Source organism: Typha angustifolia, chromosome 1, assembly GCF_048772165.1.
Source record: "Typha angustifolia cultivar Huaian chromosome 1, ASM4877216v1, whole genome shotgun sequence".
Taxonomy (NCBI): Eukaryota; Viridiplantae; Streptophyta; class Magnoliopsida; order Poales; family Typhaceae; genus Typha; species Typha angustifolia.
The window spans coordinates 6,220,872-6,292,960 of NC_133239.1; positions in this window are offsets into that span (position 1 = coordinate 6,220,872).

Sequence of the window (72,089 nt, forward strand, 5' to 3'; positions counted from 1 at the left end):
TATTTAAATATTTTCAGACTCCGAATCCTCTTATTTGAGACCCCGTGGACCTTGCTAGCGATGAGTGTCACTCGGTTACCTGACGGACGTGAGAGATGCGTGGTTTGTGTCTTCTGATCAGACTGTGAGTAGTCTTATCCCCTAGATCCCTTTCTCAAATTAGGATTTATTATATATTATGTACATGCATGTTTTGGCCTCCAGCATGATTATATGACTTTATATAGAGATGATTTCAGTCGAGCATATATTTTATCATGCATTTGATTAGACTGATCTGGGATATGAGTACATTGGTGATATATAGAGATGATTGGAGATGATTATGATATTATGGTTTTATGTCGGGATGATCTCTATCATGAGTATGCATGTGATAGATTAGCATGAGTATGCATGTGTTAGATACATGGTTGGAGTTTGCATTACATCATTTTTCTCTCGGCTTCTTTACCACCTAAATTCCTGAGTTGTATGATCTATTGTCGTACTGGATATATGCATATGATTTATCATGTATAGGAAATCATAAAAGTACATGTGTATGTGATGTGATGTGATGTGATGTGATGTGATGGCTGGAACGGTATCTGGTCCGGACTGGTACTGGACATACTCTTAGCGTATGGCAGAGTATGGTGATGGCTGATAGTTATACTCTTAGCGTATGATAGGGTACAACTATCATTGATATACCCTTAGCGTATGGCAGGGTATGATTACTTTCTTCAGAGATACCCTTAGCATATGGCAGGGTATGATTTATCTACAAAGATACTCTTAGCGTATGACAGGGTATGCTCTGAGCTTGTGACATGATGTGTATCGAGTTTGGGGCCGAGTACTGTAGTCCAGCATGGTGGATGATATTCAGAGTTGAGACGGATGATTACGATAGTGAGAGATATGTGAATTATATCTGGCTCTGACATATATGATTATCTAGTAGTTGGCATGCATCATGCATCATCATTGTTGTGACTAGTATCATTGGATCATAATTGTTATACATGATATGGTGTTATATTCGATGATGTTATATGGTAATTTCATCATGTTATATAATTTCGGTTGAGGATATAATATGGTCATTCATGAGAACTGATTTCATTCATATATATGTCATTGAGGATACATATATATATATATATGTTCATACATGACATCATACTGCTTTCTGATTCATATTATCCAGTACATGATTTACTCTTTGTTTGGCATCACTGATTCGGGGTAAGGTCTATTCACTGAGCTTTTTGCTCATGACTCTCTTTATTTCTTTTCTAACCCCTCAGATTTGTGGTACGTGATAGCGACCTGAGATATCTTGAGAAGATATTTTAGAGTGATGATGAGGTGAGCTATTGATGCGAGACGGTATGGAAGATAGTTTAACCAGACATTGAGTTGTATCGTTGTTTGCTATATTTGTACCTTATTGTATCAGATGATGAGTTATATAGTATATGTCAGATTTTTATAGCACTCGTGTATCAGCTGTTTAGTTATATCTTGATAGTTTGTTGTGGCCTGTATGGGTCCTGCTAGATTATGTAGCGGTCTAGTGTTTATCATTGTGGACTTGGATATTCATATGTTAACAGATTTATTTGATTGATAGTACGATTTATTCGATGATGGATTATGTGATCATGGATATGTTAGTAGGTGTTATTTGATAATGTCATGTTTATAAGTGCACAGGAGAGTATCTGTGCGTGACGGGCCCCGCCCGACCTGTCTTGTGCGCCGCGTGTGCTGTGTGGGCGCGTGGGCGTGCACGTGCCGTGCCAGGCGGGGGCGTTACATTAGACATGTAATTAATTAAGTCCCAAGAAGAGTTTATAATATGATACTCAAAATATATAGGAATGGAAAGTAACACTTCTACAACAAGATCCATACTTGCCTAAGATATTGACATAAAACAATGAAAAATGGTATTAAGATCATAACAATGGAAATTGTCTATCACACAGCATTCAGTTTGAGTTAAGTTGATTACTAGAACAATTTGACAACGTGGTCAAACGTGAGGCAACAATTGCATATACGTCTAACTATCATTTATTGGTCATCTAAATTTTGGCGTGGAACTTAAATTGTACATTTAACAATTTTAGAACTTACGCAAAAGAGAATTCTTTTACTTGGCAATTCATTAGCAATTAACAATTGACAAGATTCATCCCTTTTTGTCTTTTGAGAAAATAGAATTCATCCTTTATCTTATAGTTGTCACCTATTACGTCATGTACGAAAGATTGTCTGGATTCATATCGTAGTTAGCTTTACAATCAAAATTTGGACAGATTTGTTCATAGGACAAATCTTAAATTTATATAGGTCCTGAGTCTTGTATCTAATGGCTTTGAAATTAAGTAATTTCGAAGTTGGGATGAATGGAATGAAGGAATATGTGAGGGAAAATTGAAACTCGATAGAAATAGTATGACCGATGTTGCGGCGGTCAGGGACGAGTGGTGGAGGTTGGTTATATCAGTGCTAGGCTCGTGGAGGTAGAAAATGGATACAATTTGAAGGTAGAATTAGGGTTACTACTTCTGGAAAAACTAAACGGCTAAGAATACAAGCAAGATAGGAATTTAACTAAGCCAATATTCATTCCACGATGTTAATAAATAATGGTCACTTCCTATCTATAGTTTCGGTGCTAGTGAAACATCAAATACACTTGTAACATTTAGAAAGAGTTGAATAAGAGGTTAGAGGGAGGATAATCCATAGAGAACTTGAGGAACTTCAAATTCATTATCTATGAGTTTGAGGTTCCGTCATAGAGTATACTTTCTTCTAATGTGTGAAAAGAGGTATTACATATATCTGAGTGCTATGCAAAATAGGAGATTGATCGTTAAGTACTAGAGAGTTTTAATTGGATTGTCTATAGGGGCATGTACACAAACAAGAAGAGTTCAAGTGTTTAATCTGCATCAACTTGAGAACAATCAAATGAGATTTAATCTACGTTCACACGGTAATTTATCAAAGTGTGAGGTTCAAGCAAAAGAAATTCAATCAATGACCATCCGGAGAACCCTCAACTTTTCTATTATTCCCCAATTATTCCTAAAATAATATAAGTATCCACATGGGCGACTAAATTAAAAATCATAGAGTTTTTAAACTAGGAATTTTCTTATTTTTGTGCAAAAATAAAATTCAAACGGTACCTCAAAAAACTTGTGATAGTTTAGGGGAATAAGTGTAATTAACACTTAAAATTCAAACATAAAAAAGGTAAATAACAATCATTATATAATTTTTATACCTTAGGGAAATAGACAATAATGGTTATAGTTTAATTACAATGGGTGGAAATATAGAAAAGTTACAATAGTTTAGCTGATTTTAAAGGCCTCTAAACAGTGATAAATACCGTCATCGAGTCAAAGTGAGGACGTAGGAGGCTGAAAACTATATAATCCTCCCCTGCTTTGAACAACCACCAATGGATTACAAAAGTGTTCTATATAATCACTCCAACTGCTACGAGCGTTGACTTGCTTTGGTTGGCATTTATTATCCTAAGGGTGGCGGATCATATCTGTTCTAATTGGTTGGTTTTCTATGTTTTCACTGGACATGTTTGTGACTATCGTACTTGGGAACAACATCAACAATGTCCAAGTAGGAAATCCGGCCATATATTAAAACAATGAAATTAAGTTGGCTATATCGAGTTGAGGACAATCAAATGATGATTTGCCCATGTTAGCATGGTAATTCATTGAAGCACGAGCTTCGAGCGAAAGGACTTCAATCAATGACCATCCGGAGAACCCTCAACTTTTTCATTATTCATAGATTACGCATGAACTAAGATAAATATCCACATGGACGACTAAATTAAAAACCATAGATTCTTTAATCTATAAATTTTCTTAGGTCAAGGGCCTATGTGGTAAAATAAAGTTCATGTGGTACCTCAAAAAATGGTGATAGTTCAAGCGACTAAGTGTAATTAACAATTAAAATTAAAACATAAAAAAGTAAATTACAATCATTATATAATTCTTATAGCTTAATGAAATGGTTACATAATTGCCATAGTTTAAATACAACAGGCGGAAGAATAGAAAAGTTACAAGAGTTTAGCGAATCTTAAAGGCCTTTAAATAGCGATAAATACCATCATCGGGTCAAAGTGAGGACACAAGAAGCTGCAAACTCTATAATCCTCCTTTGCCCTGAACAACCACTGGTGGATTACGACACTGTTTTATATCTTCACAACCCCTGCTAGGAGGGTTGACTGGCTTAGGTTGGCATTTGTGATCCCAATGGTGGCAAATTGGATTATCTCTTCGGATCGGTTGGTTTCCTATGAAATCACTAGACACATTCGTGACTATCGTGCTTGCGAACAAGATCAACAATGTCCAAGCAAGAACTCTGGCCATTGCAAAAAACAATAAAATTAACTTTTAATAATATGTATAAATTGGAATTGTATACTTGCTATGGAGGACTTGGGTTGTATATATAGAGGAGAAATTAGGAAGCCAAGGTCCTAATAAAGGAAACCTAAATATCGAAATGGTCATCGGAATAGGAGGCTATTTACATGTTATTTAATTATAGATTATTTCCGACAGTGGACCTCTAGTATTGGTATAAATCTAAATCGTGTGATTATTGAAAGTGTAGTTTATTTAGAACTTATCTAATTATGGAATGTCTACATTGGGGGATCTCCTATATTGGTATGTACCTACTCTTTCTTCGTTTTTTTTAAAGAACAAGATCCGCACTTGGCTAAGATATTGACATAAAACAATGAAAAATGGTATTAAGATCATAACAATGGAAATTGTCTATCACATGGCATGTAGTTTGAGTTAAGTTGATTATTAATACATTTTGAAAAAGAGGTCAAACGTGAAGCAACAATTGCATATACGTCTAACTATCATTTAGTGGTTAGCTAAAATTCGGAGTGGAACTTAAACTATACATTTCACAATTTTGGAACTTACGCGAAAGAGAATTCTTTCACTTGGCAATTGGTGCGTCACATTGACCTAAATAGTTTTTGCGCTTTAGGAATTGAACCATGTAGTGTTATATTAGAAACTCATTAGCAATTGACAAGATTCATCCCTTTTTGTCTTTTGAGAAAATAGAATTCATCCTTTATCTTGTAGTTGTCACCTACTATGTCATTTACAAAAGAATGTCTAGATTCATATCTTGGTTAGTTTTACAATTGAAATTTCGATTGATATGTTCATAGGAAAAATCTGAAATTTCTATAGGTAATAGCTTCATGAGTCTTGGATCTAACGGATTTGAAATTAAGTAATTTTGAAGTTGGGATAAATGGAAATGAAGGAAAGTGTGAGGGAAAATTGAAACTGGATAGAAATAGTAAGACCGATGTTGCGGCGGTCGTGGACGAGGGGCGGAGGTTGGTTGTATCAGTGGTTGGCTCGTGGAGGTAGATAATAGATACAATTTGAAGGTAGAGTTAGGGTTATTAATTCTGGAAAATTAAACGGCTAAGAATAAAAGCAAGATAGGAATTTAACTAAGTCAATATTCATTCCATGATGATAAATAAGTAATGGCCACTCCTATTTATAGTCTGAGTTCTAGTGAATAGCAAATACACTTGTAACAATTCGAAAGAGTTGAATAAGAGGTTGATGGAGGATAATCCATAGAGAACTCGAGAAACTTCAAATTCATTATCTACGAGTTTGAGGTTCACTCATAGAGTGTACTTTCTACTCATGTGTGAGAAGAGGTTTTACATATGTCCGAGTGCTATGCTAAATAGGAGATTGGTCATTAAGTACCGGATAATTTTAATTGGATTGTCTATAGGGACATCTACACGAACAAGAAGAGTTCAAGTGTTTAATCCACATCAACTTGAGAACAATCAAATGCGACTTAATCTACGTTCATATGGTAATTCATCAAAGTGTGAGCTTCGAGCAAAAGGAATTCAATCAACGACTATCTAAAGAACCCTCAACTTTTTTATTATTCACAGACTCTTTAAAAATCATACTCTTTAAACTAATATAAATATCCACTAGGACTAGCCCTAAAGGCTAACACGACTTAAATTAGGATTTACTTTAAAGTTTTTATATGACTTAATTGGACTTGCTTTAAAAACTTACTTGTGATGTGATTCAGACTATATCAGATCACCTCGAAAGACATTAGGTTTGATAGATCAAGTCTAATATCTTATTTATTATTCTTATGTGGTTTAGTCAAAGTCTTAGTATGTTAGTATTTTATTTAATTAGCTAAATCAAACTCTGCACAACTTTGAAAAAATATTCACAGAATATTTCACAGATATCCGAATAATATCTAACTAGTTGGATCAGATCGCCAACCTCTAGATCTACAACTTTGATATTCCCGACTTTTCAAGATTCAGAATCTATCTACACCAAAATGAAGGGTTAATCCAAAAAGATAAGGAAGACTAGTTTAGTTAAATTTGGTTTAGACTTTTTGATTTAATTTCTATAAATAGGGCCTTATAGCTTGTATCTTAGGCATGTTTGGAATGAAAGATTAATTAGCTTTTGCTCTGGCATCTCTCTCATTTAAACCATCGGCCTCTACATCTCCCTCCTCTCTCTTTACCAACCAGTTCTATCTCTTCCGTTGGCACGGTCTTGCCTAGCTTCTAGTCTCCCTCTTCCGCCGATCCCCCTAGTCTCGTAGGGCAGACCTACTTTTCCTCCTTCGTCTCCCTATCTTAACAGTCTCTATCTCCCATATAGTTTTTATCAAAGTTGTAGGCTAATCATAGCCTTCAATCATCTATCACACCCGCATCCGTAAACCACCACCACCATCATCGATTGCCGTGCCACCTCCATCAACTACTTAGCCTCCACTCTATTATCACCTCCATCATATACCTTGGAATCTGTGCCTCCACCCACGGATTCCAAATTCTGTGCAGATCTGAATCTCAACCGCTACGAATCGGATCAAGTTGGTTCGTAACAACTTAACTTAACTAGATTAAACTAGACTTGCATTAAGGGCTGTCCTGACTTACTTCGACTTGCGTTAATGGCTCACATGATTAAACTAGACTTGACTAAAAGACTTACATTATAAAATAATTAAACTCAATCAATCGAGCCCAATGTACCTGTGAATTGATTCGATTAGAGCCAGATCACATTAATTTTACAATTGAAATTTGAACTGATTTGTTCATAGAAAATTTTGAAATTTTTATAGGTGACAGCTTCATGTGTCTTGGATCTAATGGTTTTAAAATTAAGTGATTCGGAAGTTTGGATGAATATATATGAAGGAAAGTGTGTGGGAAAGTTGAAACTGGATAGATATAGTAAAACCAATGTTGATGCAGTCGTCGATGAGAGGTGGAGGTGGGTGGCTTGTGGAGGTAGATAATGGATAGAGTTTGAAGGTAGAATTAGAGTTACTAATTCTAAGAAAAATTAAAGGCTAAGAATAAAAACAAGATAGGAATTTAACTAAGATAATATTCATTCCATGATGATGAAATAAATATTGGCCACTCCTATTTATAGGAGTAAAGCCATACTGGGACAGATCCGACTTCACTTACTGGGTTATATATGTGGATTATCTACTTTAATTTGAATTTAAAAATGAATAGAAAAAAAATTGACTCAGACTTAGCCTAACTGATTTGCCCCTCGTGGTCGGGTCATATCAGTTAGATTTGAAATCTAAATATTTCTCTCTAAAGCAATATGAATTGCTTCTCTCCATGATGATTGTTTTGATTGACCATGCAAGACAAAATATGACACGTTTTGTAACAGCAATTTTATGTAATGGTAAATTCGTGGACACAAAATAGTTCTTAAACGTGTTGCATAATTTCAAAATTTTGTATAATCAAGTTATATTACTTGTGGAAGATTTATTTGTGCAAAGAAATCCAAGTTATAGCCAAAGAAGAAGCAAATTAGCATTATGGTATAACTCGGTTCTAACTAAGTTCTATACAATTTGAAATGCGCACAAATATTAGCGTGGGATTTTTAAGGAGTATAATTAAGTTCGGTGCAAACGGATTGACCAGGACTAGAATTTTAGTTTCATATTTCTAGGTGTTCCTCGACTCTGTAACGGAAGCATAGAGGAAAAGAGATTTCCAAGCCTCCAATTTGGAGAAACATTCGTTTGACCTGTGTTTGCGACATTTGAAAATTGTACAACATATTTCTAAGTATTTTGTGTCAATAAATATGTCATTACATAGAATTAGATTAGTAATGTTGTCCATAATAATTTTGTAACAAAACACTTCCTAAACAAAATTCTAGCTACAACAATCATTCCACGATGAAGATACACTTTTTGCTATAGATTTGAAAAGTTCTTGCGAAGAATAAAAGTAACTCGACACCCATGAATTACAAGTGTGTAAAATAAAATTAATTTGATAAAATGATAAATTACCAATTCCTCAAATTAATATTTTGAAGACCAATCCTATGAAACATTACTTTCGCCACTTCAAAAACATGCAAACTGAATGGAAATGATATCTAATTATACTTACTATTCAATAAAGCTCAAACATGAAAGTCAAGGATGCTGATGAAGCTGATACGATTCGGACTTCACCGACATCGTCTCGAGTTTGGATTTACCTTAGGATAAGATTGAGTTTTAGGATAAGATTGAGTTTTAGGATAAGATTGAGTTTTAGGATAAGATTGTGTTTTAGGATAAGATTGAGTTGTTGGTTAGCCTATAAAAGTATGTGTAGGGCAACCAAAATTATTTTTGAATGATTGAGAATTGAGTTTGCCTTGCCTCCTTCATCTTCTTCGCTCCCGTTCCCTCAATCTCCCCGGCGACGCCGCTTCTAATCTCCCTCGACAGGCCAATCACCCTAGTCCCTTAGGAGTGGCCCTCTTCTCCCCCTTCTTCCAATTTATCCATCGCTATCCCTAACCTTTCCATCATCCATAACCCTTCCACCATCACTTTTACACCGGTGCCACCCCATCAACACCGGCCCTCCACAATCCACCATTACCTAGGATTTCGTGCCTTCATCCACGGAATCCAAAACAGAGTATCCTGACGTTCGTCCACTAAACGAACGATATTTCGAGATCCCCATCTCCGATTCGCCTGAAACTAGATCCGTTGGAAAGCTCTTTTCCGGGCCTACAACATATCAAAATTTCACAGCGATCCAACGGCGGGATATTTCGGGATCTGATCTCAAAGTTCCGTGCAAGATCGTATTAATCTTGAATCAGAGCCTATAGCCGAGGAAGGATCGTAACAAGCTGGTATCAGAGCCATAGCACCAAAAGAGGGTTCGTAACAATCTGGTATCAGAGCCACCGTTCCTCGGACAAGCGCTTCCAATGACGATCACTCGATCTAATAGGAATACGGAAGAACCTAGCGTTCTATCCATGTTGGGGTCTATTTCCAAACAGATTGCCATCAACAAGCAAATAATGATGGAGATGATGCAGGAAATACGGGCATGGACGAAACCTTTTTCAACAAGCAAGGCAATCACAAGACAGCATTGGGAACCCTCCACAACATACCCAACATCCTCCACGGCCTCCCCGTTCATCACAAAAATAGGGGAAAGTTCGGCTATCCAGCAAGAGCGAGATTCTACACCTCGACCTATGGTCAGCCGCAACGAACTGCCACCAACTACAATGAGATCTGCAACCATTGTAGCAGCCCTCGGAACCTCCACATCTTCCCATGCACCGGAGACCTTGTCGACAAATCGCGAAGTGCTGGCTACGCCACACCTGGTCGCTGGATATCCCTCATCAGGAATCCTCATCGGTGGTGAAGGAGATGATCCGAAACCGCGAATTTCGACACTTGGGCTGCCTTTCACCAGCTCCCTTTGCAACCACCGTGAGTCGGCAACTAAGAAGAAATCGCATATGGCCTCCAGCGATCTTCTACCATTCTCCTCGGTCAATCGACAGTCGACCACGACAGCTTCATCACCAGCGATGACGTTGCAGCTCCCTGCCAAGCTACCACTCAAAGGAGAAGGCCACGATCTTCCACCCATGGCAGCTGAAAGTGCAGATGTGGCTGGACATCGAGGAGAAGAAGTTGAGGAGCAACATCACGCGGAGGACACGATGGCCAAAATCTCCCTCCACGCCTATTCGGGGACAGCTGCGCCAAAGACATTGCGGGTGAACGGAGTAGTCAAGAAGACCACAGTGAGAATCTTGATTGACACCGGGTCCACCCACAACTTCATTGACAAGAGGCTCCTTAGGAAGATTGGGCTCGAGTCGGAACCCACGGAAGGGTTCGATGTGACGATTGGAGATGGCACCACCTTGCGAGCAGATTCTATTTGTGGAGGTGCAGAATTGAAGGTGCAAGGCCAAATTTTCACATTGGATCTTTATCCATTGGCCTTGCAAGGTGCCGATATTGTTTTAGGGACCCAATGGCTTCGGAGCTTGGGGCCCGTGACCTTTGATTTTACAAGCCTCACATTGACTTTTTGGAGAGATGATCAGAGAGTGTTGTTGGATGGAAGTAAACCGCTGCTTGAACTTCCAAAAGAAAGGGGGCTCGCTTCTTTCTCGGCACCCACTTTTCCTTTCTTTTCAGATCTACGGAGAGCCAGTGCAGAGGATAGTGATCTGGTCCGACTCATGGAGGAGTTGAGAGAGAACCCCTCAAGCAACCCCGAGCACGAGGAGCGCAATGGGTTAGTACTAGAGCACGGGCGAATCAAGGTACCCCGAAACGAAGAGCTACGGAGGCTATTGATGTCACACTTCCATGATACTCCTATAGCAGGTCATGAAGGGGTATTACGTACTTACAAGCGGCTGGCCCAAAACTGTACTTGGACTGGGATGAAGACGGACGTGAAGAAGTATGTGCGTGAATGTCAAATCTGCCAACGAACCAAATCAGAGGCACTCAAGCCTAGCGGGCTACTGCAACCACTACCGATACCAGAGCGTATTTGGGAGGATATCTCCATGGACTTCATCGAGGGGCTGCCGGAAGTTCGAGGACAATCGGTGGTGTTTGTTGTGGTGGATAGATTGAGCAAGTATGCACATTTCATAACATTGTCTCACCCGTTTTCAGCAAAAAGGGTTGCTGAAATTTTTGTTCGGGAAGTGGCACGCTTGCATGGGATGCCTAGGACTATCGTGTCAGACCGGGATCGCATCTTCATAAGTGAGTTTTGGTCCGAGTTCTTCAGATTGCAAGGGACTCAAATCAATCTTAGTTCAGCATATCACCCCGAGACGGATGGCCAAACCGAGGTGGTGAATCGTGGACTAGAGCAATACTTGCGATGCTTTGTGGCGGATCGACCAAAGGATTGGGTCAAATTTCTTCCCTGGGCTGAGTGGTCATACAATACCGCTCATCACTCAAGCATTGGCATGACCCCATTTGAGGCGGTTTATGGGCGCACTCCCCCTGTCTTGCGTGCCTACGATAGACTCGCGGCGACGGATAGGACTGAGCTTGACTTGGAGCTTGCTGATCGAGATGAAACATTGAGACGGCTCAAGACTCACCTAGCCACAGCACAAAACCGCATGAAGCAAACGCATGACAAAGGCAGACGTGAGCGAGAATTTGAGGTGGATCAATTGGTGTTCGTTCGAGCTCAACCGTATCGACAATCCACATTGAGACCCATTTTGAACCAAAAGTTGGGATACAAGTACTATGGTCCGTACCGAGTGCTACAACGAATCGGTCCAGTAGCTTACCGATTGGACCTACCTGAAGGAACCAGGATACATCCCGTCTTCCATGTCTCGGCATTGAAGGCCCAGATCGGGCCTAACCATGTAGTGGGTTCGACCTTACCCGAACCAATGGAGGAAGATGGCTCCACTGAGCCGGTTCGAGTCCTAAGTCGTAGGAGAAGACGCCAAGGATCCAGATTAGAGACTGAAGTGCTGATTGAGTGGTTGGGCAAACCTACTGACGAGTCTACATGGGAGCTAGAGGCAGACATCATGGATCGCTTCCCAAATTTCAAACCTTGAGGACAAGGTTGCGGAAGCGTGGTGGATTGATACGATTCGGACTTCACCGACATCGTCTCGAGTTTGGATTTACCTTAGGATAAGATTGAGTTTTAGGATAAGATTGAGTTTTAGGATAAGATTGAGTTTTAGGATAAGATTGTGTTTTAGGATAAGATTGAGTTGTTGGTTAGCCTATAAAAGTATGTGTAGGGCAACCAAAATTATTTTTGAATGATTGAGAATTGAGTTTGCCTTGCCTCCTTCATCTTCTTCGCTCCCGTTCCCTCAATCTCCCCGGCGACGCCGCTTCTAATCTCCCTCGACAGGCCAATCACCCTAGTCCCTTAGGAGTGGCCCTCTTCTCCCCCTTCTTCCAATTTATCCATCGCTATCCCTAACCTTTCCATCATCCATAACCCTTCCACCATCACTTTTACACCGGTGCCACCCCATCAACACCGGCCCTCCACAATCCACCATTACCTAGGATTTCGTGCCTTCATCCACGGAATCCAAAACAGAGTATCCTGACGTTCGTCCACTAAACGAACGATATTTCGAGATCCCCATCTCCGATTCGCCTGAAACTAGATCCGTTGGAAAGCTCTTTTCCGGGCCTACAACATATCAAAATTTCACAGCGATCCAACGGCGGGATATTTCGGGATCTGATCTCAAAGTTCCGTGCAAGATCGTATTAATCTTGAATCAGAGCCTATAGCCGAGGAAGGATCGTAACAAGCTGGTATCAGAGCCATAGCACCAAAAGAGGGTTCGTAACAGAAGCTCAAACATTATAAGTTATAATTAGCAAGTCAAGTATAGCATCCAAATATAAAAACAGTTCTTTTATATGTGTGAACACGATGCAGGCATTGGAACACCTTAATGTGATCCGGGTATGATCAGATCAATTCACGAGGACATTGGACTTGATTGATCGAGTCTATTTATCTTTTAATTATTTTATGATGTAAGTCTTTTAGGCAAGTTTAGTTTAGTCATGTGAGCCATTAAGGCAAGTCAAAATAAGTTATGACAGCCCTTAAGCCAAGTCTAGTTAAGTCAAGTAAGCCTTTAAGACAAGTCTAACTAAGTCATGTAAACCTTTAAGGCAAATCCTAATTCGAGTTATATCAGCCTTTAGAGCTAGATAGTGCGACTCGTTGTAACCTATATCTATATATAGAGGGGTTGGGCTCCTTATTAAGCATCTGAGCATTGAGAAAGTATTCTAGTCTTGAGTTTATCTTACGAGTAAGAGTAAGATAACCTAGGAGTATAAGTAAATTAATATCCCTTCATCACCCCATCACTGCCCATCATCTTCCTCACCATCACCACCACCATTATCCCCCCTTCCACTCTCTCCATCTATCATCATTCACCCTAATCAAAGCATACACTCCCTTATTGCGGATCATCTCTAGTCAGTCCATAACAATTTGGTATAAGAGCCATCGTTATCCTTGGACCAGATGACAATCACACGAGGGATGGTAGCAAGAGTAACCAGGGAGACTTCTACGATTAGGGATTCACCACCGGCCACGACTACCCGAGAACACAAGTCCACCGCCGGAACCACCGACCCCACCACCCTCGACAACTCAGCCAGAGGTGTTTCAATCTTTGCAATCAATACAAGCATTCATGGCTAGATAGTGTTTGCTATTCGTGAACTCTGTGATGAACGGACTTCGTGAGCACAAATAGAGAGGAGTGTTGCGGCTCCTAAACCTATGAGCGTTGAACCAGTTGAAGAGGAGGATGTCGTAGGGTTTGGGGTGGACCCATCCTTTGGGCATGAACACCAATGAAAGAACCCACCAGGGTTAGGGGTACGAGATGAAGTTCGCCGCACTAAAACTCCACCCTATCCAACGGCTAGGGCTTGGTCTGACCCAATGGCGCCTAGGGCTTGGCCTGAACCATCTATGCCTAGTGCTTGGCCCGAAGTGCCTACACCAAGATTTAGCGACCTGTGGCTATAGCTTGGCCCGAGCCACCTATGGTTAGGGCAAGCAATGGTCTGAACCAATGGGTCATGGAGCCAATGTCATAGTGGGGCCCCTCTCTAAATGGTAGAAGGGACACACGTGGGGAACGAGGACATGCCATCTTTGAAGATGGGCCATTTGTAGGGGCGCAAGTTCGGACCATATGACTCGATTTCTCCAAGTTCATAGGAGGTGATCCATTAGACTAGCTCTATCGAGCAAATCAGTTCTTCACCTACTAACAAACCCCAGACCATCAGAAGGTCTTAATAGCCTCATTCCACTTGGAGGATGTCACCATCAGATGGTTCCAAGCGGCACAACGAACTCAACCGTTCCCATCTTGGGATGAGTTTGAGTCCGCACTATGTATTTGGTTCAGTTCGACTGAGTAGGAAGACTTCCAAACAATCTTGACTAAGGTAACTTAACAGACCATGGTCCGAGTTTATCAAGAAGAGTTTGAAAGAATTTGTAACCACATACCGGGTTGGTTAGACTCAGCCCTCCGCAACACCTTCATTAGTAGACTTAGGACCGACATACAAGTGGTGATCAAGGCCATGAGGCCTAGGACATTGTTGGAGGCCTTTTCTACAGCGGCCATGAGGGAGGAGAAGATAAAGGAGCTACGAAGAACCTCCGAGGTGCCATGGAGCCCTAGGGACTGGAGAGATCCCCACCAGCTCCATCAAGCAATGCTGGATTTGGTCCTCCCACTTGACCGCAAGAAGGGAAGTCATAACCATCTAGTGCTTCTCTTACCCACTTCGAAGGGCAACGGAAGAGCTTCTCCCAAAGGCTAACCCTGACACAAATCGAGGAAAGGAGGGCTAAGGGTTTATGCTTCTATTGCGATGAGAAGTTTTCCCTAGGATATATGTGTGCTAAACAACCTACAGCGATCATGTTTCTCGGAGGTAACGAGGAGGGCAAAATGGAGCCGTGGGTCAATGAAGAGGTGGTAGCGAATATGGAGGCCGCGAACCATGAGGATGAGGTGCATGCCAAGTTGAGCTTAGATGCCTATTCGCGCTCACGAGCACCCTGAACCCTATGGGTAGAAGGTTCAATCAAGAAGCACCGAGTCAAGATACTAATTGACTCGGGCATCACACATAATTTCATGGATGAGAAGTTGGTGCAACAAATTGGGTTGGCGGTGACTCCAACCATTAGACTGATACACTTAGTTAGGATCGTTTCTTATTGCATTAGGTGTTTATTTTCATTAAAATAAAATTCTTGTAAGTTGCGTTCTAACGCAGGTGGAGTCACGATCGAATGCCCTTGTGAACGCCCATGTTCGAACACGATCGGGCGAGTTCGAACACCCGTGTTCGACCGCCTGTGTCGTGTTCGCAAATACAGAGAAGGGGCTTTTTCGAGTGCATTCGAACATAATCGACAGGGATCCTCTAGAATTAGGGTTTTATATTATTTTAGGACTTGTTGGCTAGCCTCTATAAGATGGCAGCCAACTTCATTATGCTATTGGATTATTGATTTCTTGCCTCCTATCTTCTCTTTAAACTTCGCCCTCGTCCCTCTTCACCATCCTTCCACATCTACCGTTGGCAAGGTTTCTCCTAACTTCTAATCTCTCTCAATTATCGAGCCACTCCTCTTCTTTGGGATCTTGACCACTTCGTTCCCTTCGTCTACTTCCCTTAATCACTTCCACAATCCACCCTCATCTCCATACCCATCTATAACCCTAACATCCACTTCACCCGTCACCACCACCATCACCCATGTTATTCCATATTTTTGTCTCTGCTATAGTTCGAATCTGCGAAGGGCGTAAATCCAAAAATTGTAGATCAGGAAGTCACAGATCTAACCCAATTAGTTTCGTAATATTATGACTACCAGAGAATATCAGACGAATATTTTCCCACGGTTACGCGGACTGCTTCCTGTAATAAATTCAAATCTTAAGGAATTGTTCCGTAGCCGATATTTTGGTTCCAGATCCCATCAATTTGGTATCAGAGCCTATTAATTGTTATAAGAGCCTATCAATTTGGTATCAGAGTCTATCAATTGGATTTATTGGTATTAAAGCCTATCAATTTGGTATGAAATCTTTCTTACGGCCTCCTCAAGAGTAGTAGGACATAGAGCACATCCGCTTGTATCTCATCCCGCAGCCCTAAAATAAATGTACTCATCAATGTACGTTCGGGCCATGGTGGCTCATAACGACTTCTAACTCTTACAAACTCAACTTGGTTCTCCAATACGGTAGTCCTTTGAACCATCTTACTTAATGTGGCAGCAAAATTTTTATATGCCGTTGTCCCAAATCTGCATGTAATCCTCCTACAAAATTCAGCCCATCCAATAAATCCACCACCACGAATTATCGATCTATATTAATGCAATGCCGTTCATTGGAGGTGAAAGCTTGCCATCTGGACTTTTGCATCTTCCGCTGTACATTGACAATCAAAATATTGTTCAACTTGAAATACCCAATCCGTTGGATCACCGCCTTAGAATTTTGAAAAGTCCAAATATGCGGTTCTCCCCCGAATAGCATAGTTAGGTTTGCGAAAGATCCTTGGTTCAGGTCTAAACCTTTGTGCATGTTGATCACCTTCTCTAAATCCTCGAGCACGTCCATCACCAACTCCATAAGGATCAACCTCATCCTCATAGTGCCAATCTTCCTCATCGACGAATCACACTGGTGCCGCACGCCTCTCGGGTTCCACCACTGCCGGTCTTGGGTTTCGTAACGAAGGTGGGGGATGATGTGAAGGCATAGATAGGAGGGGATCATTGACACTCATATGACACACCTGGACCTGTGGGGTATTGGTTCGATGGAGTCTTACTGCTGGTCCTTCTTAAAACTCCGTTCGTCATCGAGGAGATGACAAACCAATCGATTCATGACATATTCGTTGAATTCATTGTAATCCTTTTGTATGTTGTCAACTCTATGCAATAATGTTTGGAACATACCCCTTAGTTCATCCATATTCGAACCTATGGACATTGGTTGACTTGGTCCTATCATGGTCGCTCCAAAGGAATCGGCCTCATGGTTAGAATCATCGTGGATTGAGTCTTTCCCTGTCGGTGTGCTCTCCATAGGTCTCCTTGTTAATGTCATCTTCCTTGTTTCAACCATTAATAGAGGTCTGAGGTTCGCCTGCTCTGATACCAAATGATAGGGCTCTAATACCAATTTGATAGGCTCTAATACCACTTGATAGGCTCTGATACCAATTTGATGGGATCAGGAACCAAAAGATCGGCTACAGGATAATTCCTTAAGATCTGAATTTATTGTAGGAAGCAGTCCGTGCAATTATGGGAAACTATTTGTCAGATATTCTTCGATAATTAAAAAATTACGAAACCAATTGGGTTGGATCCGTAGTTTCCTAATCTATAACTTTTGTATTTACGCCCTTCACATATTCGAACTGTAGTAGGGATGAAAACATGGAATAACGTGGGTGATGGTGGTGGTGACAGGTGAACTGGATGTTAGGGTTATGGATGGGTATGGAGATGAGGGTGGATTGTCAAAGTGATTAAGGGAAGTAGACGAAGAGAACGAAGTAGTTGAGATCCCAAAGAAGATGGGTGGCTCGACAATCGATGGAGATTAGAAGCGAGGAGAAACCTTGCCAACGGTAGATGTAGAAGGATGGTGAAGAGGGAGGAGAGAGGAGTCTAAAGAGAAGTTAGGAGACAAGAAATCAAGAATCCAATAGCATTATGAAGTTGGTTGCCATCCATATATTTATAGAGGCTAGCCAACAAGTCCTAAAACAATATGATATCCTAATTCTAGAGGATTCCTGTCGATCACATTCGAACGTGCCCGATCGCGTTCGAACGCACTCAAAAAGCCCCTTCTCTGGATTTGCGAACGCGACACAGGCTTTCACAAGGTGTTCGAACACGGGCGTTCACAAGGCGTTCACAAATGTGGGCATTCACAAGGTGTTCACAAGCATTCACAAGGCATTCACAAGCGTTCGGACGGGACTCCACCTGCGTTCAAACGCGACCTATAGGAATTTTATTTTAATGAAAATAAACACCTAATGCAATAAGAAAAGATCCTAACTAAGTGTATCACACCATCACCCATGTTATTCTGTGTTTTCATCCTAATTGCAGTTCGAATCTGCAAAGGGCGCAAATACAAAAGTTGTAGATCAAGAAGTTAGAATCTAATCCAATTAGTTTCGTAATTTTCCAACTATGCGAGAATATCTGAAAAATATTTTTCCATGATTGCGCGGACTACTTTCTGTAATAAATTCAAATCTTAAGGAATTGTTCCGTAGTTGACCTTTTGGTACAAAAACCCATCAATTTGGTATCAGGGCAGGCGAACCTTAGACCTCCATTAATGCTTGACACAAGAAAGAAAAGAGACATATGGAGAACACACCGACAAGGGACGACTCAATCCACGATGACCCTAACCATGAGTTCGATTCCTTTGGAGCGACCACGGCAGGACCGAGTGAACCAATGTCCATAGGTGTGAATATGGGCTTGGCGGAAGAACTTAGGGGCATGTTCCAAACATTGCTGCATAGAGTTGACACAATTCAAAAGGATCACAATGATTTCAAGGAATATATCATGAACCGATTAGGTTCGTCATCTCCTCGCCGACGATCGGAGTTTCAAGAAGGACGAGCGGTGGGACCTCATCGAATCGATACCCCATAGGTCTAGGTGCGTTATGTGAGTGTCAATGATCCCCTCTTACCTATGCCTACACATCATCCCCCACCTCCGTTACAAAACCCAAGACTGATGGTGGTGGAACTCGAGAGGTGTGCGTCACCGGTGCGCTTCGTCGATAAGGAGGATTGGCACTTTGAGGATGAGGTTAATCCCTTTGGAGATAGTGACGGACGTGCTCGAGGATTTAGAGAAGGTGATCAACATGCACAAAGGTTTAAACCTGAACAAAGGATCTTGCGTGAACCCAACAATTCTATTTGGGGGAGAACCGCACGCTTGGACTTTCCAAAATTCTAAGGCTGTGATCCAACGGATTGGGTGTTTCAAGCTGAACAATATTTTGATTGTTAAGGGACAGCGGAGAATGCAAAGGTCCTGAAAAAACCCCTAGACACATGTATGTATCTAACCTTTAGGCAATGATATTGTTCGTTCGCTTAAGTAAAAGTCGGAAGAAATATTAAAAACGAAAGTAGAGATGAAAGCCAAGATTTTAACGTGGAAAAACCCAAAACGGGAAAAAAACCACGGATCCAAACTCAAATCAAAACCAATCACTATGATAGTAGCAGTTACAAGACTGACTCACAAAACAACCCGTGCGTATGATTTGGCCTATCTTCTTCTATTAGGACCAGTAGGAGATGAGCCTTAAACGAGTTCAGGTACTACCATTGAATTGTCTAATTTATTAGATAACTTTTTGGACTATTTCAGGAGCCATAGGAGTTGCCACCAAGATGAACGACAGACTATCGCATAGAGATTGTACCAGGAGCTGTATCGACAAACATGAGGCCATATCAGTATCCACATATGCAAAAAGAAGTTATTTTCAAGATGGTAGCCAAGATGTTGGAGCAAGGCCTCATTCAACCAAGTCATAGCTCATACTCATTCCCCGTGTTATTGGTTCAAAAAAGGACAGGATATGGCATTTTTGTGTCGACTATTGGGCACTAAATGCTATTACCATCAAGGACTAGTATCCTATTCCGGTTATAGAGGAGCTACTGGACGAGCTTGCAGGGGCGACTATATTTAGTAAGCTTGACTTGAGGGCCAGGTATCATCAAATTAGAGTTCACTCGGCGGATGTGCACAAAACTGCATTTTAGACTCTGAACGGGCATTACGAGTTCCAAGTGATACCTTTTGGTCTCACCAATCCTCGAGATACCTTTCAAGGCCTCATGAATGATATATTTTGGCCTCTCTTATGAAGGTATGTCTTGGTATTTTTTGACGATATTTTGGTGTATAGCAGGACTGAATTGGAGCATTGGCGGTATTTGGAGTACGTGTTGAAATTATTGAAGCAAAATCAATTGAAGATCAAGAAGTCCAAGTGCCTATGGGGAGTACCACAAGTGGAGTATTTAGGCCACATCATTTCAGCGGATGGTGTAGTAGCGGATCCTCAAAAGGTTGCATGCATGACTGCTTAGCCTATTCCAACTACTACCACCGGATTGAGAGAATTTTTGGGGCGGACTGGATATTATCGCTGCTTCATCGCCGGATATGGCAAGATCGCTGCTCATCTCACTTCATTGTTCAAAAAGGACTCTTTTAGATGGACAGATGAAGCCATTACAGCCTTTGAAAAACTGAAAACAGCAATGTTGATGGCACCCATTCTAGCGCTACCGGAATCACCAAAGAGTTCATTGCGGAATGTGATGCGTTGGGAGTTGGCATATGAGCCATACTAATGCAAGGAGGATGTCCCATTGCCTATCTTAGCAAGGCTTTATCTCAAAAATCTTAGCAATTATCGACTTATGAGAGAGAGATGTTGGCAATTTTATATGCGGTGACAAAGTGGAGGCCTTATTTGATCGGTACGTGATTCATTATCTGAACCGATCGAAGGAGCCTTCCATACTTTATGGGACAGCGTATACACACTCCGGCATAGCAGAGATGGGTCACAAAATTGTTGGGGTATGATTATGAAATACAATACAAGAAGGGTACAGAAAATAGAGCAGCGGATGCACTATCGCGCCAACCTGATACCCCTAAGCTTGCAGCCTATTCTTCTCCTACATCCTCCTTCCTTGATGAGCTGAGGTATGCATGTACATCTGACCCATATGTTTTTTGAGATTGTTGCAGGAGGTGATGGATGATCCGGAGCACCATCCAGAGTTGGAGAATTGAGGTTGTTTATTGCTGGACCGCGGATGCATTCGGGTGCTCACAAATGATGGATTGCGGCAGAAATTATTGGAGCACTTCCACCAAACTCCAGAGGCTGGTCATGAGGGTGTCTTGAAGACTTATAGGAGGATATCTCAGAGTCGCACATGGCCAGGATTGAGGCGGTATGTGAGGAGTTTTGTTCTACTTGTTAAGTCTGTCAAAGGGCTAAAGCAACCACATTGATATTAGCCAGATTACTATAGCCTTTACCTATATCGAACCGTGTTTGGAAAGACATTTCTATGGACTTCATAGAGGGTCTTCCGCTAGTATGTGGTTATTCCGTTATTTTTGTGGTGGTTGATAGATTAAGCAATTATGCACACTTTTCGGTATTGTCATTTCTATTTTAGCCAAGTCAGTGGCTGAAATTTTTGTTAGTGATGTTGCTCGGTTACATGGCATGCCATGCATGATTGTCTCTGATCGTGATTGTACATTTATGACTGACTTTTAGACGGAGTTTTTTAGATTGCAGGGGACTCAATTGAACTTCCGTTCGGCCTACCATCCACAGATGGACGACCAAACTGAGGTGGTCAATTGAGGCATTGAGCAATATTTGAGGTGTTTTGTTGGAGAGATGCCGAGACGATGGTTGGAGTTCTTACCATGGGCGAAGTGATCTTACAATACCGCCTACCATAGCAGCATCGGCATGACTCCATTTGAGGTGGTGTATGGATGCACGGCTCCGATATTACGTGTTTATGATTTAATGGCATCGGCAGATCGGACGGAGAAGGACTTAGCGTTGATGGATAGAGACGCCACACTGAGGCGGTTGTATGCTCATCTTAAACTTGCTCAAAATAGCATGAAGCAAGTTTATTATCGCAGCCATAGGGAGCATGAGTTCGACATTAGCAGTTGGGTGTTTGTAATAGTGCAATCGTATCGACAGGTGACCTTGCGTCCAATGCGTAACCAAAAGTTAGCTCATTTCTACTTTGGTCTATTTCGGGTGTTAGAGCGTATTGATCCGGTTGCATATCATTTGGAGCTGCCGGAGGGGTCAAGAGTGCATCCTGTCTTCTATGTTTCATTACTGAGAGAGCGCATTGGAGATCATGAAGTCGTTGGATCAGTTCTACCGGAGCCATTGGAGCAGATAGAGATCGTAAAGCTAGTTCGTGTACTTGCTAGGCGCCGACGACGACATGGTACTAGATTAGAGATGGAGATTCTAGTTGAGTGGCTTGGCAAGCCATCTGACAAGGCGACATGGGAATTGGAGACTAACATTTTGGAGTGTTTCCCTAACTTTTCACCTTGAGGGCAAGGTGGGGGAAGCATGGTGGGCTGATACACTTATTTAGGATTTTTTCTTATTACATTAGTTGTTTATTTTCATTAAAATAACATTCCTGTAGGTCATGTTCGAACACGACAAACATAGGAGGGGTCGCATTCGAACGCCCTTGCGAACACATGCATCAGGTTCACAAATATAGAGAACATAAAAAGTGCGTTTGAACACTTGTATCGTGTTCACACATACAGAAAACATCTTTTGTGCATTCGAACGCGATTAGACGCGTTCGAACGCGATCTGCGGGAATCTTCTAGAAATAGAGTTACTTATTATTTTAGGACTTGTTGGCTAGCCTCTATATATATGTGGATGTAGCAAAATTCATTATGCTATTGGATTATTGATTTCTTGCCTCCTATCTTCTCTCTAGAATCTCTCCCTCCTCCCTCTTCATCATCCTTTTACTTCTACCGTTGGCAAGGTTTCTCCTAACTTCTAATCTCCCTCGATTATTGAGCCACCCCTCTTTTCTTTTGGATCTCGACCACTTCGTTCCCTTCGTCTATATCCCTTAATCACATTCACCATCCACCTTCATCTCCATACCCATCCATAACTCTAACATCCACTCCGCCCATCACCACCACCATCACCCACGTTATTCCGTGTTTTGGTCCTAGTTATAGTTTGAATCTACGAAGTTCGTAAATACGAAAGTTGTTGATCAGGAAGTTACAAATTTAATCCAATTGGTTGCGTAATTGTTTGACTATAGGAGAATATATGACGAATATTTTTCGATGGTTGCGGGGGCTGCTTTCTACAATAAATTTAGACCTTAAGGAATTGTTCCGTAGTCGACCTTTTGGTACAAGAACCCATCACTCTCTCAAATATGATACATATGAAGCATGCCAATTGTGACCTTGTTATGATATCAAATGCAACCGCATATAATGCATAATGACCACTCGATAATCAGGTATATCAAATGATGATAAAATCATATGCATTTCTCAATATCTCAACCATCAATATCGACTCTGAATAACATCATCATATTAGACCACCATGCACAGTCAATACCTGGTATCCGATCTCAACATCTTGCTCGTAGGTTCAAAGCATACCCTGCCATATACTAAGGGTATCTCAGTTATAATCATACCCTGCCATACGCTAAGGGTGTTAGGTTTTTATTTGTTGGCAATTATGTACAAAATATTCTAAGTATATTTTTTTATGTATATGAGCTTTACACAAGTCTAGAATATCTCTGGTGTGAAGAATTGCAAGATCATTAGAGAAAAGCCGTCGCGTTCACACCGCGTTCACAAACGCATTCGAACGCGAAATTTGCGTTCACATAGACAAAGAGCCGCGTTCATAAACGCGTTCGAACGCGGGCACTGCGTTGACACAGATAGAGAGCCGCGTTCACAAACGCGTTCGAACGCAGGCACTGCGTTCACATAGAAGGAGAGCCGCGTTCACAAACGTGTTCGAACGTGGGTACTGCATTCACACAGACCGAGAGCAGCATTCACAAACGCGTTCGAACGCAACCTGAAGAATTCAAGCTGTCGCGTTCGAACGCACTTGGGCCCGTTCGAACGCACCCGGGCCGCGTTTGAACGCACCTATGAAGTTTGCAATTTATTAAATTTTCGTGAGTACGGATAAGCCTTGGATTTGGCTCTATCTTGGAGATCATATATAAGGATTGTGTTGCCCTATCTCTAGGGTAGTTGAAGAAGCATTATTGAAGGAGACTTCTGGAGGCTACATCGATTCTTCAACGAACAAGGTTCTACTCATCTACAAAAATTTAATCTTTTGTCTTAAGGGCTATCTAGACGAAAGATCAATCTTGAGAGCTACTAAGATTGGACTTCAATCACAAGAAGTAGTGAATCATGGGTTCTAGCGATCAAGACTGAGAGGAACAAAGTCGTTTGGAACGACGGGTTGTTTTGTGAGTCAGTCTTGTAAGTGCTACTATTATAGTGATTGGTTTTGATCCGAGTTTGGATCCGTGGTTTTTTCCCGTTTTGGGTTTTTCCACGTTATAATCTTGGCGTTCATCTCTGCTTTCGTTTTTAATATTTCTTCGGACTTTTACTTAAGCGAATAAGCGATATCATTGCCTAGTGTTTATATACATACGTGTGTCTAGTGATTTTTTCAATTGGTATCAGAGCATGTTCTCTCACCCTTTGAGAGAGATCAGATAGGCATAGATTTTCATAGAGATGGACCATCATCTATTAGACCTCCTATTCTAGATGGATCAAATTATGGATATTAGAAAGCTAGGATGAGAGCTTATTTGAAGTCTATAGATGAGCGAGTATGGATGGCCATTGTGAACGGTTGGAGTCCACCAATGTACATGGTGAATGATGAGTTTGTTGAGAAACCGATTGAGTCATGGGATAAGACAGATTATGAAAAAGTTGGCTGGAATAGTAAAGCAATAAATGCAATTTTTAGTTGTGTTTCCTCGGAAGAATTTAGAAGAATTTCTACTTATGAAATAGCAAAAGAAGCCTGGACAATCTTAGAAACAACTCATGAAGGAACTGTGGCTGTAAAACTTTCGAAACTTCAGAGGTTGACTACTAGTTTTGAAACCCTACGTATGGAGGAGAATGAGACATTTGATGAGTTCTATACAAAGCTGAGTGATATAGTCAACTCCAGTTTCAATCTAGGAGAGAAAATTCCTGAAAATAGAATTGTTCGTAAGATCCTAAGGTCTCTTCCAGAAAGATTTCAGGCGAAAGTTACAGCTATTGAGGAAGGTAAGGACATTGACTCTATGAAAGTTGAACAATCGATAGGAAATCTACAAACATTTGAGTCCAGTCTTTCAAAACCAAGGAAGTCCAAAGGGATGGCTCTATCCACTATTGAACAAAATTTAGAGAAGTCTGAAGATGAAGGTGATTTAGATGTTGAGATGTTGGCTATGTTTGTCAAAAAGTTCAATAAATTCTATCGGAAGCCAAACAAGTTGAATGCTGAAAAATTTGAAAAAAGCAAAGCTTTTGTGAAAAAGAAGAATACTGTAAGTTCGAATACAGGTGTTAGCAACAACAATGTCAAACATAAAAATAAGAATTCTGAGAATAAAGTTCAATGTTTTGAATGTTCTGGTTTTGGACACATCGCACAAGAATGCCCTAATCGTCTTAAGAGAAAGGGTAAAGCTATGAAAGTTACTTGGGATGATTCAGATGAATCTAATGATAATTCTGAAAAAGATGAAGAAAACTTTGTAGCCTTTGTCTCTTCTCTACTTAATACTGACTCTGTTGTTGATACTAATAGTACAGATGATCTTGATATGTTACCAGCTGAGGAAGATGAATCTGAAATTCAAAAGGCATATAATGACTTGTACCTGGAGTCGTTTAAACTCAAAAAAAGCAATCTTAGACTACTTCAACGACTCAAGGTAATTGAACCAGAAATAATTCAATTTGAGGAGAAGTACAAATTGGAGCTTAAACGTGTCAAAGACCTTTCTGAACAACTTGACAATGCGAAAAATAAAATGAAGGCTGATGAAATTGAACTAGAGCGATTGCATAAGGAAGTTACATTTCTAAAAGGGAAGAGCAAACTGGATAAGATTCTAAAAGCTCAGATCTCTAGAAAAGACAGGTATGGTGTTGGATATACTGGTAATTCAAATAATAATAAAACTGTTTTTGTTCCTGAGGTCATCAACCGCTTTTTCAAAACAATCATGGATAAATGTCTCTAAACTGAAGTTCAATCAACAAACCGGTAACTCTTCAACGGCACCAAAGGTAAACTTTAGTCATACTCCTCAACAAAAGGTTAGTAGAAAAGGGTTTGTTCTAACATGCTTTCATTGCGGCATTCTACGGCATATTCGACCCCATTGTAAATTTTTGCAAAAACCTAGAAGTGCTTTCATTTATGGGAAGAAAACAAAAGCCATATGAGTCAAGAAAAGTGACTTGAAATGTTATGTTGTACATACTGCCTTAAAAGCTTTAAATTCTGACTTGTGGTATTTAGATAGTGGCTGTTCAAGACATATGTCATGCGACAAATCTTTATTTTCTAATCTCGAAGAACATGAAGAGGGAGTTGTGACATTTGGAGATGGTAACTCATCCAAGGTAATAGGTAAAGGAAAGGTAAGTACTCTAGGTCTTTCTATTCTTGAAAATGTTCTTTATGTTAAGGGCTTGAAAGCAAATCTACTAAGCATCAGTCAATTTTGTGATGAAGGTTATGAGGTAAAATTCTCCAAAAATGATTGTACTATTCTAGATCATGATGGTAATGTTATATGTTTTGGATCTAGAACATCTGATGATTGCTATGTTGTTAGAACTTCACATAATCTGAAATATAACAATGGAAAACGTGCTAGAACTCCTATGAGTACAACTACCAAACTAGGAAAAGATACTTTAGGAAAAAGTGTTGATCAGACACTATATAGGAGCATGATTGGTAGTCTTTTGTACTTAACAACTAGTAGACCTGACATTGCATTTAGTGTCGGTGTGTGTGCTAGGTTTCAGTCTGAACCTAAGGAGACACATTTGTTTGCTGTGAAACGTATCATAAAATATATCAGTAACAGTTGATTTAGGTATCTGGTTTACTTATGACTCGGGTGCTATCATATCGGGATACACGGATTCTAATTGGGCAGGTTCATGTGATGATAGAAAAAGGACTTTAGGTGGATGTTTTTATGTTGGAAACATTCTGGTTGCTTGGCATAGTAAAAAACAAAACTCGATATCTTTATCTACTGCGAAGGTCGAGTACATTGCAGCAGGGAGTTGTTGTTCTCAGTTACTATGGATGAAACAGATGGTCAAAGATTACGGCATTGAACAAGATACTATGGTGCTTTATTGTGACAACATGAGTGCTATTAATATATCGAAAAATCCTGTTCAACACTCGCGTACAAAACATATCGATATCCGACATCATTTTATACACGAGTTAGTTGAAGACAAAACAATAGCACTAGAACATGTTGAGACAAAGAAACAGTTGGGTGATTTGTTTACAAAACCTTTGGATTTACAGAGATTTGAGTATCTTCGTACTTCTTTAGGGATTTGTGCTTTGGACTGATTTTATTGGGATTTGCGTTCTTTTTAGTTTGCGAGTTTCTTTCGTTTCGTTTTTTTTTGTTTCCTTTTACTCTGAAATTTTCTTTGGTTTTAGTTTCAGATTTGTCGAAAGTTTTTGTCATAAAATAAAATTGATGCACTCCTAGATTCAATAATATACTCTTCACATAAAAATATGATTTTTCTCTTGATTATGAGTTATTATAGTCAATTTTGTCATCTTGCAGTATATTGTATCAATTTTGATTTTGTCACTCCCTCGACTTCTATTATAATGAAACCAAATTTAATGCACTCATAACGTATGTGTATTCTTGAGTGGGCATGATATCATGAATTATTTTTTTAAATAGCTTACTATTAACCTTGATTTGCACAGTTTGACCTCATGCTTAGTCATCAAAAATTTGTTCATAAAAGATCAATGAAAAGGGCTACAATGAGTTAGTGTGAAAGCCGTCTTGTTTAGAGTCCAGTTTGACTCAGTACATTATTTGCAAAATTAACAAAAAAAATGACATATGTGAAATTCTTCTTGCACATTGTTTGATTTGTACTACAAGAAAAGGGCTACCTACTCATGTGTGAAAGCCATCATTGCACATATATGTTTCAGTAAAAATAAATAAAAAAAAATACAGGAAAAATTCCTGTTGTGTTATGGAGAATAAGTCGAAAAGTGCAAAATTTCAATACTAAGTCGGTTTGACTACTGTGTTGCATCATTGTTTATATAGGAAAGTTTGTTTAAGAAGATTGGTTCATGTTATCTATGCTCATCTTACATATGCATATCGTTATGATCAATCAAGATTAATTTAATTTTGAGTGATGCATTAGAATTGATTATAATATGCTTTTGATGACTTGATAGATCTGTATATGACTCATTTCAGTTGATTGTCATATTTTATGTCTTGAATATATTTTGAATTTCTAGAAGTGCATCTCCAAAAAATTTATTTTTGATTTGATTGAGTTTAAATAAAATAAAATAAAATAAAAAAAGGGGCGTTCGAACGAGGATTCTTGAGTTCGAACGCGGCGCGTTCGAACGCGCGGACTGGTGCGTTCGAACGCACTCGTGGGTTCTTTAAATACTGCGTCCGAACCCAAGGGTTTCATCTTCCATTTTCAAAACCCTAAAAACCGTTCATTTTCCCCTTCTTAAATCCTCAAGATCTTGGTGTTTTTCATCGAATTTTTCACTACAAATCATTTTTGGGGGTAGATCTCCTCCGGATCTAGTGTCCTTTGACCAAATCTTTGAGTTTCTCCTCACATTTGCAAGGTATGATCATCCATTATTTTCCTGGTTTTTTATTCAATAAACATGCTTGATCTTTATTGATTTTGTGCGTTCTCAACTTTTGATCACGTTAATGTTAAACTCTTGATGGTTCTTGTGAGATTGAACGTGATATCTTAGCGTTTTTCAAGTGAAAGATGTTTTTCCTTTTGGGGCTTCATGGTTTCTAAAATTTCTTGGAATACTTGGTATTTTTTTTTGTTTTCTTTGGGCATATATTGAATATTGCAACTTGTTTTCTTTTCAAGAATGCCTAAAAAAATGATAGTGACCAAGAAACCAAGGCCGCCTTCGTCGTCGTCCTCGACTCCAAAGTTTTCTTCAACAACGGCTGCGGGTCGCTACAAACATAATTTTAGCACCCGTCCTGTCATCTATGAACGACCCGTGGTCATTTCGGATTTTTCTACTTTGGGGATAGAACATATATTTACTGAACGAGGATGGTTATCAGTGTGTCGGATGAGCGGGACTGCTTATGTGGAAGTTGTTCGGGAATTCTTTAGTGATGCCACGATTTTCGATCACTGTATACGTTCTACTATTCGTGGTGTATCAATATACCTGGATTTCGATGTTATTCGTGTTGAACTGAGTCTGCCTGATGGTGAATTTCAGTATCCAACGTCTGCTCCACTTCCTGATGTCGATGAATATGCTGGTACTGTTTTTATCAAAGGGGAACGTTGGAAGGGTAACATGATGCCGCATGCAAAGCTGACATCTGTGGCTCGCATGCTTCACCTCTTTTGTCTGTACAATGTTACCCCCAAGACTCGACATTCCAGTATTAGTTTGGATCGTGCATTTCTTCTTCATGCCATGTTATCGGGAGTCTCTATTGATTTAGCTGTAGTGATCTATGATTCGATTCTCTCAGCTGCACAGAAAGAAGCACCTCGTGAGGGATTACCATTTGGCATTTTTCTTGTAAATTTGTGCACTCAGAGTGGGATGCGAGTAGATGCTTCGAAACCTTCTCTTACTTCGCAGAAACCATTGGATCGGATTACTCTGAAGCAGAGTCAAGTTCACGACCAGTCGTCTCCTCTCAAACCATCATCTTCCGCCACTGGTCGGTCATCGCACCTCGACAGTTCAGATGATATCTCTGACGATGACTCCTATCACACTGACTGGGAGTTACCATAGTACTCTGATTGTTTCGATCAGCTTAGTACTCAAGTGCAGGATCTCCATTCGGCAGTAATTGATTTACGAGCTGAGCAAGCTCGTCAGGGGACTGTACTTGACTCTGTGTTGATGATTCTTCATCGTCAGTTTCCTCCGAGTTCCTAGTCTTTGGCATTTATGCCAAAAAGGGGGAGAGTGTCTTAGTGTTTAGGTGTCTAGGTGTGTAGGGGGAGTATGGGCATAGGGGGAGTTTAGTGGAGTTTACTTGATGTTTGAACTTTGCTTTGTCTTAGTGTCGTTGGCATTTGAACTTAACTTGAAGTAATTGTGAACTTTGTCTGTTTAAGTACTTTTAAATTTATGCTCTTGTGATAACATGTGTTTAATCTTTGTCTGTTTAAGTACTTTTAAATTTTTTCTCTTGTGATAACTTGTGTTTGGATTTTTTTTTTTCATTTCAAGTTATTTTCACTTGATCTTGGATTGGTATATGTTTCTTTGCAGGAATTGATGTGCAAAATATTCTAGACTTGTTGATTGCTCAGTTTGAAGTCTTTGTAATATCTTGTAACCTAGGTATTTTGTCACAAATTGCCAAAGGGGGAGATTGTTAAGTTTTTATTTGTTGGCAATTATGTACAAAATATTCTAAGTGTATTTTTTCATGTATATGAGCTTTACACAAGTCTAGAATATCTCTGGTGTGAAGAATTGCAAGATCATTGGAGAAAAGCCGTCGCGTTCACACCGCGTTTACAAACGCGTTCGAACGCGAAATTTGCGTTCATACAGACAAAGAGCCACGTTCACAAACGCGTTCAAACGTGGGCACTGCGTTCACACAGACAGAGAGCCGCGTTCACAAATGCATTCGAACGCGGGCACTGCGTTCACACAGACAGAGAGCCGCGTTCACAAACGCGTTCGAACGCGGGTACTGCGTTCACACAGACCAAGAGCAGCGTTCACAAATGCGTTCGAACGCAACCTGAAGAATTCAAGCTGTCGCGTTCGAATGCACTTGGGCCCGTTCGAACGCACCTGAGATTAAGTCAGGCCGTTTGAATGCACCCGGGCTGTGTTCGAACGCACCTATGAAGTTTGCAATTTATTAGATTTTCGTGAGTACGGATAAGACTTGGATTTGGCTCTATCTTGGAGATCATATATAAGGATTGTGTTGCCCCTATCTCTAGGGTAGTTGAAGAAGCATTATTGAAAAAGACTTCTGGAGGCTATATCGGTTCTTCAACGAACAAGGTCCTACTCATCTACAAAAATTTAATCTTTCGTCTTAAGGGCTATCTAGACGAAAGATCAATCTCGAGGGCTAGTGAGATTGGACTTCAATCACAAGAAGTAGTGAATCGTGGGTTCTAGCAATCAAGACTGAGAGGAACAAAGTCGTTTGGATCGACGGGTTGTTTTGTGAGTCAGTTTTGTAACTGCTACTATTATAGTGATTGGTTTTGATCCGAGTTTGGATCCATGGTTTTTTCCCGTTTTGGGTTTTTCCACGTTAAAACCTTGGCGTTCATCTCTGCTTTCGTTTTTAATATTTCTTCGGACTTTTACTTAAGTAAACGAGCGATATCATTGCCTAGTGTTTAGATACATACGTGTGTCTAGGGATTTTTTCAAAGGGTATATCAAAATCCATCTAGATCGGGTACCCCATTAGTTAATAGAAATCACAGGAGGGTAACTTGCCACACACATGCCCTAGCGAACGGCAAGTGTCCGATTGTCTGTGCGCACAGACACAACTGACCTCGAACGTGGGCTATGAGATTTCACATATCAACGACCATAATCATCACCCTAGGCATGTGTTCGATTATTTGTGCGCATAGACACAACTGACCTCGGACGTGGGCTACAAGATATTGCACATATCAGCGACCATAATCATCACTCTAGGCACCCTTAACTTTGGTGCCTACTCGGATACTCACATGCTTTTTCTAATAACTTTCCTATCAATGAGATTTGTGCATTTCCTTCTATATGGTAAGGAAGTCAAGAGGAAAATAATGCAATGATTATCTATCCATATATCTAACACAGTTATATCCTTGCTAGTTTATCACATACATACTCATGCTAGAGATCATATCGACATAATATCATAATAGTATAATCATCTCTTATCATCTCTGCATATCACCAGTATACTCATAACTCAGATTAGTCTAATCAAATGCATGATAAAATATACTCAACTGAAATCATCTCTAGATAAGGTCATATAATCATATTAGAGGCCAAAACATGCATATACATAATTATATAATAAATACTAATTTGAGAAATGCGTCTAAGAGAGAAGACTACTCACAGTTTGATCAGAAGACATAAACCACATATCCGCCACATCCATCAATAGAGTGTCAACTTATTGCTAGCAAAGTCTACAAGGTCTCAAATAAGGGGTTCAGGGTTAGCGTCGATAGAGGTGGCGGCAGCAGGCCGGTAGGGCAGTGGCAGTAAGAGAGAGAAGGAGAGAAAGAGAGAATGTTTGAGAAAGAGAGAGAGAGGGAAAGAGAGAATGTTTGAGATAGAGAGAGAGAGAGGAGAGTAAGAGAGACCGAAAGAGAGAGAGGGGAGAGAAGAAAAAGAGAGAGAGAGGTGGTGGGGAGGGAGGCCGCGACGGTGGCGGCGAGAGAGAGAGAGAATGTTTGAGAGAGAGAGAGAGGAGAGTGAGAGAGACCAAAAGAGAGAGAGGGCAAAGAAGAAAAAGAGAGAGAGAGGTAGTGAGGAAGGAGGCCGCTGCGGTGGCTGTGGGGCCCGTAACGCTAGTTGGCCGCAATCGGTTGACTATGATAGCGGCGGTGGGGCGCGTGGCACCCTCCATCAAGTTACTCATGCAGCTACACCACGTCATGCCCATGCATTTTTGTTTTACGATTGGGTTGTTATATTTATAGGCTAACCTAACAAGAAGAATAATGAAAAGATAACCCTAGGACAATGTAGTTTGCCGATTGCATGCGAACACGGGTCAAACGTGTTCGAACGCGATAATTCATTCTCTATCTTTGCGAATGTGTGCAGGCATTCGAATGACACCTTCAAACATGATAAATACATTCTTTGTATTTGCGAACGTATGTAGGCATTCAAACACGACTTCTTGGCGTTCGAACACAACTGCCATAAATCTTTATTCTTCCAAAACAAAAGTTATCTCCAAAACAAAAGTCAGGCGCAAGCCATATCTAGCTAAATCATAACAACCCACCTCACTTCCCCCACCTTGCCCTCAAGGTGTGAAGTTGGGGAACCAATCGACGATTTTGGACTCGAGCTCCTATGATGCCTCGTCTGATGGTTTGCCCAACCATTCAACCTAGATCTCAATCTCTAGCCTCAAGCCATGTCCCCTCTGTCGTCGTGCTAGTATTTGTATCGGCTCCACCTGATGCAATCCTTACATTCAATAATGAAACATGGAACACTGGGTGTACTCTAGTCCCCTCTGGTAGCTCAAGCTTGTAGGCAACTGGTCCAACATGCTCACAAACTTGAAATGGACCTGATACGATTCAGACTTCACTAATACGTCTCGAGCACAGATAAACCCTACGAGTGTCTTTTCTTATTGTGTTAGTGTTTTTATTCAGAGAAAAATAAAATTTCTGTAGATTGGTTCGAATGCGACTAGGCGCATTCGATCACGCTTGCAAATGCCTACAGGCGTTCACAAATATAAAGAACGGGAATTGTGCGTCCAAACGCGCTTGACCTCGTTCAAACGCCCTCGTTCGAACTCCTGCATATGTTCACATTGAAAGATAATGCATTTGGTGCATTCAAACACATTCGACCCCATTCGAATGTGGTCAGCGGATATCTACTATTTTTAGGGTTAATAATTGTCGTTTTTTGGCTTGTATGGTTAGCCTCTTAAGGTGTGGATGTTTACCAAAAAGGGAATGATCAATGAATTGAGTTTTTGCCCTAATCTTCTTCCTATCCTTCTCTCTCGTTCCCTCGTCCCATGGCTTCGCCTCCTCTAGCCTCCCTCAACCGCCGGGCGGCCCACTGCTCCCCATTTTTCAAATCTCTCTACCTTCACCCTAACCCCTTTGCCCTAACCTTTCCACCATCCATAATCCTTCCACCACCACCTTCCTTACCGGTGCCACCCTATTACCGCCAGCCTTCCACCTCCATAATCCACCAAGGATCCCGTGCCCCCATCCACGGATCTAAAGAACAGACTTCTTGATGTTTGCCCACTTATCTGAAGATATCTCTGGATCCCACTATTTGATAAACCTGAAATTAGATTCATTGGAAAGCTCTTCTCTTGGGCTACGACCTATCAAAATTTTACATTGATCCAACAGCTATATTTATAGGAATCCTCTTCTAAATTTTCATGCAAGATCCTATCCAGATCTAGAAATAGGATAGATCAAACCTTAATCTAGGGGAGATCGTATCAAAAGTGGTATTAGAGCCAAGTTTTCTTAGACACGTGCTTCCTATGACGACAACCAGAGCCATGGCTGCACGGCGAAATGAGGAGGACGAGATTCCCCCAATGGAGGAGGGGGAAACGGCTACAGGAACTTTCACGCGTGGAACTGCCTGACCAAATCTAAATACGGAAAAGCCTAGCATTCAAGCCATGATTGGATCACTTTTCGAAACAAATGGCCATCAATGATCAGATGATGATGGAGATGATGCGGGAGATACAAGAGATAAGAGAAGCCAAGGCAATCAGAAATGCACCGATGACTCCCCGACAGGAGTCTACCACCATGAACCCGCCGCCAACAGTTCAGAACCTTCACTAGCAAGAACCGCAGCTGCCACAACCCTTTGGGCAGAGACTAGCAAGGATGGTTCTACTAGGCCAATTTGTGGGTGAGCTCATCTATCGGGCAAACCTAAATGGAGATCATCTTGGAGGTCTAGACCCTTGGGCGGAGCAAGACGAAGTGGAACCGCATCAGGTTAACATAAACTGAAGGAGGGATCATCAACATTTCATAATGCATCCTCCTTAGGTTAGACAAGGGCTCTGATATGATCCAGAACAATGGTATGCATTGGCGAACCGTGCCTCTCGACTTTCTGATGTTCAAAGGTGGCGACCTAGACGATTGGTTGTATAGGACAGAACATGTTTTCGCATCCCTAGGTACAACGAAAGTGTATAAGGTGACTTGATGATAGGGCTGGAGTCGTACAATCACCATGTCGCCCACACTTAACTCCTTCTCCCGATGATACTGATCAATCATTTGCTTCATCTAATTCTGGGTTGCTCTCATATGAACCTACAACCTCCTAAGAACTCATAGTGCTCGTCCGAAGTCTGAAATGCAATTTTGTGCGCATCCACCGGGTAAGCAAGCTCGTCCAACAACTCCTCTATGACCGGAATAGGATATCGATCCTTTACGGTGATAGCATTTAGTTCTTGATAGTTGACATAAAAATACCATGTCCCATCCTTCTTTTGCACCAATAGCACGAGTGATGAGTAAGAGCTATGACTTGGTTGTATGAGGCTTTGCTCCAACATCTCGGCTACCATCTTAGAGATAACTTTCTTTTGCACATGTGGATACCGATATGGCCTCACATTCGCCGGTGCAGCCCCAGTCACAATCTCTATGCGATGGTCCACCGTTCACGTTAGTGGCAACTCATTTGGTTTCTCAAACAATCTCGCAAATTTACCTAATAAATTAGACAACTCGATGGTAGTATTTGGAATAATTTGAGGCTCGTCTCCTACTAGTCCTAACTAAAGAAGATAGGCCAAATCACTCGCACAAGGCAGCCGCACCATCGGCTGCATCGCAGGAATCGGTGGAGACCGAATGCCATCAAGCCGCACATCTTTGTTTCCTTGCTTAAATTTCATCCACATGCTTCGAAAATCAAAAGTGATGGGTCCTAAGCTTAGTAGCCTGAGTTTCTAGGACAATGTACACTCCTTGCAGCGCTAATGGATACAAGTCCGCAATGATGTCGTGTCCTTGCACCCGTATACCGACCTGGTGACACACGCTCTCCGCCCTAAGCTTCGTGCCATCTCCAATAGCAATGTCAAACCCTGCAGTCGGTTCAGCATTCAAGCCCAACTTCCTCACTAACCTCTCATCTAAAAAGTTATGTGTACTCCCAAAATCGATGAGGATGTGTACACAATGCTTTTTAATGAGTCCGTCCACCTACAATGTCCTCGGCGTAGAAGTACCCGAATATGCATGCACAGATATTTCAACTTGGATATGTTTCACCACGTCCTCCTCCATGGCCTCCTCATGGGCCTCGTCTGAACACTCTCCATCACCAACAACCTCATTGTCCTCCATGAGACCGTCGATGAGTATAACACTCCCGATCGGTTTGGAACACCGATGTCCGGGGGTGAAACAATCATCGTATCGAAAGCAAAGGCCCCTCGCTCTTTGCTCCTCCACCTGGGCAGGTGTGAGAGTTCGAATAAGGGGTCTTGTACCTCCTCTAACAACGGAAGAAGGTTTCAAAGGTGGTCATCGTCTAGTACTAGCAGCCGCTATTTTTGAACTCGCAGAATTTCCAACCAGCGTTCTAGGAGCAAACCGCCCATCTTGGTTGCCCCAACTTGTTTTTGATACATTTAGTTAGGATCTTTTCTTATTGCATTAGGTGTTTAATTTTTTAAAAATAAAATTTCTGTAGGTCACGTTTGAACGCAGGTGGGGAACGTCTGCATTAGGTTCGCAAATACAAAGAACGCATATTGTGCATTCGAACACAGTAATACCTGTATCGCGTTCGCACATCCAGAGATGGGGCTTTTTGAGTGCGTTCGAATGCAATTAGGTGCGTTCGAACGCGATCGATGGGAACCCTCTAGAATTAGGGTTTTATATTATTTTTGGACTTATTAGGTAGCCTCTATAAATATGTGGAAGGTAGCCAACTTCAATATGCTATTGGATTCTTGATTTTTTGCCTCCTATCTTCTCTCTAGACTCCTCCCTCCTCCCTATAACGAATATTTTTCCATGGTTGGGTGGACTATTTCCTGCAATAAATTCAAATTTTAAGGAAATATTCCATAGCCGATATTTTGGTTTCAGAACCCATCAATTGGTATCAGAGCTTATCAATTTGGTATCAGAGCATATCAATTGGTATCAGAGCAGGCGAACCTCAGACCTTCATTAATGGTTGAAACAGGGAAGATGACATCAATAAGGAGACCTATGGAGAGCACACCGACAAGGCAGGATTCAATGCACGATGATCCTAACCGTGAGGCCAATTCCTTTGGAGCAACCATGACAGGACCGAGTCAACCAACGTTCATGGGTTCGAATATGGATGAACTTGGGGCCATGTTCCAAACATTGTTGCATAGAGTTGACAACATATAAAAGGATCACAATAAATTAAAGGAATATGTCGTGAATCGATTGGGTTCGCCATCTCCTTGACGACGAACAGAGTTTCAAGAAGGACCAGCGGCGGGACCCCATAGAACCGATACCCCACAGGTCCAGGTGCATCATATGGCGTCAATGATCTCCTCCTACCTATGCCTTCACATCAACTCCCACCTCCATTACAAAACCCAAGACCGGCAGTGGTGAAACCCGAGAGGCGTGCGGCACTGGTGAGCTTCGTCGATGAGGAGGATTAGCACTATGAGGATGAAATTGATCCCTATGGGGAGGGTGATGGACGTACTCGAGGATTTAGAGAAGGTGATCGACATGCACAAAAGTTTAGATCTAAACCAAGGATCTTTTGTGAACCCGACAACGCTATTCGGGGGAGAACCGCACGATTCAAATTTCTAAAATTCCAAGCCGGTGATCCAACAGATTGGATATTTCAAGTTGAACAATATTTTGATTGTCAAGGTATAGTGGAAGATGCAAAAGTCCAGATGGCACGCTTTCACCTCCAAGGAACGGCATTGCATTAGAATAGATCGGTTATTCGTGGTGGTGGATTTACCGAATGGGCTAATTTTTGTAAGAGGATTACACGCAGATTTGGAATAGTGGCATATGAAGATTTTGCTGCCATATCGAGCAAGATGGTTCAGAGGACAACCATATTGGAGTACCAAACTAAGTTTGAAAGAGTTAATAGTCGTTGTGAGCCATCTTGGCTCGAAGAGATATTGATGAGCACATTTATTTTGGGGCTACGAGAGGAGATATAAGTGGATGTTCGTGCTCTATATCCTAGTACTCATGAGGAGGCCTTTGAGAAGGCTATGAGGATGGAAGAAAAGCATAGGGCTTTAAGGATGGCAGCGAAAAATAATTGGGGCAACCGAGATGGGCGGTTTGCACCTAGAACGCCAGCTGGAAATTCTGTGGTTTCAAAAATAGCAGTTGCGAGTACTAGACCATGACCACCTTTAAGACCTTCTTTCAATGTTAGAGGAGGCACTATACCCCTCGTTCGAACTCTGACACTTGCCCAGATGGAGTGAAGAGAGAAGGGCCTTTGCTTTTGATGTGATGAGCGTTTCACTCCCAGTCATCGGTGTTCTAAACCAATCGGGAGTGTGATGCTTATCGATGGTCCTAAGGAGGATGATGAGATTGATGATGATGGAGAGTGTCTAAAGGAGACCCATGATGAGGCCCATTGTGGAGGGCGTTGAGGAAGATATCTAAGCTGAAATATCGATGCATGCATATTCGGGTGCTTCCTCGCCGAGGATGTTACGGGTAGACGGACTCGTTAGAAAGCATTGTGTGCATATCCTCATCAATTCGGGGAGTACACACAACTTTCTAGACGAGAGGCTAGTGAGGAGATTGGGTTTGGATGCCGAACCAACTACGGGGTTTGACATTGCTATTGGAGACGGCATGAGGCTTAGGGCGAAGAGCTTGTGTTGTCGAGTCGGTATACGGGTGCAAGGACACGACATCATTATGGACTTATATCCGTTGGCGCTGCGAGGAGCAAACATTGTCCTTCTTGCTCAATGGTTACAGTTGGGACCCATCACATTTGATTTTCATAGCATGTGGATGAAATATAAACAAGAAAACAAAGATGTGCGGCTTGATGGTGTTCGGTTTTCGCCAATTCCTGCGATGCAGCCTATGGTGGGGCAACCTTGTGCGAATGATTTGGCATATCTTCTTCAGTTAGGACCAGCAGGAGATGAGCCTGAAACGAGTTTAGGTATTACCAATGAATTGTCTAATTTATTAGATAATTTTTTTGGACTGTTTGAGGAGCCACAAAAGTTGCCACTGAGGAGAGCGGCGGACCACCGCATAGAGATTATACCCAAGGCTGCACCGGCGAACGTGATGCCATATTGGTATCCACATGTGCAAAAAAAAAAGTTATCTCAAAGATGGTAGCCGAGATGTTGGAGCAAGACCTCATACAACCAAGTCATAGCTCATACTCATCTCCCATACTTTTGGTGCGAAAAAAGGATGGGACATGGTGTCTTTGTGTCGACTATCGAGCACTAAATGCTATTACCGTCACGGACTGGTATCCCATTCTAGTTATCGAGGAGTTGCTGGACGAGCTTGTAGGGGCGACTATATTTAGTAAGCTTGACTTGAGGGCTGGGTATCATCAAATTAGAGTTCACCCGATGGATGTGCACAAAACTACATTTTGAACTCCGAATGGGCATTACGAGTTCCGAGTGATGCCTTTTGGTCTCACCAATGCTCTAGCTATTTTTCAAGGCCTCATGAATGATATATTTCGGCCTCTCTTGTGAAGGTATGTCTTGGTATTTTTTGATTATATTTTGGTGAATAGCACGACTGAATTGGAGCATTGGCAGCATTTGGAGGACGTGCTGAATTTGTTGAAGCAAAACCAATTGAAGATCAAGAAGTCCAAGTGCCTATGAGGAGTACCAAAGGTGAATTTGTTGAAGCAAAACCAACCAATTGAAGATCATGAAGTCCAAGTGCCTATGGGGAGTACCACAAGTGGAGTATTTAGGTCACATCATTTCAGCGGATGGTGTAGCGGCGGATCCACAAAAGGTTGCATATATGACCGCTTGGCCTATTCCTACTACTAACACCGGATTGAGAGGATTTTTGGGGCTGACCGGATATTATTGACGCTTCATCGCTGAATATGGTAAGACCGCTGCTCCTCTCACTTCTTTCTTGAAGAAGGATTCCTTTAGATGGACGAATGAAGCCAGTTCAGCCTTTGAAAAATTAAAAATAGTAATGATGACGCCACCCGTTTTAGCGCTAGCGGACTTCACCATAGAGTTCATTGTGGAATATAATGCGTCGGGTGTTGACATAGGAGCTGTACTAATGCAAAAAGGATGTCCCATTGCCTATCTTAGCAAGGCTTTATCACAAAAATCTCAGCAATTATCGACTTATGAGAGAGAGATGTTGGCAATTTTGCATGTGGTGACAAAGTCAAGGCCTTATTTGATCGGTAGGCGATTCATTATCCGAATCGATTAAAGGAGCCTTCCATACTTTATGGGATAGCGCATACACACTCCGGCACAACAAATATGGGTCACAAAATTGCTGGGGTATGATTATGAAATCCAATACAAGAAGGCAACGAAAAATATAGTGGCGGATGCACTAGTGCGCCAACCCGATACCGTCGAGCTTGCAGCTTATTCTTCTCTTACCTTTCCCTTCCTTAACGAGTTGAGCTATGCATGTTCATCTGACCCAGATATTTTGAGATTGTTGCAGGAGGTGATGGATGAACCGGAGTGTCATCTAGAATTAGAGAATCGAGACGGTTTGCTGCTAGATCGCGGATGCATTTGGGTGCCAATCCTCTTCATCGATGAAACACACCGGTGCCGCACGCCTCTCGGGTTCCACTACCATCGATCTTGGGTTGTGTATTGGAGGTAGGGGATGATGTGTAGAAATAGGTAAAAGAGGATCATTGACATTAACATGTCGCACCTAGACTTTTGGGGTGTCGGATTGGTGTAGTCCCATCGCTGGTCCTTCTTGAGGCATAGATCTTCGTGAAGTAGATGACAAAGCTGATCGGTTCATGACATATTCCTTTAAAGCATTATGATCTTTCTGCATTGCGTCAACCCTATGTAGCAATATCTGAAACATGCCTCTAAGTTCATCCTTCAAGCCTATGTTCACACCCATGAACATTGGTTGACTCGGTCCTATCATGGTCGCTCTAAAGGAATCGACCTCACGGTTAGGGTTATCGTGGATTGAGTCTTCCCTTATCGGTGTGTTCTCCATTGATCTCCTTATTGATGACATCTTCCTTTTTTCCACCATTAAAGGAGGTCTGAGGTTCGGCTTGCTCTGATACCAATGATAGGGTACGTATGAAATTGATAAGCTCTGATACCAATGATAGGGTACATACGAAATTGGTAGGTTGGTAAAGAAGGAGGGAGATTAGGGTAGAGAGAAGATAGAGAGGCAAGAAACCAATATTTCAATAGCATTCTAATTTTGGCTGCCATCCACACCTTTATAGAGGCTAGCCAACAAGCCAAAATAATAATTATTAATCCTAATTCTAGTGGACTCCCGCCGATTGCATTCGAATGCAATAGATCGTGTATGAACGTATCCGATCGCGTTCGAATACACAAAAGGCGTTCTCTATTTCTGCGAACCTAATGCAGGCATTCAAAGGCTAACCTACAGAAAATTTATTTTGATGAAAGTAAATAAATAATATAATATAAAAAGACTCTAACAAGGTGTATCAGATCGCCCCTATAAGCTTCTCTATGACCAGGATGGGATACTGGTCCGTGATAGTGCGTTTAGTGTTAATACGATTTGGACTTCACCGATGTCGTCTTGAGCATGAAACACTTTATGAGAGTCTTTTTTTTATTGCTTTAGTGTTTATCTCAGAGAAAAATAAGTTTTCTATAGGTCACGTTTGAACGCACTTGCGAATGCCTACATCAGGTTCACAAAATCAGAGAATGTGAAATGTGCGTTTGATCGCGATCGGGCGCATTCAAACACCTACATCAGGTTCGCATCTACAGAGAATGTTTTTTGTGCGTTTGAAAGCGTTCGACCAAATTTGAATGTGGGTGGTGAAAATCCACTGTTTCTAAGGTTAATAATTGTCATTTTTGAATTGTTTGGTTAGCCTCTTAAGATATGGATGGCAACCAAAGAGGCATTATTGAATGAATTAAGTTTTTACCCTAATCTTCTTCTCCTTCCCCTTCTCTCTTATTCCCTCATTCCCCGGCTCTGCCACTTCTAGCCTCTTTCGACCGACCACTCACTCTAGTCCTTTAAGGGGGCCACTCCTCCCCCTTCTTCAAATCTCTCTACCTTGCCCTAACCCTTTCATCATCCATAACCCCTCCATCACCACCCTACTCCCTAGTGCCACCCCATTATCGCTGGCCTACCACCTCCATAATCCACCTAGGATCTCGAGCCTCCATCCACGGATCCATAGAGGGACTCCCTGATATTTATCTACTTATCTGATGATATCTCCATATCCCGCCGTTTGATTTCCCTGAAATTAGATTCGTTGGAAAGCTCTTTTCCAGGGTTATAACATATCAAAATTGCATGTTGATCCGACAGCTATGAGTGCTGGACTCCTCTTCCAAAGTTCCATGCTAGATCCTTTCTAGATCGGAAAACGGGATAGATCAAACCTTAGTCCAAGGGGAGATCATATCAAGAGTGGTATCAGAGCCACCGTTTCTCAGACACGCATTTCCTATGATGACAACCAAAGCCATGGCTGCACGGCGAAATGAGGAGGACGAGATTTCCCCAATAGAGGAGGGGCAAACGGCTGCGGGAACTTCCACCCGTAGAACCGCCCGACTGAACTTGAATAGCACATGTAACCAAATGGAGATATATTGCCAAAGCCAAAAGTACAACATGAGATGCTTGATGGACATCTATAAATAAGTTCACATGCAGTGTAGCTGACTAAGTAATTCTGCTTTCCTTTTACACATTTTGACAATTATTTTGCCAAGCAAACATTTAGTTCACTCAATGAGCGTTAATAAAATGAAATCTACCATCGGGGAATAATACAGAACATTTAACACACAATTCTATAAATTAGCACTTAATCATTTTATTAATTTATATTGCAAGGCTTAATGAAACCAGATCATGAAACTTAAGGCCCAGCTGCAATCTTTCTAGTCGCCACTTACGCTTGATTACCAACAGAAAGGAGTCAAAATGGTTTCATTTTGGTCATGCGTAAGTCAAATTTCTCAATACTAGTACATAAAATCTACAATAACAAAACCTAAAAGATATGGAAGGAGGAAATTAACGTTGTGCTACGACGATTACAAAAGAATCTTAGACAGGGAAAAGTACCAAGCCGAGGAGAATGAATCGGGAATGGGGATTTCCCGTGAAGGAACGTTTGGATCGATTGCTACGGATTGGCTCCGCCAGGAGAGAGATCGGCTGAGGGGATGACGACGCCATTTCCATGACTCCCTTCTCTTTCTCTTAATCCTTCTGTTTAAAATCATCAAACTAGATTGCAATTTTTCTTCTCCCTCAAACTGGGGAAGACGCACGTGACCCTCGGAACATGATCACGTGTACGCCAGGTGGACGTATGCGATCCATTTCATTAGGAGAGAGAAGGTTTAACACTTTTTAAAGCCTTGGCCACATAAATTCGTCCGCTCCAAAACACTGAAACGTGGCCTCGAATTTCTATCTTTTAACTGACCACAAGATTTCGATGCTGCTATTAGAGACGGCATGAAGCTTAAAGCAGAGAGCTTGCGTCGTCGAGTCGGTATACGGGTGCAAGGACACGATATTATTATGGACTTGTATTCGTTAGCGCTGCGAGGAGCGGACAGTCTCCTTGGTGCTCAGTGGTTATAGAATATGGGACCGGTCAAACTTAAATAAGGAAACAAAGAAGTGCGGCTTGATAGTGTTCGGTCTTTGCCGATTCCTGCGATACAGCCTATGATGGGGCTGCCTTGTGCATATGATTTGGCTATCTTCTTTAGTTAAGACCAGCAGGAGATGAGGCTCAAACGAGTTCAAGTACTACTATTGAATTGTCTAATTTATTATATAACTTTTTTGGACTGTTTGAGGAGTCACACGAGTTGCCGCCGAGGAGAGCGGCGGACCATCACATAGAGATTGTACCCGGGGCTGCATCGGCGAAGGTGAGGCTATAATAGTATCCACATATGCAAAAAAAAGTTATCTCAATGATGGTAGCTGAGATGTTGGAGCAAGGCCTCATACAACTAAGTCATAGCTCATACTCATCCCCCGTGATATTGGTGTGAAAAAAAGATGGGATATGACATTTTTGTGTCGACTATCAAGTACTAAACGCTATTATCGTCAAGGATCGGTATCCCATTCCGGTTATCGAGGAGTTGCTGGACGAGCTTGTAGGGGCGACTATATTTAGTGAGCTTGACTTGTGGGCCAGGTATCATCAAATTAGAGTTCACCTGGCGGAAGTGCACAAAACTACATTTCCGACTCTGGACGGGCATTACGAGTTCTGGGAGATGCCTTTTGGTCTCACTAATGCTCCAGCTACCTATCAAGGCATCATGAATGATATTTTTTGGCCTCTCTTGCAAAAGTATGTCTTGGTATTTTTTGACGATATTTTGGTGTATAGCAAGACTGAATTGGAGCATTGGCGGCATTTAGAGGATGTGCTGAATTTGTTGAAGCAAAACCAATTGAAGATCAAGAAGTCCAAGTGCCTATGGGGAGTACTACAAGTAGAGTATTACAAGTGGAGTATTTAGGCCACATCATTTCAGTGGATGGTATAGCGGCGGATCCTCAAAAGGTTGCGTATATGACCACTTGGCCTATTCCTACTACTAGCACTGGATTGAGAGGATTTTTGGGGCTGACCGGATATTATTACCGATTCACTGCCGGATATGGCAAGATCGCTGCTCCTCTCACTACTTTGTTCAAAAAGGACTCTTTTAGATGGACGGATGAAGCCACTATAGTGTTTAAAAAATTAAAAACAGCAATGACGACGGCACTCGTTTTAGCACTACCAGACTTCACCAAAGAGTTCATTGTGGAATGTGATACGTCGGGTGTTGGCATAGGAGTTGTACTAATGCAAGAAGGACGTCCCATTGCTTTTCTTAGTAAGGCTTTGTCACAAAAATCTCAGCAATTATCGACTTATGAGAGAGAGATGTTGGCAATTTTGCATGCGGTGATAAAGTCAAGGCCTTATTTGATCGGTAGGCGATTGATTATCCAAATCGATTAAAGGAGCCTTCCATACTTTATGGGACAGCGCATACACACTCCGGCACAGCAAAGATGGGTCACAAAATTATTGGGGTATGATTATAAAATCCAATACAAGTAGGAAACGAAAAATAGAGCGACAGATGCACTATCGCGCCAACCCAATACCGCCGAGCTTGTAGCCTATTCTTCTCCTACCTTTCCGTTCCTTTACGAGCTGAGGTATGCATGTACATCTGACCTAGATATTTTGAGATTGTTTCAAGAGGTGTTGAATGATTCGGAGCTCCATCCAGAATTGGAGAATTGAGGCGGTTTGCTACTGGACCGTGGATGCATTCGAGTGCCCATAAATGATGGATTGTAGCAAAAATTGTTGGAGCACTTCTACCAAAGTCCAAAGACTGGTTATGAGGGTGTCTTGAGGACTTATAGGACAATGTGAGGAGTTTTGTCCGTGCTTGCAAAGTCTGTCATAGGGCTAAAGCAACAACATTGAAACCGTCGGATTATTACAGCCATTACCTATACCGGACCATATTTGGGAAGATATTTCTATGGACTTCATAGAGGGTCTTCCGCTGATATGTGGTTATTCCGTTATCTTTGTAGTGGTTGACAGATTGAGCAAGTATGCGCACTTTTTGGCATTGTCACATCCATTTTCATCCAAGTCGATGGCTGAAATTTTTTGTAGAGATGTTGCTCGATTACATGGCATACCACGCATGATTGTCTCGGATTGTGATCGTATATTTATGAGTGACTTTTGGATGGAGTTTTTCATATTATAGGAGACTCGATTGAACTTCAGTTCAGCCTACCATCCATAGACGGATGGCCAAACAGAGGTGGTCAATCGAGGCATTGAGCAATATTTGACGTGCTTTCTATGTTACGATCCTTCCTCGGCTATAGGCTCTGATACCAGATTGATACGAACCCTCTTTTGGTGCTATGACTCTGATTCAAGATTAATACGATCTTGCACGGAACTTTGAGATCAGATCCCGAAATATCCCGCCGTTGGATCGCTGTGAAATTTTGATATGTTGTAGGCCCGGAAAAGAGCTTTCCAACGGATCTAGTTTCAGGCGAATCGGAGATGGGGATCTCGAAATATCGTTCGTTTAGTGGACGAACGTCAGGATACTCTGTTTTTGGATTCCGTGGATGAAGGCACGAAATCCTGGGTAATGGTGGATTGTGGAGGGCCGGTGTTGATGGGGTGGCACCGGTGTAAAAGTGATGGTGGAAGGGTTATGGATGATGGAAAGGTTAGGGATAGCGATGGATAAATTGGAAGAAGGGGGAGAAGAGGGCCACTCCTAAGGGACTAGGGTGATTGGCCTGTCGAGGGAGATTAGAAGCGGCGTCGCCGGGGAGATTGAGGGAACGGGAGCGAAGAAGATGAAGGAGGCAAGGCAAACTCAATTCTCAATAATCAATAATAATTTTGGTTGCCCTACACATACTTTTATAGGCTAACCAACAACTCAATCTTATCCTAAAACACAATCTTATCCTAAAACTCAATCTTATCCTAAAACTCAATCTTATCCTAAAACTCAATCTTATCCTAAGGTAAATCCAAGCTTGAGACGATGTCGGTGAAGTCCGAATCGTATCAATCCACCACGCTTCCGCAACCTTGTCCTCAAGGTTTGAAATTTGGGAAGCGATCCATGATGTCTGCCTCTAGCTCCCATGTAGACTCGTCAGTAGGTTTGCCCAACCACTCAATCAGCACTTCAGTCTCTAATCTGGATCCTTGGCGTCTTCTCCTACGACTTAGGACTCGAACCGGCTCAGTGGAGCCATCTTCCTCCATTGGTTCGGGTAAGGTCGAACCCACTACATGGTTAGGCCCGATCTGGGCCTTCAATGCCGAGACATGGAAGACGGGATGTATCCTGGTTCCTTCAGGTAGGTCCAATCGGTAAGCTACTGGACCGATTCGTTGTAGCACTCGGTACGGACCATAGTACTTGTATCCCAACTTTTGGTTCAAAATTGGCCTCAATGTGGATTGTCGATACGGTTGAGCTCGAACGAACACCAATTGATCCACCTCAAATTCTCGCTCACGTCTGCCTTTGTCATGCGTTTGCTTCATGCGGTTTTGTGCTGTGGCTAGGTGAGTCTTGAGCCGTCTCAATGTTTCATCTCGATCAGCAAGCTCCAAGTCAAGCTCAGTCCTATCCGTCGCCGCGAGTCTATCGTAGGCACGCAAGACAGGGGGAGTGCGCCCATAAACCGCCTCAAATGGGGTCATGCCAATGCTTGAGTGATGAGCGGTATTGTATGACCACTCAGCCCAGGGAAGAAATTTGACCCAATCCTTTGGTCGATCCGCCACAAAGCATTGCAAGTATTGCTCTAGTCCACGATTCACCACCTCGGTTTGGCCATCCGTCTCGGGGTGATATGCTGAACTAAGATTGATTTGAGTCCCTTGCAATCTGAAGAACTCGGACCAAAACTCACTTATGAAGATGCGATCCCGGTCTGACACGATAGTCCTAGGCATCCCATGCAAGCGTGCCACTTCCCGAACAAAAATTTCAGCAACCCTTTTTGCTGAAAACGGGTGAGACAATGTTATGAAATGTGCATACTTGCTCAGTCTATCCACCACAACAAACACCACCGATTGTCCTCGAACTTCCGGCAGCCCCTCGATGAAGTCCATGGAGATATCCTCCCAAATACGCTCTGGTATCGGTAGTGGTTGCAGTAGCCCGCTAGGCTTGAGTGCCTCCGATTTGGCTCGTTGGCAGATTTGACATTCACGCACATACTTCTTCACGTCCGTCTTCATCCCAGTCCAAGTACAGTTTTGGGCCAGCCGCTTGTAAGTACGTAATACCCCTTCATGACCTGCTATAGGAGTATCATGGAAGTGTGCCATCAATAGCCTCCGTAGCTCTTCGTTTCGGGGTACCTTGATTCGCCCGTGCTCTAGTACTAACCCATTGCGCTCCTCGTGCTCGGGGTTGCTTGAGGGGTTCTCTCTCAACTCCTCCATGAGTCGGACCAGATCACTATCCTCTGCACTGGCTCTCCGTAGATCTGAAAAGAAAGGAAAAGTGGGTGCCGAGAAAGAAGCGAGCCCCCTTTCTTTTGGAAGTTCAAGCAGCGGTTTACTTCCATCCAACAACACTCTCTGATCATCTCTCCAAAAAGTCAATGTGAGGCTTGTAAAATCAAAGGTCACGGGCCCCAAGCTCCGAAGCCATTGGGTCCCTAAAACAATATCGGCACCTTGCAAGGCCAATGGATAAAGATCCAATGTGAAAGTTTGGCCTTGCACCTTCAATTCTGCACCTCCACAAATAGAATCTGCTCGCAAGGTGGTGCCATCTCCAATCGTCACATCGAACCCTTCCGTGGGTTCCGACTCGAGCCCAATCTTCCTAAGGAGCCTCATGTCAATGAAGTTGTGGGTGGACCCGGTGTCAATCAAGATTCTCACTGTGGTTTTCTTGATTACACCGTTCACCCGCAAGGTCTTTGGCGCGGCTGTCCCCGAATAGGCGTCGAGGGAGATTTCGGCCTTCGTGTCCTCCACGTGTTGTTGCTCCTCAACTTCTTCTCCTCGATGTCCAGCCACATCTGCACCTTCAGCTGCCATGGGTGGAAGATCGTGGCCTTTTCCTTTGAGTTGTAGCTTGGCAGGGAGCTGCAACGTCATCACCGGTGACGAAGCTGTCGTGGTCGCCTGTCGATTGACCGAGGAGAATGGTAGAAGATCGCTGGAGGCCATATGCGATTTCTTCTTAGTTGCCGACTCACGGTGGTTGCAAAGGGAGCTGGTGAAAGGCAGCCCAAGTGTCGAAATTCGCGGTTTCGGATCATCTCCTTCACCACCGATGAGGATTCCTGATGAGGGATATCCAGCGACCAGGTGTGGGGTAGCCAGCACTTCGCGGTTTGTCGACGAGGTCTCCGGTGCATGGGAAGATGTGGAGGTTCCGAGGGCTGCTACAATGGTTGAGGATCTCATTGTAGCCGGTGGCAGTTCGTTGCGGCTGACCATGGGTCGAGGTGTAGAATCTCGATCTTGCCGGATAGCCGAACTCTCCCCTATTTTTGTGATGAACGGGGAGGCCGTGGAGGATGTTGGGTATGTTGTGGAGGGTTCCCAATGCTGTCTTGTGATTGCCTTGCTTGTTGAAAAAGGTTTCGTCCATGCCCGTATTTCCTGCATCATCTCCATCATTATTTGCTTGTTGATGGCAATCTGTTTGGAAATAGACCCCAACATGGATAGAACGCTAGGTTCTTCCGTATTCCTATTAGATCGAGTGATCATCATTGGAAGCGCTTGTCCGAGGAACGGTGGCTCTGATACCAGCTTGTTACGATCCTTCCTCGGCTATAGGCTCTGATACCAGATTGATACGAACCCTCTTTTGGTGCTATGACTCTGATTCAAGATTAATACGATCTTGCACGGAACTTTGAGATCAGATCTCGAAATATCCCGCCGTTGGATCGCTGTGAAATTTTGATATGTTGTAGGCCCGGAAAAGAGCTTTCCAACGGATCTAGTTTCAGGCGAATCGGAGATGGGGATCTCGAAATATCGTTCGTTTAGTGGACGAACGTCAGGATACTCTGTTTTTGGATTCCGTGGATGAAGGCACGAAATCCTGGGTAATGGTGGATTGTGGAGGGCCGGTGTTGATGGGGTGGCACCGGTGTAAAAGTGATGGTGGAAGGGTTATGGATGATGGAAAGGTTAGGGATAGCGATGGATAAATTGGAAGAAGGGGGAGAAGAGGGCCACTCCTAAGGGACTAGGGTGATTGGCCTGTCGAGGGAGATTAGAAGCGGCGTCGCCGGGGAGATTGAGGGAACGGGAGCGAAGAAGATGAAGGAGGCAAGGCAAACTCAATTCTCAATAATCAATAATAATTTTGGTTGCCCTACACATACTTTTATAGGCTAACCAACAACTCAATCTTATCCTAAAACACAATCTTATCCTAAAACTCAATCTTATCCTAAAACTCAATCTTATCCTAAAACTCAATCTTATCCTAAGGTAAATCCAAGCTTGAGACGATGTCGGTGAAGTCCGAATCGTATCATTCTAGAAGAGATGTTGAGACAATTGTTGGAGTTCTTACTATGGGCGAAGTGGTCTTATAACACCGCCTACCATAGCAGCATTGGAATGACTCCATTTGAGGTAGTGTATGGACGCACGGCTCCGACGTTATGTGCTTATGATCTAGTAGCATCTACAGACCGAACGGAGGTGGACTTAGCATTGATGGATTGAGACGCCACATTGAGGAGGTTGCGTGATCATCTTAAACTTGCTCAAAACCGCATGAAGCAAGTTTATGATCGTAGCCATAGGGAGTAGGAGTTCGATATCGACAGTTGGGTGTTTGTGAGGGTGCAACCATATCAACAGGTGACCTTGCGTCCAATGCATAACCAAAAGTTAGCACATCGCTACTTTGGTCCGTTTCGAGTGTGAAGCGTATTGGTTCGGTTGCATATCGTTTGGAGCTGCCGGAGGGGTCGAGAGTTTAGCCTGTTTTTCATGTTTCATTGCTGAGGAAGGGAGCGGATGGAGATCACGAGGTTGTTGGATCGGTTCTACTGGAGCCATTGAAGGAGATAGTGATCACAGAGCTAGTTCATGTACTTGCTAGATGCCGACGATGACATGGTACCAAATTGAAACTGGCCGTATTATTACAGCCATTACCTATATCGAACCGTGTTTGGTAAGACAATTCTGTGGACTTCATAGAGGGTCTTCTGCTGGTACATGTTTATTCTGTTATCTTTGTGGTGGTTGACAGATTAAGTAAGTATGTGCACTTTTCAGCATTGTTACATCCATTTTCAGCTAACTCGGTTATATGGCATGCCATGCACGATTGTCTCGGATCATGATCATGTATTTATGAGCGACTTTTGGCTAGAATTTTTCAGATTGCAGGGGACTTGATTGAACTTCAGTTCGGCCTACCATCCACAAACGGACGGCCAAACCGAGGTGGTCAATTGAGGCATTGAGCAGTATTTGAGGTGCTTTGTGGGAGGGATGCCAAGACGATGGTTGGAGTTCTTACCGTGGGCGGAGTGGTCTTATAAAACCGCCTATCATAGCAGCATTGGCATGACTCCATTTGAGGTGGTGTATGGACGCACGGCTCCGACGTTACGCACTTATGATCGAGTGGCATCGGCAAATAGGATGGAGGTGGACTTAGCGTTAATAAATAAATACGCTACACTGAGGAGGTGGCGTGCTCATCTTAAACTTGCACAAAATCACATGAAGCAAGTTTATGATCGTACCCGTAGGGAGCAGGAGTTCAACATCGGCAGTTGGGTGTTTGTGAGGGTGCAGCCATATCGATAGGTGACCTTGCGTCCAAGGCGTAACAAAAAGTTAGCACATCGCTACTTTAATTCATTTTAGGTGTTGGAGCGTATTGGTCCGGTTGCATATCGTTTGGAGCTACCGGAGGGGTTGAGAGTGCATCTTATCTTCCATGTTTCATTCCTGAGGGGACGGATTAGAGATCACAAGGTCGTTGGATCGGTTCCACCGAAGCCATTGGAGAAGATAGAGATCATAGAGCCAGTTCGTGTACTTGCTAGGCGACAACGATGACATGGTACCAGATTGGAGATGGAGATTCTAGTTGAGTGGCTTGGCAAACCATCTAATGAGACGACATAGGAGTTGGAGACTGATCTTGGAGCGTTTCCTCGACTTTTCACCTTGAGGGCACGGTGGGGGAAGCATGGTGGGCTGATACACTTAGTTAGGATCGGGCACATTCGAACGCGATCAATAGGAATCCTCTAGAATTAGAGTTTCATATTGTTTTAGGACTTGTTGGCTAGCCTCTATAAATATGTGGATGGGAGCCAACTTCATTATGCTATTGGATTATTGATTTCTTGCCTCCTATCTTCTCTCTAGACTTCTCACTCCTCCTTTTTTGCCATCCTTCTACCTTTATAGTTGGCATGGTTTCTTCTATCTTCTAATCTCCCTCGACTATCGAGCCACCCCTTTTCTTTGGGATCTCAACCACTTCATTCCCATCGTCTACTTTCCTTAATCACATCCACCATCCACCTTCATCTCCATACCCATCCATAACCCTAACATCCACTCCACCCGTCACCACCACCATCACCCACGTTATGCCATGTTGTCGTCCATTCTACAGTTTGAATCTGCAAAGGGAGTAAATACGAAAGTTGTAGATAAGGAAGTGACGGACCTAGCCCAATTAGTTGCATAATTTTCTGACTACCAGAGAATATCTGACAAATATTATCTCATGGTTGCACAGACTGATTTCTGTAATACATTCAAATCTTGAAGGAATCGTAGTGTAGCCTATCTTTGGTTCCAGATCTTATCAAGTGGTATTAGAGCTTATCAAATCCTCCTACAAAAGTTAGCCCAATCGATAAATCGTCCACCACGAATAACCGATCTATACCAATGTAATGTCGTTCCTTGTAGGTGAAAGCTTGCCATCTGAACCTTTTCATCCTCTGTTGTCCCTTGACAATCAAAGTATTGTTCAACTTGAAATAGCCAATCCATTGGTTCACCGTCTTAGAATTTTGGAAAGTCTAAACATGCGGTTCTCTCCAAAATAGCATTGTCAGGTTCGTGAAAGATCCTTGGTTCAGGTCTAAACCTTTGTGCATGTTGATCTCCTTCTTTAAACCCTTGTGCACGTCCATCACCATCTCAAAAGGAATCAACCTCATCCTCAAAGTGCCAATTCTCTTCATCGACGAAGCGCACCGCTACCGCATGCCTCTCGGGTTTCACTACCACCGGTCTTGCATTTTGTAACAGAGGTAGGGGATGATGTGTAGGCATAGGTAAGAGGGGATCATTGACACTCACATGTCGCACCTGGACCTGTAGGGTGTTGGTTCGATGAGGTCCCACTGCTGGTCCTTTTTGAGGCACCAATCGTCGTCGAGGAGATGACGAAGCCAATTAGTTCGTGACATATTTCATTAAATCATTATGATCCTTTTGCATTGCATCAACTCTATGCAACAATGTTTGGAACATTCCCCTAAGTTTCTCCGCCAAGCCTATATTCACACCCATGGATGTTGGTTGACTTGGTCCTGCTGTGGTTGCTCCAAAGAAATCGGCCTCACAGTTTGGGTTATCGTGGATTAAGTCTTCCCTTGTCGGTGTGCTCTCCATTGGTCTCCTTGTTGATGTCATCTTCCTTGTTTCAACCATTAATAGAGGTCTGAGGTTCGCCTGGCTTTGATACCAAATTGATGGGTTACGGTACCAAAAGATTGGCTACAGAATAATTCCTTCAAGATATAGATTTATTACAAGAATCAGTCCGTGCAACCGTGGGAAATTATTTGTCAAATATTATCTTGTAGTTAGAAAATTACGTACCAACTGTATTAGATTCATAACTCCCTAATCTATAATTTTTGTATTCATGCCATTTGTAGATTCGAACTACAATTGGGACAAAAACATGAAAGAACGTGGGTGATGGTGCTGGTGATGGGTGGAGTGGATGTTAGAGTTATAGATGGTTATCGAGAAGAAGCTGGACGGGGATGTTGTAACAACCTATCCCAAAAAAAAAATATTTGCATGGCACGATGTGGCTGGTCTACTGCCATGCTACTGGAGCGGGCTGGGGCTGCCATGCTCTAGTAGGCCCGTCGACGCCGACACCATAGCGCCAACGTCGCCACTTGCTCTCTCCCCCTTTTATACTTCTCTCTCTCACACACTCTCCTCTATCTCTCTCTCAAACTCTCTTTCTCTCTCTCCTACTGTTACCGCCGTCGAACCGCCGTTGTTGTCGTCGAACCGCTACTGTTGCTGTCGTTGTCGCCGTCACCATGGTAGCCTAGGTGAGCTTCTTTCCCTCTTCTCTCCTCCCTTCTCATTCTTTCTTTCTCCCTCTCTCTCTCTCACTCTCTCAAGTTCACCAAAATTGAGCCGTAGGTGAGAGGCCGGACACTGGCTAACCAGCAGCGGCCCAGTCCCCTCCCTGCCGACCCGGTCCTCTCCTCTCTCTCACTCTCCTTCTTCTCTTTTCTTCTTCTTCTTCTTCTTCTTCTTCTTCTTCTTCTTCTTCTTCTTCTTCTTCTTCTTCTTCTTCCTTCTTCCTTCTTCTTCTCCTTTCTAAGCTTTTTCTTCTATTCCAACAACAATGTTGGATTGAGGCCAGCACTCGTGTCTTTGCTTTTATTATTTATTTTATTTTATGTTTGTTTATTTATTTAGTTAGGTATTGATTATTTTAATTAATGTAGATAAATTATTTAGACATTAATTATGTTCATAATAATATATATACTCCAAATGATAATTATTAATTATAATTAGTATAATTAACGATTAATTAGGTTATAACTATTATGCATAAATATAGGTAATACTTATATATATTAGATTTATGTACTAATATTCATAGTATATGTATTTTAAGTAATTTTAACAATTTATTGTTTACTATTGTGTGTAGAATAAGATACTAGTCTTATTTATCTATTTATTTATTATTTTTCATAATTAAGTAGATACTATATAATTTATGATTAATCAAGATAGAGTAAGAATTATAAAATTTATTATAAAATAGATCTTATCTATACTTATATCTTATTTATAATTATTTAGCTTTTACTTTATAATTATATATTTAGAATATTTTTAAATAAAAAGAAACAAACCTTTCTGCTTATGTTACAACTAGCATTTTATGATAATAGTATAATTATAGTGTTCGAATCATATCTATAATATAGATCTAGTTATGTAATCAAAAATAAAAAGAAGTGATTCTAAACCTAATAAACCTTTATAATTTACTTGAATTAATTATAATTAGACAAACGACTAACTTCATGCTACTTAAATATTTTCAGATCCTGAACCCCCTTATGTGAGAACTCGTGGACCCTGTCGATGAGTTGACGTTTGATTGACGGATCTGAGGGATATGTGGTTCAGATCTTCTGATTATATGTGAGTAGTCTTGTCCCCTAGCCGCCTTTCTCAAATTAGGTTATATTATTTATTATGTACATGTATGTTTTGGCCTCCAGCATGATAATATAACATTATCTAAAGATGATTACAGTTAAGCATATTTTTATCATGCATGTAATTAGGCTAATCTTGAGTATGAGTATGATGATGATAAATAAAGATAATTAGAGATGACTATACTGTTGTAATCTTATGTCTAGTCGATCTGTAGCATAAGTATGCATATGATAGATTAGCATGGGTATGCATGTGTTGACTACTTGGTTGGAAACTACATTGCATCATTTTCTTCTTGATCCCTGTTCTACCTAAATTCCTATTATGCATTGACTTGTTATCGTATTAGATATATAAATATAATTTGTCATTTAGAAGAAAAGCAAAAAATATGATGGATATAATAGTTGATAGAAAGCGTGAGAATACCCGAGTGGGCGCGAGGATTAGGACGCACTTGGTGGACGACTGATCGCTCGATATAGTCGCGATCCTATTAGCTTTAAGTCCGAGGTCGTTACTCTGTGTGCGCAGCAGATATTCGAAAACATGTCGTTCGCTAGGGCATATGTGGTGAGTTATCCTCACGAGGTTTCTATCAGCGAGAGGGGTGCCCGGTCTTTATAGATATTGATACGCTAGTGGGTGGTGGGGAATGGATCTATTTGAGATACTCTTTGCGGGTGGCAGAGTATGCTCTGAGCCTTCGAACATAATGTTGAGACCGAGTACCGAATGTTGACTATGCATAGTGGTCTAGTATAATAATATTGAGATGATATTGATGATTGAGATGTTGAGAAATGCATATGATTTTATTCTCATTTGATTACCTGATTATCAAGTGGTCAATATACATCATATATGGTTGCATTTGATATCGTAGCATGGTCATGGTGGCATGCATCATGTGCCATATTTGAGAGAGAGTTGTGATGATAGTATGACATGGAGATTTGTTTATTTATTATCGAGGATTATATACTTTTATCAGTTATGACATGTTATTTATATTTCATTTATATATTATTGAGGATACATTCATATACTCATTCATAACATGATGCTAATTCTGATTCATATTATCTAGTATATGATTTACTTTCTGTTTAGCATCACTGATTCGGAGTAAAGTTTATTCACTGAGCTTTTTGCTCATGACTCTTTTTTTTTTCTTTTCTAACTCCCTCAGATATGTGGTATGTGATAGCGACTTGAGATATCTTGAGAAGATATTTTAGAGCAATGATGAGGTGAACTATAGATGCGAGAAGGTATAGATGATAGTTTATATAGAAATTGAGTTGTATCATTATTTAGTATTTGTACTCTTTTGTATTAGTCGATGATTTGTATAATACAGGTCGAATCATATACTCATGAATTAGTGATTTAAGTTGTATCTTGATGGTTTATCGTGGTCTATGTGGGCCCTGCCAGATTATGTAGCTATCTAGTATGGTTGTTGTGGACTTGGACATTCATATGTTAACATGTTTATTTGGTTGATAGTATAATTGATATCTGCAATGGATTATTTGGTGTTAGATTATGTGAGCATAGATATGTTAGCAAGTAATATTTGATGATGTCATGATTATATGTGCATAGGAGTATATCTATGTGTGATGGGCCCCGCCCGTCTTGTCACATGAGCCGCACGTTCCGTGTGGGCCCGTGGGCGTGCACATGTCTATGCCGGCCGAGGGCGTTACAGATGTGGTTAAGGGATATAGACGAAGAGGAAGAAGTGGTCGAGATCCCAAAAAAATGGAAGGACTCGACAGACGAGGGAGATTAGAAGTTAGGAGAAATCTTGCCAATGGTAGAGGTGGAAGGATGGTGAAAAGGGAGGAGGGAGAGAGATTAGAGAGAAGATAGGAGGCAAGAAATCAATAATCCAATAGCAATTTGAATTTGGCTGCCATCCACATATTTATAGAGGCTAGCCAAAAGCTCTAATAACAATAAATAACCCTAATCCTAGTGTGATCTCGCCGATCGCGTTCGAACGCAATCGATCACGTTCGAATGCACAAAAGACCTTCTTTGTATGTGCGAACGTGATCTAAGCGTTCAAACGCGGCGTTCAAATGAACTTTCCGCGTCCTCTGTATTTGTGAACCTGATGCAATAATTCATGTAATGCCTCGAGAAAATGATGATAGTTCAGGGGACAAGTGTAATTAACTCTTAAAATTAATACATAAAAAAAATCACAATCATTATATAACTTTTTTATTTTAGTGAAATGGTCACATAATGGTCATAGTTTAAATACAATGGGTAGAATTATAGAAATGTTACCAGAGTTTAGCTGATTTTAAAGGCCTCTAAACAGTGATAAATACCATCATCGGGTCAAAGTAAGGATGCAAGAGGCTACAAAGTCTATAATCCTCTCTTGCCTTGAACAACTACTGGTGGATTACGACAATGTTCTATATCTTCACAACCCCTGCTAGGAGGGTTGACTGGCTTTGGTTGGCATTTGTTCAACCAACGGTGGCAGATTGGAATATCTCTACCGATTGGCTGGTATCCTATGTCATCACTTGATACATTCGTGAATATCGTGCTTGCAAACAACATCAATAATGCCCAAGCAAGAACTCTGGCCATATCTAAAAGCAATGAAATTAACTTTTAGGAATATGTGTAAATTGGAATTGTATACTTGCTATGGAGGACTTGGGTTGTATATATAGAGGATAAATTAGAAATCCAAGGTCTTAATAAAGGAAACCTGAATATAGGGTTGGTCATCAGAATAGGAGGCTATTTACAACTTATTTAATTATAGAATAATTCTGACAATGGACCTCCTATATTGGTATATATCTAAATCGTGTGATTATGGAAATAGGAGTCTATTTAGAACTTATCTAATTATGAAATATTTACGTTGGTGGATCTCCTGTATTGGTACGTAACTACTCTTTCTTTTGTTTTAAGAAAATCTATAGACTGTAATTTAATAAATCCCATGAAAGAGTTTATAATATGATACTGAAAAGGAATTGGGAAAAAGAGTAACAATTCTAGAACAAGCTCCACACTTGGCTAAAATACAGACTAAACAACAACTGAAAAATATGCAAAAGTGGGGGTGATGGTGGCGGTGACGGGTGGCGGTGATGATAAGGTTAGGGATGATAATGGAGATGAGGGAGGATGGGTTGTGGAGTTTAGAAGATAAGGATGAAGGGGGAGAAGAGGACAAGATCAGAGGAGGAGGGAGGACTCAATAGACGAGAGAGGTTAGAAGAGCACCGACGTTGAGATGGCGCATGGCTAGGGTTTGAACGAATGGGCAGGGAGTTTAGAGTAGAGAGACAAGAGAGAGGATAGAACTTAATATCCATTCATCATAATGTTTTTGGTTGCCATCCACACCTTAAGAGGCTAACCAAACAAGACAAAAATGACAATTATTAACCGTAGAAACAGTGAATTCCCATCGATCATGTTCGAACATACAAATTGCGTTCTCTATTGATGTGAGTGCCTGTAGGTGTTCGCAAGGGCGTTCGAACGCACCCCTCCCTCGTTTGAACGCAACATACAGAATCCTTATTTTTTCTGACTTAAATAACTTGCACAATAAGAAAAGACTCTTGTAAGATGTATCAGCCCATCTCGCTTCCCCCACCTTGTCCTCAAGGTCCAAAGGTGCTTCGCAAGTTCACGAACTGACTCCAGAACCATTGTCTCCTCTAATTGGTCGGGTAGAACCGATCCCTTTTCGACATAATGATCTCCAATCCGCTCCCTCAGCAATGAAACATGAAACACTGGGTGTACTCTCGACCCCTCGGGCAGCTCAAAGGGATATGCAATCGGACCGATATGCTCTAATAGCCAAAACGGATCAAAGTAACAGTGTGCTAACTTCTTTTTCGTATCGGACGCAGGGTCACTTGTCGGTACGGTTGCACCCTCATGAACACCCAACTGCCGATGTCGAACTCCTACTCCCGGTGGATGCAATCATAAACTTGCTTCTTGCTATTTTGAGCAAGTTTAAGATGGGCAAGCAACCACCTTAATGTGGCGTCTCTATCCATCAACGCTAAGTCCACCTCCATCTCCGCAAATTCCACAAGGTCATAGGCATGTAATGTCAGAGACGTGCACCCATACACCACCTCGAACAAAGTCATGCCAATACTGCTATGGTGGACGGTGTTGTAAGACCAGCCCACCTACGGTAAGAACTTTAACCAGCATTTCAGCATCCCTATCACAAAGCATAGCAAATTTTACTCGATGCCTCGATTGACCACCTCTGTTTGGCCGTCCATTTGTGGATGGTAGGCCGAACTAAGGTTCAATCGAGTCCCCTGCTATCTAAAAATATACTCCATCCAAAAGAAAATACAAGATAACGATCAAAGACAATCATTCGTGGCATGCCATGCAACCTAGCAACATCTCTCATAAAAATTTTAGCCATCGACTTGGCTGAAAATGGATGCGATAATGCGAAAAAATATACATACTTGCTTAATATGTCAGCCACCACAAAAATAATTGAGTAACCACATACCAGTGGAAGACCATCTATGAAATTCATAGAAATATCTTCTCAAACACGATCGGTGTCAGTAAAGGCTGAAGTAATTTATCCAGTTTCAATGTAGTTGCCTTCGCCCTTTGACAGACTTTGCAAGCACGGACAAAAGTCCTCACGTCTCACCTCAATCCTAGCCACGTGCAGCTCTATGATTGCCTCCTATAAGTCCTCAAAACACCCTCATGACGGACCTCCAGAGTTTGGTGAAAGTGCTCCAACAATTTCTGCTGCAACCCGTCGTACGCGGGCACCCAAATGCACCCGCAGTCCAACAGCAGACCCAGATGCACCCGCAACCATAGCGCGTTCGAACGGGGCATTCGAACGCACAATTCACACTCTTTGGATGTGTGAACGTGATGCAGGTGTTCACAATTGCGTTCGAACACACTCCACCCACGTTGGAACACGACTTAAAGAAAATTTATTTTCTTAGAAATTAAACATTATAATAAGAAACAAAGACACCCCTAAAGTGTATCTGTGCACGAGACGACATCGGTGAAGTCTGAATCGTATCAATCCACCATGCTTCTACAACCTTGTCCTTAGGGTTTGAAATTTAGGAAGCGATCCATGATATCTGACTCTAGCTCCCATGTAGCCTCGTTAGTTGGTTTGCCCAACCACTCAATCAGCAGTTCGGTCTCCAATCTGGATCCATGATGTCTTCTCCTACGGCATAAGACTCGGACCGGTTTAGTTGGGCCATCTTCTTCCATTGGTTCGGGCAAGGCCGAACCCACCACATGGTTAGGCCCGATTTGGGCCTTCAATGCCGATACAAGGAAGACCGGATGTATCCTGGTTCCCTCAGGTAGGTCCAACAGATAAGCTACTGCACCAATTCATTGTAGCACTCGGTATGGACCATAGTACTTGTAACCCAACTTCTGGTTCAATATTGGCCTCAATGTGGATTGTCGGTACGGTTGAGCTCGAACGAACACCCATTGATCCACCTCATCACGTCGGCCCTTGTCATGAGTATGCTTCATGTGGTTTTGGGCTATTGCTAGGTGAATCTTGAGCCGTCTCAATGTTTCATCTCGATCTGCAAGTTTCAAATCGAGCTCGGTTCTATCTTCCGTCGTGCGTCTATCATAGGTACGCAAAACCGGGGTAACGCGCCTATAAACCGCCTCAAAGGGGGTCATGCCGATGCTAGAGTGATGAGTGGTATTGTATGGCCACTCGGCCCATGGAAAATATTTGACCCAATCCTTTAGTCGATCCGCCACAAAGCATCGCAAGTATTGCTCCAGTCCGCGATTCACCACCTCGGTTTGGCCATCCATCTCGGGATGATAAGCTGAACTAAGGTTGATTGGAGTCCCTTGCAATCTGAAGAACTCGGACCAAAACTCACTGATGAAGATGCGATCCTGGTCTAACATGATCATCTTAGGCATCCCATGCAAGCGCGCCACTTCCCGAATAAAAATTTTAGCAACCTTTTTCGCTGAAAACGGGTGAGACAATGCTATGAAATGAGCATATTTGCTTAGTCTATCCACCACAACAAACTCCACCTGCTCTCTCTCTCCCCTTTTATACTTCTCTCTCTCTCTCTCACTCTCCTCTATCTCTCTCTCAAACTCTCTTTCTCTCTCTCCTACTGTTATCGCCGCCGAACCGCCGTTGTTGTGATATGATTCGGACTTCACCGACATCGTCTCGAGCATGAATTCACTTTAGGAGTGTCTTTGTGTCTTGTTTTAGTGTTTAATTTCCATGAAAATAAGTTTTCTGTAATTCGCATTCGAACGCGGGTGGAGTGAGTTCGAACGCGGTTGTGAACGCAGTTGTGAACGGGGTTGTAAACGTGGGTGAAGAGTGTGCATTGTAAGTTTGAACGCCCTGTTCGAACGCACTATGAATGCCTGCATCACGTTCGCAAATACCGACAAGCGTGATCGATCGCGCGTTCGAATGCTTGCATCGCGTTCGCAAATCCAGAGGAGCGAACTCAGTGCATTCGAATACGGTCGGCGAAAATTGTATTGTTAGGGTTAATTTGAGTTGTTGGTTAGTCTATGAAAGGATGTGGATGGCAACCATAGCTCATTATTGAATGGACAATTAAGTTTTGCCTTGCCTCCTTCGTCGTCTTCACTCCCGTTCTCTCAATCCCCGGCGACCCCACTTCTAACCTCCCTTGACCGGCCAATCACCCTAGACCCTTAGGGCGGCTTTCTCCTCCCCCTTCTTCCAATCTATCCGACACTTGTCCTAACCATTCCATCAACCATAACCCTTTCACCACCACTTTTCACCGGTGCCACCCCATTAACGTTGGTCCACCTCCAACTACCATCACCTAGGATCACATGCCTCCATCCATGGATCCAAACCAAACCACCCTGACCTTCGTCCATTAATCAGACGATATCTCGAGATCCCCACATTCGATTCGCTTGAAACTAGATTTGTTAGAAAAATCTTTTCTAGGGCTACAACATATAAATATTTCACGTCGATCAGACATCAGCATATTTCGGGATCTTATTTCGAAATTCCATACCAGATCTAGTCCAAATCAGGAAATTGGAAGAGATCGAACCTTAGCCCAAAAGGGGAGATCGTATCAATTTGGTATCAGAGCTCCATAGCCCGAGGTGAGATCGTATCATGTTGTCATCGAACCGCTACTGTTGCTGCCGTTGTCGCCGGCGCCGTGGTAGCAAAGGTGAGCTTCCTTTCCTCTTCTCTCCTCCCTTCTATTTCTTTCTTTCTCCCTCTCTCTCTTTCTCTCTCACTCTCTCAGGTTCACCAAAATTGAGCCGTTGGCGAGAGGTCGACCGCTGGCTGACTAGCAGTGGCCCAGTCCCCTCCCCGCTGACCCAGTTCTCTCCTCTCTCTCTCTCTCTCTCTCTCCTTCTTCTCTTTTCTTCTTCTTCTTCTTCCTCTTCTTTCTTCTTCGTTCTTCTTCTTCTTCTCCTTTCTGAGCTTTTTCTTCTATTCCTACAACAGTGTTGGGCTGAGGTCAACACTCGTGTCTTTGCTTTTATTATTTATTTTATTTTATGTTTGTTTATTTATTTTGTTAGGTATTATTTTTTTTAATTAATGTAGATAAATTATTTAGACATTAATTATGTTCATAATAATATATATTCTCCAAATGATAATTATAAATTATAATTAGTATAATTAATGATTAATTAGGTTATAACTATTATGTATAGTAATACTTATATATATATTTATTTATATTAGATATATGTACTAATATTCATAGTATATGCATTTTAAGTAATTTTAACAATTTATTGTTTACTATTGTGTGTAGAATAAGATACTGGTCTTATTTATTTATTTATTTATTATTTTGCATAATTAAGTAGATACTATATAATTTATGAGTAATCAAGATAGAGTAAGAATTATAAAATTTATTATAAAATAGATCTTATCTATACTTATATCTTGTTTATAATTATTTAGCTTTTACTTTATAAGTATATATTCGGAATATTTTTAAATAAAAAGAAACAAACCTTTCAGCTTATGTTATAACTAGCATTTTATGATAATAGTATAATTATAGTGTTCGAATCATATCTATAATATAGATCTATTTATGTAATCAAAAATAAAAAGAAGTGATTCTAAACCTAATAAACCTTTATAATTTACTTGAATTAATTCTAATTAGACAAACGACTAACTTCATGCTACATAAATATTTTCAAATCCTAAACCCCCTTATGTGAGACCCCGTGGACCCTATCGATGAGTTGACGTTTGATTGACGGATGTGAGGGATACGTGGTTCAGATCTTCTAATTAGATGTAAGTAGTCTTATCCCCTAGCCATCTTTCTCAAATTAGGTTATATTATTTATTATGTATATGTATGTTTTGGCCTCCAGCATGATAATATAACTTTATCTAGAGATGATTAGAGTCAAGCATATTTTTATCATGCATGTAATTAGGGTAATCTTGAGTATGAGTATGATGATAAAAAATAAAGATGATTAGAGATGACTATACTATTATAATCTTATGTCTAGTCAATCTATAGCATGAGTATGCATATGATAGATTAGCATGGGTATACATGTGTTGAATACATGGTTGGAGACTACATTGCATTATTTTCCTCTTGATTCCTGTTCTACCTAAATTCTTGTTATGCATTAACTTGTTATCGTATTGGATATATGAATATGATTTATCATTTAGAAGAAAAGCAAAAAATATGATTAATATGATAGTTGATAGAAAGCGTGAGAATACCTGAGTGGGCGCGAGGATTAGGACGCACTTGGTGGATGATTGATCGCTCGACATAGTCGCGCGATCCTATTGGCCTTAAGTCCAAGGTCGTTAGTCTATGTGTGTAGCAGACATTCAAAAACATGCCGTTCGCCAGGGCATATGTGGCGAGTTATCCTCACGAGGTTTCTATCAGCGAGAAGGGTACCCGGTCTGGATGGATATTGATACCCTGGCACGTGGCGAGGTATGTATATATTTGAGATACTATTTACGGGTGGCAGAGTATGCTCTGAGCCTTCGAACATAATGTTGAGACCGGGTATCGAGTGTTGATTCTGCATTGTGGTCTAGTATGATGATATATAGAGATGATATTGATGATTGAGATGTTGAGAAATGCATATGATTTTATTCTCATTTGGTTACCTGATTATCAAGTGGTCAATATACATCATATATGGTTGTATTTGATATCATAGCATGGTCATGGTCGGCATGCATCATGTGCCATATTTGAGAGAGAGTTGTGATGATAGTATCACATGGAGATTTGTTTATTTATTGTCGAGGATTATATACTTTTATCAGTTATGACATGTTATTTACATTTCATTTATATATTATTGAGGATACATTCATATACTCATTCATGACATGATGCTAATTCTGATTCATATTATTCAGTATATGATTTACTCTTTGTTTAGCATCGCTGTTTCGGGGTAAGATTTATTCACTAAGCTTTTTGCTCATTATTCTCTTTTTTTCTTTTCTAACCCCATAAGATATGTGGTACGTGATAGCGACTTGAGATATCTTGAGAAGATATTTTAGAGCGATGATGAGGTGAACTATAGATGCGAGAAGGTATAGATGATAGTTTATATAGAAATTGAGTTATACTAGTATTTAGTATTTTTACTCTTTTGTATTAGTCGATGATTTGTATAATATAGGTCGAATCATATACTCATGAATTAGTGATTTAAGTTGTATCTTGATGGTTTATTGTGGTCTGTGTGGGCCCTGCCAGATTATGTAATTGTATAGTATGGTTGTTGTGGACTTAGACATTCATATGTTAATATGTTTATTTGGTTGATAGTATGATTAATATCTGTGATGGATTATTTGGTGTTAGATTATGTGTGCATAGATATGTTAGCAAGTAGTATTTGATGATGTCATGATTATATGTGCATAGAAGTATATCTATATGTGATGGGCCCCGCCCGTCTTGTCACGTGAGACGCACGTGCCGTGTGGGCGCCTGGGCGTGCACGTGTCTATGCCAAGCGAGGGCGTTACAGATGTGGTTAAGGGACATAGACGAAGGGGAAGAAGTGGTTGAGATACCAAAAAAGAGGAAAGACTCGACAGACGATTGAGATTAGAAGTTAGGAGAAACCTTGTCAATGGTAGAGGTGGAAGGATGGTGAAGAGGGAGGAGGGAGAGAGATTAGAGAGAAGATAGGAGGCAAGAAATCAATAATCCAATAGCATTCTAAATTTGGCTGCCATCCACACATTTATACAGGCTAGCCAAAAGCCCTAATAACAATAAGTCACAATAATCCTAGTGTGATCTCGCCGATCGCGTTCGAACGCACCCGATCACGTTTGAACGCACAAAAGACGTTCTTTGTATGTGCGAACGTGATCTAGGTGTTCAAATGCGGCGTTCAAACGATGATAGTTCTGGGGGACAAGTGTAATTAACTCTTAAAATTAATACATAAAAAAAATCACAATCATTATATAATTTTTTTATTTAGTGAAATGGTCACATAATGGTCATAGTTTAAATACAATGGGTAGAATTATAGAAATGTTACAAGAGTTTAGCTAATTTTAAAGGCCTCTAAACAGTGATAAATACCATCATCGGGTCAAAGTAAGGATGCAAGAGGCTACAAAGTCTATAATCCTCTCTTGCCTTGAACAACTACTGGTGGATTACGACAATGTTCTATATCTTCACAACCTCTGCTAGGAGGGTTGACTGGCTTTGGTTGGCATTTGTTCAACCAACGGTGGCAGATTGGAATATCTCTACCGATTGGCTGGTATCCTATGTCATCACTTGATACATTCGTGAATATCGTGCTTGCAAACAACATCAATAATGCCCAAGCAAGAACTCTAGCCATATCTAAAAGCAATGAAATTAACTTTTAGGAATATGTGTAAATTGGAATTGTATACTTGCTATGGAGGACTTGGGTTGTATATATAGAGGATAAATTAGAAATCCAAGGTCTTAATAAAGGAAACCTGAATATAGGGTTGGTCATCAGAATAGGAGGCTATTTACAACTTATTTAATTATAGAATAATTCTGACAATGGACCTCCTATATTGGTATATATCTAAATCGTGTGATTATGGAAATAGGAGTCTATTTAGAACTTATCTAATTATGAAATATTTACGTTGGTGGATCTCCTGTATTGGTACGTAACTACTCTTTCTTTTGTTTTAAGAAAATCTATAGACATGTAATTTATTAAATCCCATGAAAGAGTTTATAATATGATACTCAAAAGGAATTGGGAAAAAGAGTAACAATTCTAGAACAAGCTCCACACTTGGCTAAAATACAGACTAAACAACAACTGAAAAATAGTATCAAGATCGTAATAATGGAAATTGTCTATCACGTGGAATGTAGCTTTATTTATGTTGATTACTTGTACATTTTTGAAAAAAAGGTCAAACGGGAAGCACCAATTGCATATACGTCTAAATATCATTTATTGGTCATCTGAGATTGGGATTGGAACTTAAATTGTGCATCTAACGATTTTGGAACTTATGCAAAAGAGAATTCTATTACTTGGCAATCGATGCTTCACATTGACCTAAATAATTTCTACATTGTAGGAAGTGAACCATGAAGGGTTAAATCAAAACTCATTAAGCATAGAATATTTAGCAATTGACAGGATTCATCCTTATTTTTTTGTCATCTATTATGTCAGATACAAAACAATGTCAAGATTCATATCCTGGTTAGTTTTACAAATCAAATATGGACAAATCTGTTCATAGGAAAAGTCTAAATTTTTTACAAGTTATAGCTTCGCGATTCTTACATCTAATGGCTTTGAAATTAAGTAATTCCGACATCGCGATAGTCGGCGGCGGGTGGTGGAGGTTTGCCGTATCAGTGGATGGCTTCTAGAGATAGATAGGGTTTGAAGGTAAAATTATTGTTACTGTGTTAGATGTACTCCATGAAATTAAATTGCTACGTTATGAGCAAAAGCAACAAAAGAATTTAATTAAACTGATATTCATTTCTTATGAATAGAACGTCCTCTTCCCGATCTGGACTAGTTGTAGGAAAGCAGCCCACGTAGCCGAGGAAAATTATTCATCAGATATTCTACCGTAATCAGAATATTACTAAACCAAAGGAGGTCGATCCATAACTTCCTTATCTACGTTTTTGGTATGTACATCCTTCATAGATTCTGATTGCAACTAGGACGAAAATATGCAAAAGTGGGGGTGATGGTGGTGGTGACGGGTGGTGGTGGTGATAAGGTTAGGGATGATAATGGAGATGAGGGAGGATGGGTTGTGGAGTTTAGAAGATAAGAATGAAGGGGGAGAAGGGGACGAGATCCGAGGAGGAGGGAGGACTCAATAGATGAGAGAGGTTAGAAGAGCACCGACGTCGAGATGGCGCATGGCTAGGGTTTGAACGAATGGGTAGGGAGTTTAGGGTAGAGAGACAAGAGAGAGGATAGAAATTAATATCCATTCATCATAATGTTTTTGGTTGCCATCCAAACCTTAAGAGGCTAACCAAACAAGACAAAAATGACAATTATTAACCCTAGAAACAGTGAATTTCCACCAATCATATTCGAACGTACAAATTGCGTTCTCTATTGATGTGAACGCCTGTAGGTGTTCGCAAGGGCGTTCGAACGCACCCCTCCCGCGTTTGAACGCAACATACAGAATCCTTATTTTTTCTGACTTAAAAAACTTGCACAATAAGAAAAGACTCTTGTAAGATGTATCAGCCCATCTCGCTTCCCCCACCTTGTCCTCAAGGTCCAAAGGTGCTTCGCAAGTTCACGAACCGACTCCAGAACCATTGTCTCCTCTAATTGGTCGGGTAGAACCGATCCCACGACCTAGTGATCTCCAATCCGCTCCCTCAGCAATGAAACATGAAACACTAGGTATACTCTCGACCCCTCGGGCAGCTCAAAGCGATATGCAATCGGACCGATATGCTCTAATACCCAAAACAGACCGAAGTAGCAATGTGCTAACTTCTTGTTTCGTATCTGACGCAGGGTCACTTGTCGGTACGGTTGCACCCTCATGAACACACAACTGCCAATGTCGAACTCCTACTCCCGGTGGATGCGATCATAAACTTGCTTCATGCGATTTTGAGCAAGTTTAAGATGGGCAAACAACCACCTTAATGTGGCGTCTCTATCCATCAACGCCATGTCTACCTCCATCCGATCCGCAGATTCCACAAGGTCATAGGCATGTAATGTCAGATCTGGGCCTTCATTGCCGATACAAGGAAGACTGGATATATCCTGGTTCCCTCAGGTAGGTCCAACAGATAAGCTACTACACCAATTTGTTGTAGCACTCGGTATGGACCATAGTACTTGTAACCCAACTTCTGGTTCAATATTGGCCTCAATATGGATTGTCGGTACGGTTGAGCTCGAACGAACACCCATTGATCCACCTCATCACGTCGGCCCTTGTCATGAGTATGCATCATGCGGTTTTGGGCTGTTGCTAGGTGACTCTTGAGCCGTCTCAATGTTTCATCTCGATCTGCAAGTTCCAAATCGAGTTCGGTTCTATCTTCTACTACGAGTCTCTCATAGGTATGCAAAACTGGGGTAGCGTGCCCATAAACCGCCTCAAAGGGGGTCATGCCGATGCTAGACTGATGAGCGGTATTGTATGGCCACTCGGCCCATGGAAAATATTTGACCCAATCCTTTGGTCGGTCCGCCACAAAGCATCGCAAGTATTGCTCCAATCTGCGATTCACCACCTCAGTTTGGCCATCCGTCTCGAGCAGATAAGTTGAACTAAGGTTGATTGGAGTCCCTTGCAATCTGAAGAACTCGGACCAAAACTCACTGATGAAGATGCGATCCTGGTCTAACACGATCATCCTAGCTATCCCATGCAAGCGCGCCACTTTCCGAATAAAAATTTCAGCAACCTTTTTCGCTGAAAACGGGTGAGACAATGCTATGAAATGAGCATATTTGCTCAGTCTGTCCACCACAACAAACTCCACCTGCTCTCTCTTTCCCTTTTTATACTTCTCTCTCTCTCTCACTCTCCTCTATCTCTCTCTCAAACTCTCTTTCTCTCTCTCCTACTGTTATCGCCGCCGAACCGCCGCTGTTGTGATACGATTTGGGCTTCACCGACATCGTCTCGAGCATGGATTCACTTTAGGAGTGTCTTTGTGTCTAATTTTAGTGTTTAATTTCCATGAAAATAAGTTTTCTATAATTCGTGTTCGAACGCGGGTGAAGTGAGTTCGAACGCGGTTGTGAACGCGGTTGTGAACGGGGTTGTAAACGTGGGTGAAGAGTGTGCATTGTGCGTTCGAACGCCCCGTTCAAACGCACTGTGAACGCCTGCATCATTTTCGCAAATACCGATAGGCATGATCGATCGCGCGTTCGAACGGTTGCATCGCGTTCGCAAATCCAGAGGAGCGAACTCGGTGTATTCGAACACGGTCGACGAAAATTGTATTGTTAGGGTTAATTTGAGTTGTTGGTTAGTCTCTGAAAGGATGTGGATGGCAACCATAGCTCATTATTGAATGGAGAATTGAGTTTTGCCTTGCCTCCTTTGTCTTCTTCGCTCTCGTTCTCTCAATCCCCAACGACGCCGCTTCTAACCTACCTCGACCGGCCAATCACCCTAGACCTTTAGGGGCGGCCTTCTCCTCCCCCTTCTTCCAATCTATCCGACACTTGCCCTAACCCTTCCATCAACCATAACCCTTTCACCACCACATTTCACCGGTGCCACCCCATTAACGCCGGTCCACCTCCAACCACCATCACCTAGGATCACGTGCCTACATCCACGGATCCAAAACAAACCACCCTGACCTTCGTCCGTTAATCGAACGATATCTCGAGATCCCCACATTCGATTCACTTGAAACTACATTTGTTGGAAAACTATTTTTTGGGGCTACAACATATAAAAATTTCACGTCGATCTGACACCAGCATATTTCGAGATCTTATTTCGAAATTCCGTGCCAGATTTAGTCTAGATCAGGAAATTGGAAGAGATCGAACCTTAGCCCAAAAGGGGAGATCGTATCAATTTAGTATCAGATCAAACTCCATAGCCCGAGGCGAGATCGTATCATGTTGTCGTCAAACCGCTACTGTTGCCGTCGTTGTCGCCGTCGCTGTGGTAGCGAAGGTGAGCTTCTTTTCCTCTTCTCTCCTCCCTTCTATTTCTCTCTTTCTCCCTCTCTCTCACTCTCACTCTCTCAGGTTCACCAAAATTGACCAGTTGGCGAGAGGCCGGCCGCTGGCTGACCAGCAGCGGCCCAGTCCCCTCCCAGCCGACCCAGTTCTCTCATCTCTCTCTCTCTCTCTCTCTCTTCTTCTTCTCTTCTCTTCCTCTTCTTTCTTCTTCGTTCTTCCTTCTTCTTCTTCTCCTTTCTGAGCTTTTTCTTCTATTCCTACAACAGTGTTGGGCTGAGGTCAACACTGGTGTCTTTGCTTTTATTATTTATTTTACTTTATATTTGTTTATTTATTTAGTTAGGTATTGTTTTTTTTAATTAATGTAGATAAATTATTTAGACATTAATTATGTTCATAATAATATATATTCTCCAAATGATAATTATTGATTATAATTAGTATAATTAATGATTAATTAGGTTATAACTATTATGTATAGTAATACTTATATATATATTTATTTATATTAGATTTATGTACTAATATTCATAGTATATGCATTTTAAGTAATTTTAACAATTTATTGTTTACTATTGTGTGTAGAATAAGATACTAGTCTTATTTATTTATTTATTATGTTGCATAATTAAGTAGATACTATATGATTTATGAGTAATCCAGATAGAGTAAGAATTATAAAATTTATTATAAAATAGAGCTTATCTATACTTATATCTTGTTTATAATTATTTAGCTTTTACTTTATAAGTATATATTCAGAATATTTTTAAATAAAAAGAAACAAACCTTTCAGCTTATGTTATAACTAGCATTTTATGATAATAGTATAATTATAGTGTTTGAATCGTATCTATAATATAGATCTAGTTATATAATCAAAAATAAAAAGAAGTGATTCTAAACTTAATAAACCTTTATAATTTACTTGAATTAATTCTAATTAGACAAATGACTAACTTCATGCTACATAAATATTTTCAGATCCTGAACCCCCTTATGTGAGACCCCGTGGACCCTATCGATGAGTTGACGTTTGATTGACGGATGTGAGGGATACGTGGTTCAGATCTTCTTATTAGATGTGAGTAGTCTTATCCCCTAGCCACCTTTCTCAAATTAGGTTATATTATTTATTATGTACATGTATGTTTTGGCCTCCAGCATGATAATATAACTTTATCTAGAGATGATTAGAGTCAAGCATATTTTTATCATGCATGTAATTAGGGTAATCTTGAATATGAGTACGATGATGATAAATAAAGATGATTAGAGATAACTATACTGTTATAATCTTATGTCTAGTCGATCTGTAGCATGAGTATGGATATGATAGATTAGGATGGGTATGCATGTATTGAATACTTGATTGGAGACTGCATTGCATCATTTTCCTCTTGATTCCTGTTCTACCTAAATTCCTGTTATGCATTGACTTGTTATCGTATTAGAAATATGAATATGCTTTGTCATTTAGAAGAAAAGCAAAAAATGTGATTGATATGATAGTTGATAGAAAGCGTGAGAATACCCGAGTGGGCACGAGAATTAGGACGCACTTGGTGGATGATTGATTGCTCGACATAGTCGCGCGATCCTATTGGCCTTAAGTCCAAGGTCGTTAGTCTATGTGTGCAGCAGACATTCAAAAACATGCCGTTCACCAGGGCATATGTGGCGAGTTATCCTCACGAGGTTTCTATCAGCGATCCTATTGGCCTT